This window comes from Sus scrofa, unplaced genomic scaffold (assembly GCF_000003025.6).
Source record: "Sus scrofa isolate TJ Tabasco breed Duroc unplaced genomic scaffold, Sscrofa11.1 Contig2717, whole genome shotgun sequence".
NCBI lineage: Eukaryota > Metazoa > Chordata > Mammalia > Artiodactyla > Suidae > Sus > Sus scrofa.
In genome coordinates, this window is record NW_018085157.1 from 743 (window position 1) to 55,865 (window position 55,123).

General features: G+C 45.1%; 1 protein-coding gene and 2 pseudogenes across 1 annotated transcript; all 3 read left to right on the forward strand.

Annotated features, from left to right (window-relative positions):
* Positions 1-1,360: 1,360 nt before the first annotated feature.
* LOC110258674 lies at positions 1,361-4,892 on the forward strand (annotated as a pseudogene).
* Positions 4,893-5,383: 491 nt separating this feature from the next.
* Positions 5,384-25,103, forward strand: LOC110258675 (nuclear envelope pore membrane protein POM 121C-like). Its single transcript, XM_021081954.1, is given in 8 exon segments — positions 5,384-5,390; positions 6,533-6,634; positions 21,402-21,532; positions 21,534-21,674; positions 21,677-21,713; positions 21,716-21,829; positions 21,832-23,351; positions 23,354-25,103. Coding segments are annotated over 8 exon segments (3,657 nt in total). The 3' UTR covers positions 24,959-25,103.
* A 730-nt stretch (positions 25,104-25,833) lies between these two features.
* Positions 25,834-45,372, forward strand: LOC110258676 (annotated as a pseudogene).
* The last annotated feature ends 9,751 nt before the right edge of the window (positions 45,373-55,123 follow it).

Consider the following 55,123-nt stretch of genomic DNA (forward strand, 5'->3'; position numbering starts at 1 on the left):
TGAGAAAGCTGTTTGTTGTTCTGTTGGCGGTAGAAATATCTATGTACGCCTGTTAGGACCATTTGTCTAATTTATAGTTACCATACTCTGCTTTGGCGCTCGAGCTTAATTTTTCCTACATAGGTGCACGTGTGTGTCCTTGGCCAACATATGTCTCATTCTCCCACCTCTCTGCCCCTGGTGAGCTCTGTTCTAGCTTTGCTTGTATGTATTCAACTTTTAGATCCTATAAATGGTGAGATCATTCTATCTATTGTGTTGGTTTATGTGATGTAGCAGGTCTCCAGGTTTCATCTGTTTTTTGCCGGAATCTCTTGGGCATTTAAGGCTGGATAACACACCACCACACCACACACAACACACACACACACACACCACACACACACACCACACCACACACACACACCACACACACACACACACACACACACACACACCACACGTTATCCATTCATTGTTGTTGGGCACTTACCTGGTTTTCTTATATTGGTTATGGTGAATGTTCCTGCAGTGAACATGGAGTGCAGATATCATTTTGAAGTACCGATTTCATGTCCTTCAGTTTGAAATTGCTGTATCCTATGGTATTTTTTTTTTCCTTTAACTTTTGAGGAATCTCCTACTGTTCCCACCATGCTTGTACTAATTTACATTCGAATGAGATGACCTCATTTGGTTTCTTTTTAACCATTCAGATGGAAATCATCTGAATGATTACAAGTCATATAGTCAAATGAGGAACAAGTAATCGTTCCTTTGGAAGTTTAAAACTGTGGGGCACCAAAGACTATTATTTTGGTCGGAATATATTAGACTATTTACCTGTCTATCTATGTAAAGAGAGTGTTTTTATTTGTGTTCTTTTCTGAATCCTCTAACATTTTAACATACCGATATGTAGTACATGTTTCTCCACTTTCTCATTATTTCAACCGTAGATAAAATACATAGACGATGAATCATTCATCATATGGAGATTATGTTTAACATTCTTAACGTTACTTAGGTCTTTTCAATTTGAAAGTGTTTTAAAATCAAGTACAGTACATCCCACTGAGTTCCCTTTTGTCTTCATGATAGCCTCATCCCTGCCTGTGTAGCATTATCCTAAAGTGACATTCTCCAAGCATTTTATTACAGGTATATGTGTCTGTATCTTACCTATTATTATTTTCACTCAAGTATTCTGCGCATGCACATTTGTTTGGGTTTTATTTTACTGTTTGTTATTATTTATTCTGGGGCTACCCTTGCTTGCTAGTCACGGTGTCTGCAGCAGCTGCGGTGACTGCAGGAGGCAACCTGTGGAGGGAGTGATAGCCAGTGTTAGGACCTTGGGTCTGTGGGCTGGTGCTGCCAGGGGCAGGGGCAGCGCTGCTGGGCCTGTGGCTGCTGGGCCTCGTGCTGTACTGGTGCCCGCGGGGTGGCGGTTACGCTGGCCTGGCTAGCTGTGGGGGCGGACCGCGGTCTGGTGGGGCCTGCGCCGCGAGCCCCGAGGTTCACGCGCCTTCCGAACCTCGCTGGTTCTGAAGGCGCGCTGCCCATGGAACACTGCTCACCTTGCCTCCGGCGTAGTCAGCAGTAAACGGAAGTCTCCTAGAGCCTCCGCGCCTCTTCCAAGGACTTGGACCCGCGCTCATCTGTTCCTCATGGGCAACTACCTAGCAAGCCCGCCCCCCCGCAGCCTGCCTCCACTCGGAGCCAGGACCTGCGGGAGAGCCTGGCCGCCGCCCGCCCACCCGCCCCACGCCCACCGCCGCCAGCTCCATCAGGCCATACCCCCGGGTTCATACTCACCCCTCCCTACCCACTCCTCTTCCCCGACCCTCTAGGAGACGGCCCTCCGGGGTTGTGGCCCTGTAGCACATCGGTTTGTAATAACACCTCGAAGGAGATACCCAATCCAGCAGGCCCACTATGCCTCGCTGGGGGTCCTTCCCACGGTGTGCTGGAATAGTGTCACAGGAAGACTGTGCTCTCTGCTCGCAATTCCAAAGTGGTGTGCAAGCCCAGTGAGAGTGAGGATTGCTCCTCCGGATAGCAAGCGGATTCGTCCCCCGCTATCAGAGCAGAGTAGCAGCTCAACCGTTCCTCCCCATCAGCTAGTGCCCCAGACCATGTGCAAAGGAGACTGTGCTGAGTGCCCTCAGAGCGAGGAAGAAAAGGACGGTGAAGGAGGAAGACCAAATACTGGCTGATGGCCAGAAGAAAAGAGAAGGCGCCAGGACAGCAGTGGACGTGGACATTCAGCATTTGAGCCGCTGGCGGCCAGTGGAATCCCTGCCTCTTTTGTGCCTAAGCCTGGTCTCTGAAGAGAGGTCTCAGTCCCCAGAGCTCAGATGCCCACTTAAATAAGAGGTCACGCACCTCTTCTCTGAGCTCCTGACCAGCACGTACTCAGGCGGCGTGCCCATCTCCAGGCGCAATGCCATCACCAGTTCTTACAGTTCTACTGGAGTCTCTCTCAGCTGCGGAAGAGGAGTGGTCCTAGGTCATCCCCCTTCTCCAGGCCAGCTTCGTCCTGCTCCCAGGCTCTAGCGAGGCCAGCAAAGGAAATAAGAGAAGAGGAACTTTCTCATCATTCGGCTTCTCAACTGCATTCACAACAGACAAGGAGTCCCGGGAGCAGAAGTTGCCGATACCACACAAGGGAGAAAGAGAACTCGTGGAGTTCTCCACCAACACCTGGCAGCTCAGGGCAGCGTAAAGCGGAAGGTGCAGCTGCTGCGGTCCTGGCGAGGGGAGCAGCTGACCTTGCCTCACCTCCCCAGCTTGGGTATTCAGTCACTGCGGAAGACTTAGACTTGGAAAAGAAAGCTTTTGTCACAATGTTCAGCAAGATCTTGAGGATAAGACTGATACTGCCTTGAGCGCTGTCCCTGAAACCCACCTACCAGTCAGCCTCCGGTCTCCTTCAGCCTGCCTACTGCTGGGACTCCTGCCACCAAAACCTCCCTCCCACCCAAGCCCTAGCCACTGTTGAAGAGCTTGAAGAAGCAGCAGGATCCCCAGGCCTACCATCGCCCCCCAAGTCTGCTGGCATGGCAAGCCCTGTGGCCCATTCGCCCCGAAGACACCCGGCCCTCTGGCCCCTCTTGCTCTTCACAGTCAGGCCTCTTGCGGGCACCTCCTCGGACTGCAAACCTACAGCTGTTTTCTGTGCGGCACCCTTACCCCGCTCTTCCACAGGACCAGTCACTGACACCAAGTCACCTCCAGCCCCTCAGGCTGAGACATCTGCCACCCAGCCTTGTCGCCCCCCCTCCCCCCCGCAAGCAGAACATTCCTTGTGGAATGCTGGGCACCTCACCTGCTAAGCCTCCTGCCTCTGCAGCTCCTGCTGTGTCTTCACCATCTCCCGTGCTCGATCCCATTTTTTGGCCCCCTCCTAAAAGCAAGAACGAGGGCCCCTTGCCCTCTAGCCCTTCCAAGGTCCCAGCCACCACATCTTCCAGCTCAGCCCTCCCCGCAAGTACCCGCAGCCCGTCCCGCACTTTTAAACCTGCTTTCACACCAGGGAGGCCCCTGCATCCGTGCCCATAGTAAACTCCCTTCTTCAAGCAGGCAGCTCCTCCAGCCAGTGCTATGAGCGCTCCTCTCTTCCCTGGCCAGACCCGTGCCACCTCTGCAGTGGCTGCTGCGACCACAGCTGGCACCTCCGTAGACTCTGCTCTGAAGCCCGTGTTCAGCTCCGTGTGAGCAGCATGACCAGCACCCTGAGCAGCGTGACTAGCACCACCGCTCCACCTCCCAGCCCGTCCTCTTTGGGACTCCCTCTGCCTCTGGTGGCAGCTTCACAAACCAGCTGTGGGTTCCAGCTCCATAGTCCAGCTTGGTAAGCCTCCCACCATGCCTCCTTCAAGAGCAGTCACCAGCTTTGGCCAGTCCCTTCCCGGTGCCCCTCAGGCAGTGGCCAGCAGCAGCAGCAGCAGCAGCAGCAGCAGCAGCAGCACAGCGCTAGCACTGCTGGCTTTAGTGATTTGAGCAGCAGCCTCCAGCCTCTGCCCCAGCCACCACCAGCCAGGCACGCTGACATTCAGTAGCACCCCCCGCCCAGCCATCAGCGTTCCCTTTGGCTCAAGTGCCACCCCTCTGTCATCGTATCCAGGATCCAACGCCCAGCCCAGTTTGGGCCACTGAGGCAGCAGCAGTGGGCTGCCAAGCCATCCCTTGTCCCCAGCTTGTGTAGCTCCTTCACGTTGGAAACTCTGCAGCCCCCGCCCCGACTGCCACTCCAGCCGCAGCCCAGCCAGCCTTTGGCAGCACCACACAGTCCACTCTTGGTGGCCTGAAGCCACAGCCTCTGCTCGGGCACCTTGCGCCCCCAGCCAGCCTTTGCAGCACCACAGCCGTTTTCTCCTTTGGTGCAGCCACCACCTCTGGCTTTGGAGCTACAGCCCAGACCACGGCAGTGGGGCCAGTCGCTCCAGTAGCACGACACCATCCCCTTCACATTTGGGGGATGGGCAGCCCCACCTCTGGCAGCAGAGGCTTTGGGCTCAGTGTGGCTTCGCCAGGCACCAGCTCTGCCTCAGGAGCCTTTGGCTCCGGAGCAGGACAGAGTGGGACCGCTGGCAGCACGACTCCTTTTGTGGGAGGCTTGAGTCAGAAGAGCCTGGGTGCACCCAGCCAGAACACATCCTTTGGCCTCAATGTGGCCTGCACTGCAGAGAGCCAACCTGTGTTTGGAGGCGCCTCCACGCCCACCTTTGGTCAGAGCACCCCTGGCCCTGGGGTGGGCACATCAGGCAGCAGCCTCTCCTTTGGGGCGTCCTCAACACCCATCCAGGCTTTGTTAGAAAAGGACCTTCCTTTTCCATTGGTGCGGGACCCAAGCCCCCAGGGCTTGGCAACAGCTACAGGCCCGGAGGCAGCACACTAGCAAGAAGTAGCCCCTGGCCCTAACCCCCCCCCCCCTTACCCCTCCTGCCAACAACTGGACCTTGGCACCTGCCAGAAAGAGCCTCTCACCTTCTAGTTCCATGAAGCTGAGATCTCTGAACCAGTCTGCTTCAGCCATGGGGGCGGGAGGAGGAGTGGCAGGTGCAGAGGCTGTTCCTGTCTTGCAGGAAGCAGAAGGCCCAGGCCTTGGGGGATGGGAAGGCAGGAAGGGTGGCCGGGCCGAAGCCTGTGACCTTACTTGAACAGTTGCACTGGTGAGGCTGGCGAGAACTGAAGAAACGGCTGAACATATCGCCGCTTCCTTCCCTGAGGCTCGCGTGGTATATACGCTTAGTGAGGCAGCTCCCTTGCCAGCGTTTCCCTGAGAGCCAGCTCTGCTGGAGAGTGGCAGGTAGAGACCTCACCCCTTGCATCTCTGATATGCATTTGATGGGCTTGGGGAAGCGCTTATCCCTATAGCTTTACCTTGCTTGGCTTGGCTATGCAAGGTGCGTCTCCCCATCTTGTCCCATTAGAGGACTCAGGGTCTCCATTCCTGCTGCTTTATCCGTCACCGACTGCTTGCAGGATCAATTCCTTTTGAAATGATCCTGAGTCTAGCTTTGCTTGGATACCCCAGTGGGTGCTGCTCCTCAAGTCGGAGCCTCTGTTTCATCGCCAACCCTCTCTGCCAGTTTGGCCCCCACGAGCTTGGTGGCTCAGGACTGTTAGCCTGGCAGATGGAGGGGTGACCTGTCACTCTGGGAGAGGGAAGCTCTTGGAACAGGCAGGATGCCCACCACTGCTTTCAGCTGCCTCCTTGTCCACCTTCCCTGTTGGCCTCACTGGACTTATCTACCTCCCGGGATCACATGTTTAAGCCTTATTCTGTATTACTTTATCGGATGCTCATGTCCATTGCTCTTGAGTCGAGATTGATGGAATAATTGATTGTTGAGTGGCGGCACGTTGGTAATGCTGGACGGAACTGTTTAAGTTTTGGGGCCTCGCTATTTGAATGTGGAAAGTAGCACCACTTGATGGCTCCAAGTGCTGAGTCTTGACTTTTCAGTTGGTGTTTTGATCTTCAGGGCTGGCGGCCTAGGTGGATGGGGCCACTTTTTTCTTTGCCCATCTACCTAACCTCACGGCAGGCTAGATCACCCATCGTATAAGTTAGAAAGCGTTTAAGTAATAAGCACATTTTAAAACCGTATCTTACTCCCCCCGCCCCTTCCTTTCTTCTCCTTTTTTCCAAAACCACGTACCCCAGGCCCAAGAGCCTGGCTGCCACGCCATCCTCTTTGGGAGAAGCATGAGTGGTCGTGTGTCGAAGTGAAAAGAAAAACATCCTTAAACATTTCCAACCAGATAAAATAGTTATTTTTGTGTTTAAGCTAAATTGCCTTTTAAATTCCTTCAAGCTTGGTTCATTGAGGTGGTTAAAGACTATAGACTATAGACTAGAAATTAGCTGTATAGTTCAGTAATGCCTGTGTGAAGAAGAGGCTCAAATGCTGTCCCAGGCAGCCTTTCCGAGGGCCTGGAGCTTCTGCTGGAAGCACAAAATGTCATTCTTATTTTATAAATGTGACGGAGGTGTAAGGAGTCCCCCTGCCCATTTTGACTGAGGGTGACTGTCTGCTGGCAGGGGACTGTGCCCCCCACCCCCCTGGAGAGCTCGACTCCTGGCTGTTGTGTGTGGAGCTGAGGAGGGACCTGAACCTGGAACATCTGCCAGGACGAGAGGGGGGTGGGGCACAGGCCTAGAAATCAGGCTTCTGCCTACACCTTACATAAGGCAGACCCTCTCAGGTTAGTCCTCTGAGCTAGCTTGCCTCAGTTCCCCAGCAGGACCCTTGGTCCAGGAACCCCCAGGAGACCAAAATATTATTCTGCTCTTCTGAGGATTGCAAGGAAATATGGGAAAAAAGGTTTCTCCTCAAAATGTAAACCAGTCTGATTTCAGCTACAGTGTGAGCCTCATTTTCAAATGTATACAGTGCTTCCAGTTCTTGAATACTTCTGCGTTACAGAGCATGTCCATTTGACTACCTGTTGGCACTGTCCCCCCTACTAGGCATTTTCAGAATTGCTACATGATTACATTTTTCTTTTAGTATACTTTTGATTGCAAAATTGACTGTCATTGTTACCCTTTTATCCATTACTTTGTTCTTAGGAATCATTCCCTTTTAATGTTTCCTTTAAGTTTTTGGGTAATTTTGTGAGACAGCAGCAGTAAATGTATGTATTCAACCTGCCGTTTTCGTTTGAAGACTGCTACTTAAAAATGTAACAAACATATCTAGTTAATATTTTATACCGCTTAAATGTCTCAGTCCTTTTAGAAATAAAATAAATAAAATGGTTTAATTCTGGTATGAATGTTTCCTTTTAATTTATTTCAGTATTCCATTTTACACTTTGTAACACAAACATAGTTATGGTTTTTTTAACTTTATGTTTCATTATGGATTCATTTAATCACTCTGTTTATTAGTTTCTTTCCTTGCCGTTATTTCTGACCTCCCTCTGAATTTACTCTTCTTCCTCATTCTTTATTAATTTTTTAAATGAAGAAATCTGAGGGGTGACCTCTCATTATTTTACCTCTGAAATGTGTATTTATTCATTTCTGGAGATAGAATTCTCGAAAGAAGCTGTACCTTTTGGGATCTTGTGCTGTCTTGTCATCTTACCTTTCTGGAATGCCTCGCCAGCTCAGATTTCTATTTAGCCTTTGTTGAAGTTAGTGACCAGTATCCTAATTAGTACAAGGCACATGATAGGCCCTACATTCAATATGTGCTATGCGATTTCATAGAATCCCATGTGGCAAAGAGATTGCTGGCTATGGGATGGCTGGAACCCATGACTTAATTCACACTTTGTCATTTGTTTTCTCATGTGTTCATGGTTAATCACTAGCTTATATTCATGTAATGAGAGGACCATGTCACTTCTGTGCCTCTTTGTTTTGTGGTGCTGCAATCAGATACAATGGGGTGACCCATACTCAACAGTATGGAAGAAAATGATTTGTGCATGAAATTTCAAAAGTGTCAGTGGTAACAATTTTGCAAGGCTATTGCAATCGAGGCTCAATCTCAAGTACTGTATCGTTGCCTGAACCACTATACAGACTTTAAGGTCTTCCTCCAATAACTTCTTCTAACCTTCTTTTCTCCCCGATGAAGTTCTTTAAAATTTGGGAACCCGTATTAAACTGTGAACTTTGAACTCAGACACTGGAATATGAATTGATAGTACATGTTTTAGGTCTGAAATTCTCTGGGGCTGTCCTGACCATGGCTGGGCGATTTTAGATTTAATCCAAACACAAATTGAAAAGAAATACATGTCCTTCAAAATGTACACCTATGTTACCAAATTAGTAATTTTCTAGTAACATAAAAGCTGCCATTTATACGAATGACAGGTCCTGTCTGGTCTTACAAAGATGAAGTAACAGTGAAGTCAGGAACAATTATAGATTGTTCACTGCTTTTCACTACAATGATAGAGATTTCATAGTTCTTGACTAACAGAAGTTGTTCATGTCTATTCATTCTACTTGTTCATAAAACTTAAGTTACACAGAGTGGTTGTCAAATGAGCCTGTGCCATAGCTGTTGATGTTTCATGCCAAGGTAGGCAATTCATCTGGCATAAATGGCACAAAGGGTCTAACCAGGGAGTTCCCCTTGTGGCTCAGCAGTAATGAACCCGACCGGTACCCAAGAGGACGTGGCTTTGATCCCTGGCCTCGCTGGGTGGGCTGAGGATCTCGCATTGCCGCAAGCTGTGGTGTAGGCTGCAGACATGGCTCAGATCCTACACTGCTGTGGCTGTGGTGTGGACCAGCAAGTACTGTGGTGTAGGCCGGAAGCTGCCATGGTAGGGGCCAGCAGCTGTAGCTGGGTAGTTCCTGGGCAAGACCCCTGGCCTGGGAACTTCCGTAAGCAGCAGGTGCAGCCCTAAAACCAAACCAAACCAACCAAACAGACAAACAAAAAAGGTTCTCCCCAGACATTATATTTTAACAAAGTCTTCAGTTAAGTGTACTCTCTAATCACTTGGCCTCTGTCACTGCATTTGTAACGTGGCTTGTTGAGAAAATCATGAACATTTTCTGTGGCTTTCACGTACTTTGACAGAAATTTGAAAATTGAGAGAACTCTGTAGGACGTAGATATAGTGAAATTCTATGTGCAAAAGCACATGTCTTTGAAACTGGCTGTGTGTTATTTCACATTGAATATTATGTTTTCTGGTAAGTTCCTCAAGAACAATGGAACTGACATATCATTTTCTTGTGTTCTAAAACAGAGTCCTTTTTCAGCATCTTATCCACATTCTGTTGGCATTTTCCAGCTTCACTGATGAGTAATAGCAATAATGGAGTTACTTAAGTCTATATTCAGTAGATGTTAAGCATAAAGAGAAATACTCTAGGTAGTTATTTAAGTAACACACAGCCACCAATTTTAGAGGAAAAGGAGGCTTGTCTGGCCGTCATCATGGTCTGTTAGTGCAGCTTCACGGCGTAGCTTCTTATAGACTGAAGGTCCTGTGCCTTCAGCATTAATTGAAAGCATGTTTTTATTGGTCAGTTTGCTTTAGGGTTAAGGCATGCTTCAACCTCAGCAACATGATCTAGTGAGCAATGAAGAGGATGGTACTGAGTATAATTGGATGGGCTAAGTTGTTAGTTTCTCAGGCCCTGGAAGAATTCAGCCACTCAATGATTCTAGAAGGTGTATCTATTCAAATCATGACAAAGACAGTTTATTTGGAAAAATGCAGAAAAATACTGTTTCCTGGAGACAGAATTTAGCTTAGGTGTTTATGTGTTAACTTTCTTCCAGGGTTCTGAAGATCAGACAGGCCTCTCCACCTAGCAGAAAACTAATTTTTACATGGAAAAGCAGCAGAAGCTTAGCTGTCTGGTTTGAGACAATAATTATGAGGAATAGGATCAGGGTAATGCTGGGCACCATGGGGATACATAGGGCTCTAAACACATAGTCCCTCTTCTAAATACGAATTAAAAATATGATAGATAGGCTAAGAATTCTTAAACAGTTCATCCCTTGACCAGCATTTGCTCTAGAATCTACAGGGCCGAGCATTTGCATGAAAACCTTCAGTTTTGTGCTAAAAATTATATAACATGCCAGTCTGTCAGAAGTAGTCACTGAAACATTTTACGGTCTTGGAATGCAAATATGAATTAAGAAATAGAAATACACAATCTATACACAAGGGGGAAACTGTAGAATTTTTGTTTTAGGAGCAGGTTAATGTTTGTCTCTGGATTTCATTTGGAAGTTTTACTTGATGACAACTAAATGTAACCATAGGTAACCAAATGTAGCAATGGTTTAAATTTGTATTACCAGATACTATATCTAGCAGCCTAGACACTGAGAAGTTTCAAATGGAAAAATATTGTATTTGCTTTATATTCTCTTTTTTCATGCTTAATGTGAATAAGGTTGCCCTTTGCTGTCTGACTTCATATTCACATGAGAGCATTGCATGGAATCAGCCAAAGCACCACTGTAAAGTCAAGACAGTCTGTATTTTCAGATTGTTGGTTCTATTATCTGGACATTACTTTTTACATTCATTTGCTTTTTACTGAAACTGATAATGCTGACATTAACAGGTATTAAGATTCCTGTTCAGTTTTTTTTTTTTTTCTCTTGTATTCTTCATATCTTATGTGCATTGGGGTTCAGGGTTCTTTATCTATCTATCTATCTATCCATCTCTGTTGATTCATTCATCCATCCATTCTTGGAATTAGTTCCTGTGATTTTGGGGCAAGTAAGTTCAAAATTGGCAGGATAGACATGCAGGCTAAAACTCGGGGTTTGAAATAAAGACACGATTTGAGTTTGCAGTCTTAAGGCCGAATCTTTTCTTTGGGAAACTTGAGTTTTTGTTCTGAAGACCTTTCACTTGATTTTATGAGGCCTACCTACTTTTGCAAGAGTGGCCTGTTTAAGACCAATTGATTGTAGATGTTAAGCACAGCTACAAAATTTGTTGACACCAACCCCGAGATTAAGCCTGATTAAACAGCTGGATACTAACCGTATTGTTAGGCTGAATAACCTAACCCTGTTGACCCATAAAACTAACAGTCACACGTTGCCAACTCCGTTCTTCTTTTCATGAAAGCTGTGGTGTGGGAACAGTTTAGGATTTAAAGAGAGTGACATCCATAATTTCAGAATGTATTCACTCACCATTGGACTCGGAGTACTGTAATTCCTTTGTAACACATTCTTCAAACACAGTGAAGGAATACAGGATTTCCAACCAACCTCCTTAGGAATACCGAAATTATCTCCCTTCCAGAGCCCAATCTAGCAGATGAAAGAAAATTATACGAAAAGGTTATACATGTCTAGCTTTGGTTCTCTCTAAGAAATAATACAGTTTTAAAGCGGAGAGTATTAAGGATCACATACAAACATTAAGGTCACGTCATAAGTGCCAAATGTCTCCTAGGGTATTCAAATAAGAGTAAAAATTTAGATAAAGACAAGCTCGGTCTGTCATAGTTAAATGTCCGATAATTACAGTCAGATATGCTTATTCAATTATGAGGATATTAGTAAAACGTGTGTAACTTAGTCTGGGGCTTCATTGAAAGCTGCCGGTGGGAAATGAGTCTGGAAGGGTGTTTTCTCAGGTTAGTGCTGTCAACACAGACCATCAGTGACCAGTCAGTGATAGGAATAGACGAGAGCTTTATCTGATGTACACTGAAGACTGTAGCCTAGGAGAGAGAGCCTCAATAAGCATTGGAATTGCGTTTCCACTGAACTACAGAATGTGGGAGGCCTATGCAGGCAAAGATGGCAAAGGTACATAAGCTGTCTGTCAAGCATTAGGATTGGAACAGGCAAGAAGTAAGGGCCCTTTTTAAGTGCGGATTGGTTGGGGTCCGAAATGTTTGAATAGTTACACTGATAGGCTTTAGAGAGAGAGCATAAAGTTGCAGCTGGCAGGTGGTAGAAGAGAGTGTTTTGCAAATGGCTGGTGATACTCTTGAGTTTGAGGTAGTTCAGAAAAGTAAAGCTCTCCTTGATGCAGGAACAAGACTGAAACAACATCCACAATGGCTACCTGTTTCCACTTTGAATGTCTGAATCAGTTGCTCCATCTCGCAATTCTATTTTTTTTTTTTTTTTTGGTCTTTGTCTTTTGTCTTTTTAGGGCCACACCCACTGCATATGGAGGTTCCCAGGCTAGGGGTCCAATTGGAGCTACAGCTGCCAGCCTACACCACAGCCCCAGCAACACCAGATCCAAGCCGTGTCTGTGACCTACACCACAGCTCACAGCACCACCAGATCCTGAAGCCACTGAGCGAGGCCAGGGAGTGAAGCCACAACCTCACGGGGCCTAGTTGGATTTGTTTCCGCTGTGCCACTCCAGGAACTCCCCATCTTGATGTTCTTAGTGCATTTTTTAGTGGTTAAAGCAGGTGTACAAAGGAGGTTTGACAGGCCATGGGAAAGAGTGTTCTAGTTAGTGTAAAGTTCAGGCCAAATCAGGTGAAATCCAGGATGACTTCCTCGTATCTCAACATGAAAACATTTCTTCAGTCAGCAGCATGTATACGGATGATCGCATTCAGATTACAGAAAAGTACTTAAGGATAATTTTTACATAGGAGAAAACACAGAAAACTGGCAGGAATTCATGCAGGTTAATAAAATTGGTGGAATCAGTGATGCTCTCCACAGTGGTGAGTGGTTAGTCACCCGAGGTTAATAGGGGAACAGCTGTCCAAATATTAGCATGTTATATTTAAGAAGTTGCTGTTGAACAAAGTGACCCAGTTGTGTATATGTGTGTGTGAGTGTGTGAATATATATATATATATATTCCTTCTTTTTTCATATTATGTTCCATCATGTTCTAACACAAGAGACAGGACATAGTTCCCTGTGCTGTACAGTCGGACCCCAGTACTTATCCACTCCAAACTTCATAGTTTGTATACTCCAACCCCACACTCCCCATCCATCCACTCCCTCCTCTGTCCCCAGCAGCATCCACAAGTCTGTTCTCCACGTGCCCGATCTGTTTCTGTTTTGTAGATGGGATCATTTTTGCCCTATTTGCGGCTGGAGCGTCGCCGGTAGAGCCCTCACCACTTGCATCTCTGATGTGCAGCAGAGTGCAAGATGAAGTTCCTATCCAACTGTTTTGGGTTTACAGAAGAGTGATCCTAGGAATTTTTACAGCCTTTCAAACTAAGCAATGGAGAGTCCCTGTGGTGGTGCAGTGGGTCAGTGATCCAGCTTGTGTCTGTGCCATGGCCAGTTCAGTTCCTGGTCCAGTGCAGGGGTTTAAGGATCCAGCATTGCTATAGCTGTGGTGTAGGTTGCTGATAGGGATTGGATTCAGTCCCTGGCCTGGGAACTGCCATATGGTGCGGGGGCAGCCAGAAACAGACCAAGAAAAAAAAAAATTAACAGTAAAAAACAGAGTAAGAAACTATAGTTGTGTTGCATGTCCCTTCTTGCAAAAGGAAGTTTAGAATGAACATTTTTGAAAGATTTTCTTCTTTTTTTATTTTTTTCCTGCAGTACAGCATGGGGATCAAGTTATTCTTACATGTGTATGTTTTTTCCCACCCTATGTTCTGTTGAAATATGAGTATCTAGACATAGTTCTTAATGCTGCTCAGCAGGGTCTCCTTGTAACTCTATTCTCAGTTGTGTCTGATAATCCCAAGCTCCCGATGCCTCCCACTCCCTCCCTCACCCTTCGGGCAGCCACATGTCTATTCTCCAAGTCCATGATTTTCTTTTCGGTGGAGATGTTCATTTGTGGTGGATATTAGATTCCAGTTATGAGTGATATCATATGGTATTTGTCTTTGTCTTTCTGGCTCATTTCACTCAGTATGAGAGTCTCTAGTTCCATCCATGTTGCTGCAAATGGCATTATGTCATTCTTTTTTTTTTTGGCGGAGTAGTATTCCATTGTGCATATATACCACATCTTCCGAGTCCATTCATCTGTTGATGGAAATTTGGGTTGTTTCCATGTCCTGGCTATTGTGAATAGTGTTGCAATGAACATGCGGGTGCATGTGTCTCTCCTGAGAAGAGTTTTGTCCAGATATATGCCCAAGAGTGGGATTGGGGGTCGTATGGAAGTTCTGTGTATAGATTTCCAAGGTATCTCCAAACTGTTCTCCATAGTGGCTGTACCAGTTCACATTCCCACCAACAGTGCAGGCGGGTTCCCTTTTGTCCACACCCCCTCCAGCACTTGTTATTTGTGGGCTTATGAATGAGGGCCATTGTGACTGGTGTGAGGTGGTATCTCATGGTAGTTTTGATTTGCATTTCTCTTATAATCAGCGATGTGGAGCATTTTTTCATGTGTTTGCTGGCCATCTGTATATCTTCCTTGGAGAAATGTCTATTCAGGTCTTTTGCCCATTTTTCCATTGATTGATTGGCTTTTTTGCTGTTGAGGTGTATAAGCTGCTTATATATTCTAGAGATTAAGCCCTTGTCGGATGCATCATTTGAAACTGTTTTCTCCCATTCTTTAAGTTGTCTTTTTGTTTTCTTTTGGGTTTCCTTTGCTGTGCAAAAGCTTTTCAGTTTGATGAGGTCCCATGGGTTTACTTTTGCTCTTATTTCTATTGCTTTGGGAGACTGACCTGAGAAAATATTCAGGATGTTGATGACAGAGAGTGTTTTGCCTGTGTTCTCTTCTAGGAGTTTGATGGTGTTCCGGCTTATATTTAAGTCTTTCAGCCATTTGGGGTTTATTTTTGTGCATGGTGTGAGGGTGTGTTCTAGTTTGATTGCTTTGCATGCAGGTGTCCAGGTTTCCCAGCCATGCCTTCTGAATAGACTTTCTTTTTCCCATTTTATGTTCTTGCCTCCCTTGCCAAAGCTTAATTGACCATAGGTGTCAGGGTTTATTTCCGGGTTCTCTATTCTGTTCCCTTGGTCTGTCTGTCTGTTTTGACACCAGTACCACACTGTTTTGCTGACTGTGGCTTTGTAATATTTCTTGAAGTCTGGGAATGGTATGCCTCCTGCTTGGTTTTTGATTCTCAGGATTGCTTTGGCGATTCTGGGTCTTTTGTGGTTCCATCTAGATGTATGGATTGTTTGTTGTAGTTCTGTGAAAAACGTCATGGGTAATTTGATAGGGATAGCATTGAATCTGTAGATTGCTTTGGGTAACATGGCCATTTTTACAATATTGATTTTTCCAGTCCATGAACATGGAATATCTTTCCATTTCTTTACATCTTGTTTGATTTCTTTGATTGAAGTTTTATAGGTCTTGGCATATAGGTCCTTTACCTCTTTAGTCAGGTGTATTCCGAGGTATTTGATTTTGGGAGGTGCAATCTTATAAGGTATTGTATTTTTGTATTCCTGTATTCCTTTTCTAATATTTCATTGCTGGTATACGGAAAGGTGGCTGATTTCTGAAGGTTAATCTTATATCCTGCCACTTTGCTGAATTTATTAATCAGTGCAAGTAGTTTCTGGGTTGAGTCCTTAGGGTTTTCTATGCATAGTAGCATGTCATCTGCATCCAGTGACAGTTTGATCTCTTCTCTTCCTATATGGATGCCTTTTATTTCTTTTGTTTGTCTAATTGCTGTGGCTAGGACTTCCAAAACTGTGTTGAGTCGCAGTGGTGAGAGTGGGCATCCGTGTCTTGTTGCAGATTTGAGTGAGAAGGCTTTCGGCTTTTCCCCATTGAGTATTATATTTGTGTGGGGTTGTCATAAATGGGTTTGATTATGTTCAGGAATATTCCCTCTACACCCACTTTGGCGAGGGTCTTGATGATGAATGGATGTTGGACTTTGTCAAATGCTTTTTCTGCATCTATTGAGATGATCGTATGATTTTTGACATCTTTTGTTAATGTGGTGTATGACGTTGATTGATTTGCGTATGTTGAACCATCCTTGTGAACCTGGGATGAACCCTACCTGGTCATGGTGTATACATTTTTGAATGTGTTGTTGGATTTGGTTGGCTAAGATTTTGTTGAGAATTTTTGAATCTATGTCCATCAAAGATACTGGCCGATAGTTTTCTTTTCGGTGTTATCTTTGTCTGGTTTTGGAAATGAAAGTTTTTCTAAATGGCTAAAGCGCTTTTTTTTTTTTTTTTTTTCTTCCTCTGCTCAACCCTACTTTCCAGTATAATTTAACTGATTCTAAATCCTTTCCAAAGATTTCAACTGCATAAAGTAGTTATTATATAGATAATTTGGGCCTTTTCTTTTTGTTTATGGCGACAATTCTGTGTGTTTTGTTTATAACGTACTTTTTCCAGCTTTGCTCCTCTAGGATCGAATTTGTCATCACAAGAATTTTTGCTACTTTCACCATTTTCCCTATCCTAGCTATAGAAGCTAAGCTTTACACAGATTACCTCATTGATTTACGCATCATGCCACATTTTAAAACATGTATTTTACCAGTAGAAACTAAGCCCTAAATCGTTAGGGGTTAAATGACTAGCCCAGTAAATACACAGCCAAAAAATTAAAGACCTGAATGAATTCCAATGCTTATTAGTACCATTTATAGAATCAAATCTGCAAAAATTTTACGAACACCTCCACACCTCCATCTCGTTAATGCTGTTACCTTTAGTGGTATCATTATGGATTTGTCTTACTGTGGTTATTTCGAGTGACTGTTACACTTTTCAGTATTTTATAAAGTTCCTAAATTGAGTGTATATTCCTCTATAATATATATGTTAGATTAAGGCATACTGAGGTAGTAAAAGGATATTTTTGCTCTGTCAACATTAAAATCCATGCTCTTTATATATCATTTCTACATAATTATTCCACTTACATTTAATATCTTTGTGATTTATAAGAACCGATTGGTTACTTATCTTTAGATCCGTGCTTCATTGCTTCTATGATATATACAGAGACATGTACTAGATTGCCATAAGTAGTCCAAGGTCACCCACATTTTCCTTGCTTTCTTCCTTTATTCCAACACTCTCACAGTGAGCAAAAGGGAGAGAAGAATGATCGTAGATAGGTAAATTAGCTGATCGATAACTTTGTATTTGAAGAATATATATGTATGTATTAAACTACTTTGGCAAAAGCACTTGACATTTGACTCTGAAGAAGCAAGCATTCAGTGAATTGTTAGGGTGGTACCGTATATTAGAAATTATAAGCCCTGATTTGTTAGCTAGAGTGAGGCAGCATAAGTCTATGTTCTGCGTCCCTAATTGAACCCTGGTGGTCAGTTCACTGTGGTATTACAGCAAGTGATCAATGTAGAGCCCTTGTGATCTTGCTCTATAGAGAACACTGAGTTGAACAGTTAATCCACCTGAAACCTGGTCTCTAATGCCCCTGCAGTTCAACTTAATGAAGACATCTATTTTCCTGATGAGTCATGAGATACAAACTCTGTAGAGGTAAAGAGACCGTTTTTCAGAAAATGTTGTGAAATATGAATGTGGGAAAGAGTAAGATTAATTCTGACCAGAGGCCTAGAAAGACGCAACGGAGAAGTCAACTTTTGGGTCGTTCTTGAAAATAACGAAAATGTCTATGTGTATTTTATTCTTGAAGATCAGAATAGTGATAAAGTCTTTCCCCAAGAGAACTGCTAACTCTGTTTTAGATAAAGCAAGTACAGTAGCCAAAAAGGTTGCTATCAGATGATATACAGAAGAATGAAGGGGTGGAAGCGGTGGCTTATGGAAGTAAAACCCAGGGCTAATTCACATCAACCATGACGCACAAATCTTCCAAGTTCAGCAAGGCCGTAGTGGTCCATTCATTAAACGGTTTTGATGGCTTTTGGAGACTCATGAAATATATAAATTTGAATTTCATTGAGAAACTCCTAAATGCCATCATGCAGATTTATTACAGCTGGGCATATTATTAAGACTAGCCCAGATGAGTGGTCTGTGTAGAACTTTAAGCTACTGACATGTACATCTTGTAGGCTGCTGTACACGCAAGAGTTGACTACTTTAGTGAACCCCCCAAAATGAGTAGTTCCCTTTATTGCTACCTTAAAAGTTTCTCTTTTAAACATCCTCTAGGTCTGAATCAATGGTCTGTATAGTTTGCTCTTAAGCTCAGGTGTTCTTTCCTTTAGGAAATGTTTTATGATCAGAAGCCCTGCCCCAACCATTATGGAATAGATTAGAATGGGTTAAATAGCTCTCCTTCGTGTTCTTCTATAAAGTCATACAATCTGGGGATAAAGGCAGATTTTATTCTTTCCTAGTTAATGTTCCATTTATTAATTTTCCCCTTAACATGTTGCCCTGCGAGATGCTCCAGTACAATGCTGAGTGGAAGTGGTAAGAGTGGTAAGGTCTTTTTCCTGTTCTTAAGGATAAGCTATTTGGCCTCTCATCATTAAATATGATTTTAACTCTAGTTTTCCCATATTCCGTAGCATATATTTTCATGTCTCCAGTCTTAGGTTGTGGAGAATTTTCATCATAAATCAGTGTTCGATTTTGTCAAATGTTTTATTTTCAACTCAGTTCTTTGTTATTTTTTTTTAACAGCATTCATGGACATTGATTTTTCCATGGTCACTTCCAAATAGTATCAACGCCTTAGGCAGGACCATGGAGCTGGTTTGGAATGGGTTAAGGTGGGAGGTGTGTCTAACAAAAGTGGTAGCAACACTTTTCACAAGGATCGGGAAGATTTTCTCTAAAGACTACTTCTAAATGTCTTTTTTGCCTTTAGTGCACTATGTCTGTAGCATATGTTTTTCTCTAGTGTCTCCTCTTTCATTTCTAACTTTTTTGAATTTTCTCTTTTTTCTTAGCCTAAAGTTTTTTTAAAACCATAGTTGATTTATAATGTTGTGTCAGTTTCTTCTATACAGTATAGTAACCCAGATATGTGTGTGTGTGTTTGTGTATATATATATATATATATATATATATATATGTGTGTGTGTGTGTGTATATATATATATATATATATATATGTATATATATATGTACAGAAACACACACACATACACATATATCTATATATGCATTCTTTTTTGCATACTCTCTTCCATCATGTTCTATCCCAAGAGACTGGATATAATTCCCTGTGCTATCCATAGGACCTCATTGCTTATCCATTCTAAATGTAGTAGTTTGCATTTCCCAACCCCAAACTCCCCAAGTATTCCACTCCCTCCCCACAATCCCCTTGGCAACCACAAGTCTGTTCCATGTGTCTTTGAGAGTGTTTCTCTTTAATATATAGGTTCATTCATGCCATATTTGAGATCAATTTTTGTCATTATATTTATGTTTCCAAACATTTTTTTTATTGCTTTTGTTGTTGTTGTTGTTGTTGTTGTTTGACTGGTTGGTTGGTTATGGCCGTCTCGTTCGATTTCATTTTTTCCCATGTTGATCTTTTATATTTCCTTCCTTCCTTTCTAACCTTGGGCTTAGCTTGTTCCTGTTTCTGATTCCTTAAAAGCAACTTCAAAGAATTGAAATGTTCAGGTATTTAATGGAGATCTTTCTTTCTTTCTTCTTTCTTTTTCTTAAAAAAAAACCTTTTTAGGGCCACCCCCTCAGCATATGGAGTCTCCCAGGCTAGGGGTCTAGTCGGAGCTATAGCTGCCAGCCTACACCACAGCCAAAGCAATGCCAGATCCGAGTCGTGTCTGTGACCTATGCCATGGCTCAGAGCACCATGGGATGCTTAACCCACTGAGTGAGGCCAGGGATCGAACCTGCAACCTCATGGTTCCTAGTCGGATTGGTATCCACTGTTCCATGACGGGAACCCCAAGATGTTTTCTTCTTAACATTTGCTCGTATCAATATAAAATTCCTTGTAGGAACTGCTTTTGTAGCATCCTCTATGTTTTGGTATATTGCGTTTCTGTTTTCATTTGTTTGGAGGTTATTTTGTTGTAAATCTTTGGATTTCTTATTTGACCCATTGGTAGTTCCGAGTTGTGTTGTTTAGTTTCTGTATGTTTGTAAACTTTCCAGCATTCCTCTTGTTGTTTTTTAGTGTCTTATCCATCATGGGTGAACAAGTTGCTATAGTTTTAAATCTTTTAAAATTTGTGAAAGTTTAACATGATGTGGCTCATGATATGATCTATCCTAAAGAATGTGCTCTGTGCACTTGAGAAGAGTGTTTGTTGTTCTGTTGCGTAGAAATAGCTATGTACGCCTGTTAGGACCATTTGGTCTAATTTATAGTTACCATACTCTGCTTTGGCGCTCGAGCTTAATTTTTCCTACATAGGTGCAGTGTGTGTCCTTTGGCCAACATATGCTCATTTCTCCCACCTCTCTGCCCCTGGTGAGCTCTGTTCTAGTCTTTGCTTCTATGTATTCAACTTTTGGATCCTATAAATGAGTGAGATCATTCTATCTTTTTGTGTTTGGTTTATGTGATTTAGCAGGTCTTCCAGGTTCATCTGTTTTGCTGCAAGTGGCCGGATCTCTTGGGCATTTAAGGCTGGATAATACACACACACACACACACACACACATTTGTTATCCATTCATCTGTTGTTGGGCACTTACCTGGTTTTCTTATATTGGTTACGGTGAATGTTCCTGCAGTGAACATGGGAGTGCAGATATCATTTTGAAGTACTGATTTCATTTCCTTCAGTTTGAAATTGCTGTATCCTATGGTATTTTTTTTTTTCTTTAACTTTTTGAGGAATCTCCATGCTGGTTTCCACCATGGCTGTACTAATTTACATTCGAATGAGATGACCTCATTTGGTTTCTTTTTAACCATTCAGATGGAATCATCTGAATGATTACAAGTCATGTAGTCAAATGAGGGAACAAGTAATCGGTCCTTTGGAAGTTTTAAAACTGTGGGGCACCAAAGACTATTATTTTGGTCGAATATATTAGACTATTTACCTATCTATCTATGTAAAGATAGTGTTTTATTTGTGTTCTTTTCTGAATCCTCTAAACATTTTAACATACAGACATGTAGTACATGTTTCTCCACTTTCTCATTATTTCAACCGTAGATAAAAATACAAAGATGATGAATCATTCATCATATGGAGATTATGTTTAACATGTCTTAACATGTTACTTAGGTCTATTTCAGATTTGGAAAGTGTTGTAAAATCAAGTACAGTACATCCCACTGAGGTTCCCCTTTTGTCTTCATTGATAGCCTCATCCCCTGCCTGTGTAGCATTATCCTAAAGTTGACATTCTCCAAGCATTTTTATGATATAGGTATATGTGTCTGTATCTTACCTATGTGATTATTTTCACTCAAGTATATCTGGCGCATGCACATTTGTTTTGGGGGTTTTATTTATGACTGTTTGTTATTATTATTTATTCTGGGGCTACCCTTGCTTGCGGAGTCGCGGTGTCTGCAGCAGCTGCGGTGACTGCAGGAGGCAACCTGTGGAGCGGAGGTTGATAGCCAGTGTTAGGGACCTTGGGTCTGTGGGCTGGTGCTTCCAGGGGCAGGGGCAGCGCTGCTGGGCCTGTGGCTGCAGGGCCTTGTGCTGTACTTGGTGCCCGCGGGGGTGGCGGTTACGCTGGCCTGGCTAGCTGTGGGGGCGACCGCGGTCTGGTGGGGCCTGCGCCGCGAGCCCCCGAGGTTCACGCGCCTTCCGAACCTCGCTGGTTCGGAAGGCGCGCTGCCATGGAACACTGCTCACCTTGCCTCCGGCGTAGTCAGCAGTAAACGGAAGTCTCCTAGAGCCTCCGCGCCTCTTCCAAGGACTTGGACCCGCGCTCATCTGTTCCTCATGGGCAACTACCTAGGCAAGCCCGCCCCCCGCAGCCTGCCTCCACCTCGGAGGCCAGGGACCTGCGGGAGAGGCCTGGCCGCCGCCCGCCCACTCGCCCCACGCCACCAGCTCCATCAGGCCATACCCCCGGGGTTCATACTCACCCTCCCTACCCACTCCTCTTCCCCGACCCTCTAGGAGGACGGCCCTCCGGGGTTGTGGCCCTGTAGCACATCGGTTTGTAATAACACCTCGAAGGAGATACCCAATCCAGCAGGCCCACTATGCCTCGCTGGGGGTCCTTCCCACAGTGTGCTGGAATAGTTGTCACAGGAAGACTGTGCTCTCTGCTCGCAATTCCAAAGTGGTGTGCAGCCCAGTGAGAGTGAGGATTGCTCCTCCGGATAGCAAGTGGATTCGTCCCCCGCTATCAGAGCAGAGTAGCAGCTCAACCGTGTCCTCCCCATCAGCTAGTGCCCCAGACCCATGTGCAAAGGAGACTGTGCTGAGTGCCCTCAGAGCGAGGAAGAAAAGGACGGTGAAGGAGGAAGACCAAATACTGGCTGATGGCCCCGAAGAAAAGAGAAGGCGCCAGGACAGCAGTGGACGTGGACATTCAGCATTTGAGCCGCTGGCGGCCAGTGGAATCCCTGCCTCTTTTGTGCCTAAGCCTGGGTCTCTGAAGAGAGGTCTCAGTCCCCAGAGCTCAGATGCCCACTTAAATAAGAGGTCACGCACCTCTTCTCTGAGCTCCTTGACCAGCACGTACTCAGGCGGCGTGCCCATCTCCAGGCGCAATGCCATCACCAGTTCTTACAGTTCTACTGGAGGTCTCTCTCAGCTGCGGAAGAGGAGTGGTCCTAGGTCATCCCCCTTCTCCAGGCCAGCTTCGTCCTGCTCTCAGGCTCTAGCGAGGCCAGCAAAGGAAATAAGAGAAGAGGAACTTTCTCATCATTCGGCTTCTTCAACTGCATTCACAACAGACAAGGAGTCCCAGGGAGCAGAAGTTGCCGATACACCCACAAGGGAGAAACAGGACTCGTGGAGTTCTCCACCAACACCTGGCAGCTCAGGGCCGCGTAAGCGGAAGGTACAGCTGCTGCGGTCCTGGCGAGGGGAGCAGCTGACCTTGCCTCCACCTCCCCAGCTTGGGTATTCAGTCACTGCGGAAGACTTAGACTTGGAAAAGAAAGCTTTGTCACAATGGTTCAGCGAGATCTTGGAGGATAAGACTGATACTGCCTTGAGCGCTGTCCCTGAGAACCCACCTACCAGTCAGCCTCCGGTCTCTCTCAGCCTGCCTACTGCTGGGACTCCTGCCACCGAAACCTCCCTCCCAGCCCCAAGCCCTAGCCCACTGTTGAAGAGCTTGAAGAAGCAGCAGGATTCCCCAGGCCTACCATCGCCCCCCAAGTCTGCTGGCATGGCAAGCCCTGTGGCCCATTCGCCTCCGAAGACACCCAGCCCTCTGGCCCCTCTTGGCTCTTCACAGTCAGGGCCTCTTGCGGGCACCTCCTCGGACTGCAAACCTACAGCCGTTTTCTGTGGCGGCACCCTTACCCCCGCTTCTTCCACAGGACCAGTCACTGACACCAAGTCACCTCCAGCCCCTGAGGCTGAGACGTCTGCCAACTCCCAAGCCTTGTCGGCCCCCCTCCCCCTCCCAAGCAGAACATTCCTTGTGGAATGCTGGGCACCTCACCTGCTAAGCCTCCTGCCTCTGCAGCTCCTGCTGTGTCTTCACCATCTCCCGTGCTCGATCCCATTTTTTGGCCCCCTCCTAAAAGCAAGAACGAGGGCCCCTTGCCCTCTAGCCCTTCCAAGGTCCCAGCCACCACATCTTCCAGCTCAGCCCTCCCCGCAAGTACCCGCAGCCCGTCCCGCACTTTTAAACCTGGCTTTCACACCAGGGAGGCCCCTGCATCCGTGCCCATAGTAACTCCCTTCTTCAAGCAGGCAGCTCCTCCAGCCGGTGCTATGAGCGCCCCTCTCTTCCCTGGCCAGACCCGTGCCACCTCTGCAGTGGCTGCTGCGACCACAGCTGGCACCTCCGTAGACTCTGCTCTGAAGCCCGTGTTCAGCTTCCGTGTGAGCAGCATGACCAGCACCCTGAGCAGCGTGACTAGCACCACCGCTTCCACCTCCCAGCCCGTCCTCTTTGGGACTCCCTCTGCCTCTGGTGGCAGCTTCACAAACCCAGCTGTGGGTTCCAGCTCCATAGTCCAGCTTGGTAAGCCTCCCACCATGCCTCCTTCAAGAGCAGTCACCAGCTTTGGCCAGTCCCTTCCTGGTGCCCCTCAGGCAGTGGCCAGCAGCAGCAGCAGCAGCGCTAGCACTGCTGGCTTTAGTGATTTGGGCAGCAGCCTTCCAGCCTCTGCCCCAGCCACCACCAGCCAGGCCACGCTGACATTCAGTAGCACCCCCCGCCCAGCCATCAGCGTTCCCTTTGGCTCAAGTGCCAAGCCCTCTCTGTCATCGTATCCAGGATCCAACGCCCAGCCCAGGTTTGGGGCCACTGATGGGCAGCAGCAGTGGGCTGCCAAGCCATCCCTTGTCCCCAGCTTGTGCAGCTCCTTCACGTTGGGAAACTCTGCAGCCCCCGCCCCGACTGCCACTCCAGCCACAGCCCAGCCAGCCTTTGGCAGCACCACACAGTCCACTCTTGGTGGCCTGAAAGCCACAGCCTCTGCCTCGGGCACCCTTGCCGGCCCCCAGCCAGCCTTTGGCAGCACCACAGCCGTTTTCTCCTTTGGTGCAGCCACCACCTCTGGCTTTGGAGCTACAGCCCAGACCACCGGCAGTGGGGCCAGTCGCTCCAGTAGCACGACACCATCTCCCTTCACATTTGGGGGATGGGCAGCCCCACCCTCTGGCAGCAGAGGCTTTGGGCTCAGTGTGGCTTCGCCAGGCACCAGCTCTGCCTCAGGAGCCTTTGGCTCCGGAGCAGGACAGAGTGGGACCGCTGGCAGCACGACTCCTTTTGTGGGAGGCTTGAGTCAGAAGAGCCTGGGTGCACCCAGCCAGAACACATCCTTTGGCCTCAATGTGGCCTGCACTGCAGAGAGCCAACCTGTGTTTGGAGGCGCCTCCACGCCCACCTTTGGTCAGAGCACCCCTGGCCCTGGGGTGGGCACATCAGGCAGCAGCCTCTCCTTTGGGGCGTCCTCAACACCCATCCAGGGCTTTGTTAGAAAAGGACCTTCCTTTTCCATTGGTGCGGGACCCAAGCCCCCAGGGGCTTGGCAACAGCTACAGGCCCGGAGGCAGCACACTAGCAAGAAGTAGCCCCTGGCCCTTACCCCCCCTCCCACTCCCCTTTACCCGTCCTGCCAACAACTGGACCTTGGCACCTGCCAGAAAGTGCCTCTCACCTTCTAGTTCCATGAAGCTGAGATCTCTGAACCAGTCCTGCTTCAGCCATGGGGCGGGGAGGAGGAGTGGCAGGTGCAGAGGCTGCTCCCTGTCTTGCAGGAAGCCGAAGGCCCAGGCCTTGGGGGGATGGGAAGGCAGGAAGGGTGGCCGGGCCGAAGCCTGTGACCTTACTTGAACAGTTGCACTGGTGAGGCTGGCGAGAACTGAAGAAACGGCTGAACATATCGCCTGCTTCCTTCCCTGAGGCTCGCGTGGTATATACGCTTAGTGAGGCAGCTCCCTTGCCAGCGTTTCCCTGAGAGCCAGCTCTGCTGGAGAGTGGCAGGTAGAGACCTCACCCCTTGCATCTCTGATATGCATTTGATGGGCTTGGGGGAAGCGCTTATCCCTATAGCTTTACCTTGCTTGGCTTGGCTATGCAAGGTGCGTCTCCCCATCTTGTCCCATTAGAGGACTCAGGGTCTCCATTCCTGCTGCTTTGTCTGTCACCGACTGCTTGCAGGATCAATTCCTTTTGAAATGATCCTGAGTCTAGCTTTGCCTTGGATACCCCAGTGGGTGCTGCTCCTCAAGTCGGAGCCTCTGTTTCATCGCCAACCCTCTCTGCCAGTTTGGCCCCCACGAGCTTGGTGGCTCAGGACTGTTAGCCTGGCAGATGGAGGGGTGACCTGTCACTCTGGGAGAGGGAAGCTCTTGGAACAGGCAGGATGCCCACCACTGCTTTCAGCTGCCTCCTTGTCCACCTTCCCTGTTGGCCTCACTGGACTTATCTACCTCCCCGGGATCACATGTTTAAGCCTTATTCTGTATTACTTTATCGGATGCTCATGTCCATTGCTCTTAGAGTCGAGATTGATGGAATAATTGAATTGTATGAGTGGCGGCACGTTGGTAATGCTGGACGGAACTGTTTAAGTTTCTGGGGCCTCGCTATTTGAATGTGGAAAGTAGCACCACTTGATGGCTCCAAGTGCTGAGTCTTGACTTTTCAGTTGGTGTTTTGACCTTCAGGGCTGGCGGCCTAGGTGGATGGGGCCACTTTTTTTCTTTGCCCATCTACCTAACCTCACGGCAGGCTAGATCACCCATCGTATAAGTTAGAAAGCGTTTAAGTAATAAGCAACATTTTAAAACCGTATCTTACTCCCCCCGCCCCTTCCTTTCTTCTTCCTTTTTTCCAAAACCACGTACCCCAGGCCCAAGAGCCTGGCTGCCACGCCTATCCTCTTTGGGAGAAGCATGAGTGCGTGTGTCGAAGTGAAAAGAAAAACATCCTTAAACATTTCCAACCAGATAAAATAGTTATTTTTGTGTTTAAGCTAAATTGCCTTTTAAATTCCTTCAAGCTTGGTTCACTGAGGTGGTTAGGTATAAATGCTATAGACTAGAAATTAGCTGTATAGTTCAGTAATGCCTGTGTGAAGAAGAGGCTCAAATGCTGTCCCAGGCAGCCTTTCCGAGGGCCTGGAGCTTCTGCTGGAAGCACAAAATGTAACTCTTATTTTATAAATGTGACGGAGGTGTAAGGAGTCCCCCTGCCCTTTTTGACTGAGGGTGACTGTCTGCTGGCAGGGGACTGTGCCCCCCACCCCCCTGGAGAGCTCGACTCCTGGCTGTTGTGTGTGGAGCTGAGGAGGGACCTGAACCTGGAACATCTGCCAGGACGAGAGGGGGGTGGGGCACAGGCCTAGAAATCAGGCTTCTGCCTATACCTTACATAAGGCAGACCCTCTCAGGTTAGTCCTCTGAGCTAGCTTGCCTCAGTTCCCCAGGCAGGACCCTTGGTCCAGGAACCCCCAGGAGACCAAAATATTATTCTGCTCTTCTGAGGATTGCAAGGAAATACGGGAAAAAAGGTTTCTCCTCAAAAGGTACAACCAGTCTGACTTTCAGCTACAGTGTGAGCCTCATTTTCAAATGTATACAGTGCTTCCAGTTCTTGAATACTTCTGCGTTACAAGAGCATGCGGCTTTGGACTACCTGTTGGCACTGTCCCCCCTACTAGACATTTTCAGAATTGGTACATGAGTTTACAATTTTTCCTTTTAGTATACTTTTGATTGCAAAATATGACTGTCATTGTTACCCTTTTATCCATTATCTTTGTCCTTATGGAATCATTCCTTTTTAATGTTTCCTTTAAGATTTTTGGTAATTTTGTGAGACAGCAGCAGTAAATGTATGTATGGAACCTGCCGTTTTTCGTTTGAAGACTGCTATTTAAAAATGTAACAAACGTATCTAGTTAATATTTTATACCGCTTAAATGTCTCAGTCCTTTTAGAAATAATATAAATAAAATGGTTTAATGTTGATATGAATGTTTCGTATTTATTTATTTTAGGATTCCATTTTACTCTTTTTTTTTTTTTTTTTTTTTTCTTTTTGCTGCTTCCAGATCTCCTCCTGTGGCATATGGTGTTCCCAGTCTAGGGGGCTTGTTGGACCTGTAGCCGCCATCCTCTGCCAGAGCCACAGGAACTGCCAGCTCCAAGCCGAGTCTGTGACCTACACCACAGCTCACAGCAATGCTGGATCCTTAACTCACTGAGCAAGGCCAGAGATCACACCCGCAACCTCATGCTTCCTTGTCGGATTCCTTAACCACTGAGCCACGATGGGAAATCCTCCATATCACTATCTTCAACGCAAACATCAGTGATGGTTTATTAACTTTATATTTCATTATGGATTCATTTAATCACTCTGTTTATTAGTTTCTTTCCTTGCCGTTATTTCTGACCTCCCTCTGAATTTACTCTTCTTTCTTATTCTGTATTAATTTTTTAAATGAAGAGAACTGAGGGGTGACCTCTCCATAATGTTACTTCTGAAATGTGCATTTGTTCATTTTTGGAGATAGAATTCTCAAAAGAAGCTGTGCCTTTTGGGATCTTGTCATCTTACCGTTTTGGAATGCCTCGCCAGCTCAGATTTCTGTTGAGCCTCTGTTGAAGTTAGTGACCAGTATCCTAAATAGTACAAGGCACATGAGTAGGCCCTTACATTCAATATGTGCTATGCGATTTCATAGAATCCCATGTGGCAAAGAGATTGCTGGCTATGGGATGGCTGGAACCCATGACTTAATTCATACTTTGTCATTTGTTTGCTCCTGTGTTCATGGTATCAATCACTAGCTTATATTCAGTGTAATGAGAGGACCATGTCACTTCTGTGCCTCTTTGTTTTTTGTGGTGCTGCAATGCAGATACAATGGGGCTGAACCACTATACAGACTTTTAGGTCTTCCTCCAATAACTTCTTCTAACCTTCTTTTCTCCCCGATGAAGTTCTTTAAAATTTGGGAACCCGTATTAAACTGTGAACTTTGAACTCAGACACTGGAATATGAGTTGATAGTACATGTTTTAGGTCTGAACTTCTCTGGGGCTGTCCTGAACCATGGCTGGGCGATTTTAGATTTAAGCCAAACACAAATTGAAAAGAAATACATGTCCTTCAAAATGTACACCTATGTTACCAAATTAGTAATTTTCTAGTAACATAAAAGCTGCCCTTTATACGAATGACAGGTCCTGTCTGGTCTTACAAAGATGAAGTAACAGTGAAGTCAGGAACAATTATAGATTGTTCGCTGCTTTTCACTACAATGATAGAGATTTCATAGTTCTTGACTAACAGAAGTTGTTCATGTCTATTCATTGTACATGTTCATAAAACATAAGTTACACAGAGTGGTTGTCAAATGAGCCTGTGGCCATAGCTGTTGATGTTTCATGCCAAGGTAGGCAATTCATCTGGCATAAATGGCACAAAGGGTCTAACCAGGGAGTTCCCCTTGTGGCTCAGCAGTAATGAACCCGACCGGTACCCAAGAGGATGTGGGTTTGATCCCTGGCCTCGCTGGGTGGGCTGAGGATCAGGCATTGCCGCAAGCTATGGTGTAGGCTGCAGACATGGCTCAGATCCTACACTGCTGTGGCTGTGGTGTGGACCAGCAAGTGCTGTGGTGTAGGCCGGAAGCCGCTGTGGTAGGGGCCGGCAGCTGTAGCTGGGACGTTCCCGGGCAAGACCCCTGGCCCGGGAACTTCCGTAAGCAGCAGGTGCAGCCCTAAAACCAAACCAAACCAAACAGACAAACAAAAAAGGTTCTCCCCAGACATTATATTTTAACAAAGTCTTCAGTTAAGTGCAATCTCTAATCACTTGGCCTCTGTCACTGCATTTGTAACGTGGCTTGTTGAGAAAATCATGAACATTTTCTGTGGCTTTCACGTACTTTGACAGAAATTTGAAAATTGAGAGAACTCTGTAGGACGTAGATATAGTGAAATTCTATGTGCAAAAGCACATGTCTTTGAAACTGGCTGTGTGTTATTTCACATTGAATATTATGTTTTCTGGTAAGTTCCTCAAGAACAATGGAACCGACATATCATTTCCTTGTGTTTTAAAACAGAGTCCTTTTTTCAGCATCTTATCCACATTCTGTTGGCATTTTCCAGCTTCACTGATGAGAAATAGCAATAATGGAGTTACTTAAGTCTATATTCAGTAGATGTTAAGCATAAAGAGAAATACTCTAGGTAGTTATTTAACTAACACACAGCCACCAATTTTAGAGGAAACGGAGGCTTGTCTGGCCGTCATCATGGTCTGTTAGTGCAGCTTCACGGCGTAGCTTCTTATAGACTAAAGGTCCTGTGCCTTCAGCATTAATTGAAAGCATGTTTTTATTGGTCAGTTTGCTTTAGGGTTAAGGCATGCTTCAACCTCAGCAACATGATCTAGTGAGCAATGAAGAGGATGGTACTGAATATAATTGGATGGGCTAAGTTGTTAGTTTCTCAGGCCCTGGAAGAATTCAGCCACTCAGTGATTCTAGAAGGTGTATCTATTCAAATCATGACAAAGACAGTTTATTTGGAAAAATGCAGAAAAATACGGTTTCCTGGAGACAGAATTTAGCTTAGGTGTTTATGTGTTAACTTTCTTCCAGGGTTCTGAAGATCAGACAGGCCTCTCCACCTAGCAGAAAACTAATTTTTACATGGAAAAGCAGCAGAAGCTTAGCTGTCTGGTTTGAGATAATAATTATGAGGAATAGGATCAGAGTAATACTGGGCACCATGGGGATACATAGGGCTCTAAACACGTAGTCCCTCTTCTAAATACGAATTAAAAATATCATAGATAGGCTAAGAATTCTTGAACAGTTCATCCCTTGACCGGCATTTGCTCTAGAATCTACAGGGCCGAGCATTTGCATGAAAACCTTCAGTTTTGTGCTAAAAATTATATAACATGCCAGTCTGTCAGAAGTAGTCACTGAAACATCTTACGGTCTTGGAATGCAAATATGGATTAAGAAATAGTAATACACAATCTATACACAAGGGGGAAACTGTAGAATTTTTGTTTTAGGAGCAGGTTAATGTTTGTCTCTGGATTTCATTTGGAAGTTTTACTTGATGACAACTAAATGTAACCATAGGTAACCAAATGTAGCAATGGTTTAAATTTGTATTACCAGATACTATATCTAGCAGCCTAGACACTGAGAAGTTTCAAATGGAAAAATATTGTATTTGCTTTATATTCTCTTTTTTCATGCTTAATGTGAATAAGGTTGCCCTTTGCTGTCTGACTTCATATTCACATGAGAGCATTGCATGGAATCAGCCAAAGCACCACTGTAAAGTCAAGACAGTCTGTATTTTCAGATTGTTGGTTCTATTATCTGGACATTACTTTTTACATTCATTTGCTTTTTACTGAAACTGATAATGCTGACATTAACAGGTATTAGGTTTCCTGTTCAGTTTTTTTTTTTTTCTCTTGTATTCTTCATATCTTATGTGCATTGGGGTTCAGGGTTCTTTATCTATCTATCTATCTATCCATCTCTGTTGATTCATTCATCCATCCATTCTTGGAATTAGTTCCTGTGATTTTGGGGGCAAGTAAGTTCAAAATTGGCAGGATAGACATGCAGGCTAAAACTCGGGGTTTGAAATAAAGACACGATTTGAGTTTGCAGTCTTAAGGCCGAATCTTTTCTTTGGGAAACTTGAGTTTTTGTTCTGAAGACCTTTCACTTGATTTTATGAGGCCTACCTACTTTTGCAAGAGTGGCCTGTTTAAGACCAATTGATTGTAGATGTTAAGCACAGCTACAAAATTTGTTGACACCAACCCCGAGATTAAGCCTGATTAAACAGCTGGATACTAACCGTATTGTTAGGCTGAATAACCTAACCCTGTTGACCCATAAAACTAACAGTCACACGTTGCCAACTCCGTTCTTCTTTTCATGAAAGCTGTGGTGTGGGAACAGTTTAGGATTTAAAGAGAGTGACATCCATAATTTCAGAATGTATTCACTCACCATTGGACTCGGAGTACTGTAATTCCTTTGTAACATATTCTTCAAACACAGTGAAGGAATACAGGATTTCCAACCAACCTCCTTAGGAATACCTAAATTATCTCCCTTCCAGAGCCCAATCTAGCAGATGAAAGAAAATTATACGAAAAGGTTATATATGTCTAGCTTTGGTTCTCTCTAAGAAATAATACAGTTTTAAAGCGGAGAGTATTAAGGATCACATACAAACATTAAGGTCACGTCATAAGTGCCAAATGTCTCCTAGGGTATTCAAATAAGAGTAAAAATTTAGATAAAGACAAGCTCGGTCTGTCATAGTTGAATGTCCGATAATTACAGTCAGATATGCTTATTCAATTATGAGGATATTAGTAAAACGTGTGTAACTTAGTCTGGGGCTTCATTGAAAGCTGCCGGTGGGAAATGAGTCTGGAAGGGTGTTTTCTCAGGTTAGTGCTGTCAACACAGACCATCAGTGACCAGTCAGTGATAGGAAGAGACGAGAGCTTTATCTGATGTACACTGAAGACTGTAGCCTAGGAGAGAGAGCCTCAATAAGCATTGGAATTGCGTTTCCACTGAACTACAGAATGTGGGAGGCCTATGCAGGCAAAGATGGCAAAGGTACATAAGCTGTCTGTCAAGCATTAGGATTGGAACAGGCAAGAAGTAAGGGCCCTTTTTAAGTGCGGATTGGTTGGGGTCCGAAATGTTTGAATAGTTACACTGATAGGCTTTAGAGAGAGAGCATAAAGTTGCAGCTGGCAGGTGGTAGAAGAGAGTGTTTTGCAAATGGCTGGTGATACTCTTGAGTTTGAGGTAGTTCAGAAAAGTAAAGCTCTCCTTGATGCAGGAACAAGACTGAAACAACCTCCACAATGGCTACCTGTTTCCACTTTGAATGCCTGAATCAGTTGCTCCATCTCGCAATTCTTTTTTTTTTTTTTTTGTCTTTGTCTTCTGTCTTTTTAGGGCCACACCCACTGCATATGGAGGTTCCCAGGCTAGGGGTCCAATTGGAGCTACAGCTGCCAGCCTACACCACAGCCCCAGCAACACCAGATCCAAGCCGTGTCTGTGACCTACACCACAGCTCACAGCACCACCAGATCCTGAAGCCACTGAGCGAGGCCAGGGAGTGAAGCCACAACCTCATGGTGCCAGTTGGATTTGTTTCCGCTGTGCCACACCAGGAACTCCCCATCTTGATGTTCTTAGTGCATTATTTCCTTTAGTGGTTAAAGCAGGTGTACAAAGGATGTTTGGCAGGCCATGGGAAAGAGTGTTCTAGTTAGTGTAAAGTTCAGGCCAAATCAGGTGAAATCCAGGATGACTTCCTCGTATCTCAACATGAAAACATTTCTTCAGTCAGCAGCATGTATACGGATGATCGCATTCAGATTACAGAAAAGTACTTAAGGATAATTTTTACATAGGAGAAAACACAGAAAACTGGCAGGAATTCAAGCAGGTTAATAAAATTGGTAGCATCAGTGATGCTCTCCACAGTGGTGAGTGGTTAGTCACCTGAGGTTAATAGGGGAACAGCTGTCCAAATACTTAGCATGTTATATTTAAGAAGTTGCTGTTGAACAAAGTGACCCAGTTGTGTATATGTGTGTGTGAGTGTGTGAATATATATATATATATATTCCTTCTTTTTTCATATTATGTTCCATCATGTTCTAACGCAAGAGACAGGACAGAGTTCCCTGTGCTGTACAGTCGGACCCCAGTACTTATCCACTCCAAACTTCATAGTTTGTATACTCCAACCCCACACTCCCCATCCAGCCACTCCCTCCTCTGTCCCCAGCAGCATCCACGAGTCTGTTCTCCACGTGCCCGATCTGTTTCTGTTTTGTAGATGGGGTCATTTTTGCCTATTTGCGGCTGGAGCGTCGCCGGTAGAGCCCTCACCACTTGCATCTCTGATGTGCAGCAGAGTGCAAGATGAAGTTCCTATCCAACTGTTTTGGGTTTACAGAAGAGTGATCCTAGGAATTTTTACAGCCTTTCAAACTAAGCAATGGAGAGTCCCTGTGGTGGCGCAGTGGGTCAGTGATCCAGCTTGTGTCTGTGCCATGGCCAGTTCAATTCCTGGTGCAGTGCAGGGGGTTAAGGATCCAGCATTGCTATAGCTGTGGTGTAGGTTGCTGATAGGGATTGGATTCAGTCCCTGGCCTGGGAACTTCCATGTGGTGTGGGGGCAGCCAGAGACAGACAAAGAAAAAAAAATTAACAGTAAAAAACAGAGTAAGAAACTATAGTTGTGTTGCATCTCCCTTCTTGCAAAAGGAAGTTTAGAATGAACATTTTTGAAAGATTTTCTTCTTTTTTTATTTTTTTCCTGCAGTACAGCATGGGGATCAAGTTATTCTTACATGTGTATGTTTTTTCCCACCCTATGTTCTGTTGAAATATGAGTATCTAGACATAGTTCTCAATGCTGCTCAGCAGGGTCTCCTTGTAACTCTGTTCTAAGTAGTGTCTGATACTCCCAAGCTCCCGATGCCTCCCACTCCCTCCCTCTCCCTTCGGGCAGCCACATATCTATTCTCCAAGTCCATGATTTTCTTTTCGGTGGAGATGTTCATTTGTGGTGGATATTAGATTCCAGTTATGAGTGCTATCATATGGTATTTGTCTTTGTCTTTCTGGCTCATTTCACTCAGTATGAGAGTCTCTAGTTCCATCCATGTTGCTGCAAATGGCATTATGTCATTCTTTTTTTTTTTTTTTTGGCGGAGTAGTATTCCATTGTGCATATATACCACATCTTCCGAATCCATTCATCTGTTGATGGACATTTGGGTTGTTTCCATGTCCTGGCTATTGTGAATAGTGTTGCAATGAACATGCGGGTGCATGTGTCTCTCTTAAGAGGAGTTTTGTCTGGATATATGCCCAAGAGTGGGAATGCGGGGTCGTATGCAAGTGCTGTGTATAGATTTCCAAGGTATCTCCAAACTGTTCTCCATAGTGGCTGTACCAGTTCACATTCCCACCAACAGTGCAGGCGGGTTCCCTTTTGTCCACACCCCCTCCAGCACTTGTTATTTGTGGGCTTATGAGTGATGGCCATTGTGACTGGTGTGAGGTGGTATCTCCTGGTAGTTTTGATTTGCATTTCTCTTACAATCAGCGATGTGGAGCATTTTTTCATGTGTTTGCTGGCCATCTGTATATCTTCCTTGGAGAAATGTCTATTCAGGTCTTTTGCCCATTTTTCCATTGATTGATTGGCTTTTTTGCTGTTGAGTTGTATAAGCTGCTTATATATTCTAGAGATTAAGCCCTTGTCGGATGCATCATTTGAAAGTATTTTCTCCCATTCTGTAAGTTGTCTTTTTGTTTTCTTTTGGGTTTCCTTTGATGTGCAAAAGCTTGTCAGTTTGATGAGGTCTCATGTGTTTACTTTTGCTCTTATTTTGATTGCTTTGGGAGACTGACCTGAGAAAACATTCATGGTGCTGATGTCAGAGAGTGTTTTGCCTGTGTTCTCTTCTAGGAGCTTGATGGTGTCCTGTCTTATATTTAAGTCTTTCAGCCATTTGGGGTTTATTTTTGTGCATGGTGTGAGGGTGTGTTCCAGTTTCACTGCTTTGCATGCAGGTGTCCAGGTTTCCCAGCCATGCTTGCTGAATAGACTTTCTTTTTCCCATTTTATGTTCTTGCCTCCCCTGCCAAAGCTTAATTGACCATAGGTGTCAGGGTTTATTTCCGGGTTCTCTATTCTGTTCCCTTGGTCTGTCTGTCTGTTTTGACACCAGTACCACACTGTTTTGCTGACTGTGGCTTTGTAGTATTTCTTGAAGTCTGGGAATGGTATGCCTCCTGCTTGGTTTTTGTTTCTCAGGATTGCTTTGGCGATTCTGGGTCTTTTGTGGTTCCATCTAAATGTTTGGATTGTTTGTTGTAGTTCTGTGAAAAATGTCATAGGTAATTTGATAGGGATAGCATTGAATCTGTAGATTGCTTTGGGTAACATGGCCATTTTTACAATATTGATTTTTCCAGTCCATGAACATGGACTATCTTTCCATTTCTTTACATCTTGTTTGATTTCTTTGATTGAAGTTTTATAGGTCTTGGCATATAGGTCCTTTACCTCTTTAGTCAGATGTATTCTGAGGTATTTGATTTTGGGAGGTGCAATCTTAAAAGGTATTGTATTTTTGTATTCCTGTATTCCTTTTCTAATATTTCATTGCTGGTATACGGAAAGGTGGCTGATTTCTGAAGGTTAATCTTATATCCTGCCACTTTGCTGAATTTATTAATCAGTGCAAGTAGTTTCTGGGTTGAGTCCTTAGGGTTTTCTATGTATAGTATCATGTCGTCTGCATCCAGTGACAGTTTGATCTCTTCTCTTCCTATATGGATGCCTTTTATTTCTTTTGTTTGTCTAATTGCTGTGGCTAGGACTTCCAAAACTGTGTTGAGTCGCAGTGGTGAGAGTGGGCATCCGTGTCTTGTTCCAGATTTGAGTGAGAAGGCTTTCGGCTTTTCCCATTGAGTATTATATTTGTGTGGGGTTGTCATAAATGGGTTTGATTATGTTCAGGAATGTTCCCTCTACACCCACTTTGGCGAGGGTCTTGATCATGAATGGATGTTGGACTTTGTCAAATGCTTTTTCTGCATCTATTGAGATGATCGTATGATTTTTGACATCTTTTGTTAATGTGGTGTATGACGTTGATTGATTTGCGTATGTTGAACCATCCTTGTGAACCTGGGATGAACCCTACCTGGTCATGGTGTATACATTTTTGGATGTGTTGTTGGATTTGGTTGGCTAAGATTTTGTCGAGAATTTTTGCATCTATGTCCATCAAAGATATTGGCCGATAGTTTTCTTTTTTGGTGTTATCTTTGTCTGGTTATGGAATAGAAGGATTTTCTAAATGGCTAAAGCATTTTTTTTTCCTTCTCAACCTTACTTTCCAGTATAATTTAACTGATTCTAAATCCTTTCCAAAGATTTCAACTGCATAAAGTAGTTATTATATAGATAATTTGTGCCTTTGCTTTGTGCTTAGGGCCACAATTCTGTGTGTTTTGTTTATAACATACTTTTTCCAGCTTTGCTCCTCTAGGATCGAATTTGTCATCACAAGAATTTTTGCTACTTTCACCATTTTCCCTATCCTAGCTATAGAAGCTAAGCTTTACACAGATTACCTCATTGATTTACGCATCATGCCACATTTTAAAACATGTATTTTACCAGTAGAAACTAAGCCCTGAATCGTTAGGGGTTAAATGACTAGCCCAGTAAATACACAGCCAAAAAATAAAAGACCTGAATGAATTCCAGTGCTTAGTACCATTTATAGAATCAAATCTGCAAAAATTTTACGAACACCTCCACACCTCCATCTCATTAATGCTGTTACCTTTAGTGGTATCATTATGGATTTGTCTTACTGTGGTTATTTCGAGTGACTGTTACACTTTTCAGTATTTTATAAAGTTCCTAAATTGAGTGTATATTCCTCTATAATATATATGTTAGATTAAGGCATACTGAGGTAGTAAAAGGATATTTTTGCTCTGTCAACATTAAAATCCATGCTCTTTATATATCATATCTACATAATTATTCCACTTACATTTAATATCTTTGTGATTTATAAGAACCGATTGGTTACTTATCTTTAGATCCGTGCTTCATTGCTTCTATGATACATACAGAGACATGTACTAGATTGCCATAAGTAGCCAAAAGTCACCCACATTTTCCTTGCTTTCTTCCTTTATTCCAACACTCTCACAGTGGGAAGACATGAGCAAAAGGGAGAGAAGAATGATCGTAGATAGGTAAATTAGCTGATCGATAACTTTGTATTTGAAGATTATATATGTATATATTAAACTAGTTTGGCAAAAACACTTGACATTTGACTCTGAAGAAGCAAGCATTCAGTGAATTGTTAGGGTGGTGCTGTATATTAGAAATTATAAGCCCTGATTTGTTAGGTAGAGTGAGGCAGTCCCTAATTGAACCCTGGTGGTCAGTTCACTGTGGTATTACAGCAAGTGATCAATGTAGAGCCCTTGTGATCTTGCTCTATAGAGAACACTGAGTTGAACAGTTAATCCACCTGAAACCTGGTCTCTAATGCCCCTGCAGTTCAACTTAATGAAGACATCTATTTTCCTGATGAGTCATGAGATACAAACTCTGTAGAGGTAAAGAGACCGTTTTTCAGAAAATGTTGTGAAATATGAATGTGGGAAAGAGTAAGATTAATTCTGACCAGAGGCCTAGAAAGACGCAACGGAGAAGTCAACTTTTGGGTCGTCCTTGAAAATAACGAAAATGTCTATGTGTATTTTATTCTTGAAGATCAGAATAGTGATAAAGTCTTTCCCCAAGAGAACTGCTAACTCTGTTTTAGATAAAGCAAGTACAGTAGCCAAAAAGGTTGCTATCAGATGATATACAGAAGAATGAAGGGGTGGAAGCGGTGGCTTATGGAAGTAAAACCCACGGCTAATTCACATCAACCATGACGCACAAATCTTCCAAGTTCAACAAGGCTGTAGTGGTCCATTCATTAAACGGTTTTGATGGCTTTTGGAGACTCATGAAATATATAAATTTGAATTTCATTGAGAAACTCCTAAATGCCGTCATGCAGATTTATTACAGCTGGGCATATTATTAAGACTAGCCCAGATGAGTGGTCTGTGTAGAACTTCAAGCTACTGACATGTACATCTTGTAGGCTGCTGTACACGCAAGAGTTGACTACTTTAGTGAACCCCCCAAAATGAGTAGTTCCCTTTATTGCTACCTTAAAAGTTTCTCTTTTAAACATCCTCTAGGTCTGAATCAATGGTCTGTATAGTTTGCTCTTAAGCTCAGGTGTTCTTTCCTTTAGAAAATGGTTTATGATCAGGAGTTCCCGTCGTGGCGCAGTGGTTAACCAATCTGACTAGGAACCATGAGGTTGCGGGTTCAGTCCCTGCCCTTGCTCAGTGGGTTAACGATCCCACGTTGCCGTGAGCCTTGGTGTAGGTTGCAGATGTGACTCGGATCCCACGTTGCTATGGCTCTGGCATAGGCCGGAGGCTACAGGTCCAATTTGACCCCTAGCCTGGGAACCTCCATATGCCGCGGGAGTGGCCCAGGAAACAGCAAAAAGACACACACACACACACACACACACACAAAATGTTTTATGATCAGAAGCCCTGCCCCAACCATTATGGAATAGATTAGAATGGGTTAAATAGCTCTCCTCTTCTTTAAAGTCCTACAATCTGGGGATAAAGGCAGATTTTATTCTTTCCTAGTTAATGTTCCATTTATTAATTTTCCCCTTAACATGTTGCACTGTGAGATGCTCCAGTACAATGCTGAGTGGAAGTGGTAAGAGTGGTAAGGTCTTTTTCCTGATCTTAAGGATAAAGTTATTTGGCCTCGCATCATTAAATATGATTTTAACTCTAGCTTTCCCATATTCTGTTCCACATATTTTCATATCTCTAGGTTTAGTTTATGCAGGATTTTCATCATAAATCAGTGCTCGATTTTGTCAAATGTTTTATTTTCAACTCAGTTCTTTGTTATTTTTTTTTTAACAGCATTCATGGACATTGATTTTTCCATGGTCACTTCCAAATAGTATCAACGCCTTAGGCAGGACCATGGAGCTGGTTTGGAGTAGGTTAAGGTGGGAGGTGTGTCTAACAAAAGTGGTAGCAACACTTTTCACAAGGATCGGGAAGATTTTCTCTAAAGACTACTTCTAAATGTCTTTTTTGCCTATAGTGCACTATGTCTTTAGCATATGTTTTTCTCTAGCGTCTCCTCTTTCATTTCTAATTTTTTTGAATTTTCTCTCTTTTTCTTAGTCTAAAGTTTTTTTAAAATCATAGTTGATTTATAACATTGTGTCAGTTTTTTCTATACAGCATAGTGTATACACACACACACCCATACACATATATACACATATGCATTCTTTTTCTCATACTCTCTTCCATCATGTTCTATCCCAAGAGACTGGATATAATTCCCTGTGCTATCCATAGGACCTCATTGCTTATCCATCCTAAATGTAGTAGTTTGCATTTCCCAACCCCAAACTCCCCAAGTATTCCACTCCCTCCCCACAACCCCCTTGGCAACCACAAGTCTGTTCCAAGTGTCTGTGAGAGTGTTTCTCCTTAATATATCGGTTCATTCATGCCATATTTGAGAGATGAGTAGTCATTATATTTATCTTTCCAAACAGTTCTTTTATTGCTTTTGTTGTTGTTGTTGTTGTTGTTTGACTGGTTGGTTGGTTATGGCTGTCTCGTTCTATTTCATTTTTTCCCATGTTGATCTTTTATATTTCCTTCCTTCCTTTCTAAGCTTGGGCTTAGCTTGTTCCTGTTTCTGATTCCTTGAAAGCAACTTCAAAGAATTGAAATGTTCAGGTATTTAATGGAGATTTTTTTCTTTCTTTCTTCTTTCTTACATAAAAAAACAAAGCAAAACAAAACAAAACTTTTTAGGGCCACCCCCTCAGCATATGGAGTCTCCCAGGCTAGGGGTCCAGTCGGAGCTATAGCTGCCAGCCTACACCACAGCCAAAGCAATGCCAGATCCGAGCCATATCTGTGACCTATGCCATGGCTCAGGGCACCATGGGATCCTTAACCCACTGAGTGAGGCCTGGGATCGAACGTGCAAACTCATGGTTCCTAGTCGGATTTGTATCCACTGTTCCATGACGGGAACCCCAAGATGTTTTCTTCTTAACATTTGCTTGTATCAATATAAAATTCCTTGTAGGAACTGCTTTTGTAGCATCCTCTATGTTTTGGTATATTGCGTTTCTGTTTTCATTTGTTTGGAGGTTATTTTGTTGTAAATCTTTGGATTTCTTATTTGACCCATTGGTAGTTCCGAGTTGTGTTGTTTAGTTTCTGTATGTTTGTAAACTTTCCAGCATTCCTCTTGTTGTTTTTTAGTGTCTTATCCATCATGGGTGAACAAGTTGCTATAGTTTTAAATCTTTTAAAATTTGTGAAAGTTTAACATGATGTGGCTCATGATATGATCTATCCTAAAGAATGTGCTCTGTGCACTTGAGAAGAGTGTTTGTTGTTCTGTTGCGTAGAAATAGCTATGTACGCCTGTTAGGACCATTTGGTCTAATTTATAGTTACCATACTCTGCTTTGGCGCTCGAGCTTAATTTTTCCTACATAGGTGCAGTGTGTGTCCTTTGGCCAACATATGCTCATTTCTCCCACCTCTCTGCCCCTGGTGAGCTCTGTTCTAGTCTTTGCTTCTATGTATTCAACTTTTGGATCCTATAAATGAGTGAGATCATTCTATCTTTTTGTGTTTGGTTTATGTGATTTAGCAGGTCTTCCAGGTTCATCTGTTTTGCTGCAAGTGGCCGGATCTCTTGGGCATTTAAGGCTGGATAATACACACACACACACACACACACATTTGTTATCCATTCATCTGTTGTTGGGCACTTACCTGGTTTTCTTATATTGGTTACGGTGAATGTTCCTGCAGTGAACATGGGAGTGCAGATATCATTTTGAAGTACTGATTTCATTTCCTTCAGTTTGAAATTGCTGTATCCTATGGTATTTTTTTTTTTTCTTTAACTTTTTGAGGAATCTCCATGCTGGTTTCCACCATGGCTGTACTAATTTACATTCGAATGAGATGACCTCATTTGGTTTCTTTTTAACCATTCAGATGGAATCATCTGAATGATTACAAGTCATGTAGTCAAATGAGGGAACAAGTAATCGGTCCTTTGGAAGTTTTAAAACTGTGGGGCACCAAAGACTATTATTTTGGTCGAATATATTAGACTATTTACCTATCTATCTATGTAAAGATAGTGTTTTATTTGTGTTCTTTTCTGAATCCTCTAAACATTTTAACATACAGACATGTAGTACATGTTTCTCCACTTTCTCATTATTTCAACCGTAGATAAAAATACAAAGATGATGAATCATTCATCATATGGAGATTATGTTTAACATGTCTTAACATGTTACTTAGGTCTATTTCAGATTTGGAAAGTGTTGTAAAATCAAGTACAGTACATCCCACTGAGGTTCCCCTTTTGTCTTCATTGATAGCCTCATCCCCTGCCTGTGTAGCATTATCCTAAAGTTGACATTCTCCAAGCATTTTTATGATATAGGTATATGTGTCTGTATCTTACCTATGTGATTATTTTCACTCAAGTATATCTGGCGCATGCACATTTGTTTTGGGGGTTTTATTTATGACTGTTTGTTATTATTATTTATTCTGGGGCTACCCTTGCTTGCGGAGTCGCGGTGTCTGCAGCAGCTGCGGTGACTGCAGGAGGCAACCTGTGGAGCGGAGGTTGATAGCCAGTGTTAGGGACCTTGGGTCTGTGGGCTGGTGCTTCCAGGGGCAGGGGCAGCGCTGCTGGGCCTGTGGCTGCAGGGCCTTGTGCTGTACTTGGTGCCCGCGGGGGTGGCGGTTACGCTGGCCTGGCTAGCTGTGGGGGCGACCGCGGTCTGGTGGGGCCTGCGCCGCGAGCCCCCGAGGTTCACGCGCCTTCCGAACCTCGCTGGTTCGGAAGGCGCGCTGCCATGGAACACTGCTCACCTTGCCTCCGGCGTAGTCAGCAGTAAACGGAAGTCTCCTAGAGCCTCCGCGCCTCTTCCAAGGACTTGGACCCGCGCTCATCTGTTCCTCATGGGCAACTACCTAGGCAAGCCCGCCCCCCCGCAGCCTGCCTCCACCTCGGAGGCCAGGGACCTGCGGGAGAGGCCTGGCCGCCGCCCGCCCACCGCCCCACGCCACCAGCTCCATCAGGCCATACCCCCGGGGTTCATACTCACCCCTCCCTACCCACTCCTCTTCCCCGACCCTCTAGGAGGACGGCCCTCCGGGGTTGTGGCCCTGTAGCACATCGGTTTGTAATAACACCTCGAAGGAGATACCCAATCCAGCAGGCCCACTATGCCTCGCTGGGGGTCCTTCCCACGGTGTGCTGGAATAGTTGTCACAGGAAGACTGTGCTCTCTGCTCGCAATTCCAAAGTGGTGTGCAGCCCAGTGAGAGTGAGGATTGCTCCTCCGGATAGCAAGTGGATTCGTCCCCCGCTATCAGAGCAGAGTAGCAGCTCAACCGTGTCCTCCCCATCAGCTAGTGCCCCAGACCCATGTGCAAAGGAGACTGTGCTGAGTGCCCTCAGAGCGAGGAAGAAAAGGACGGTGAAGGAGGAAGACCAAATACTGGCTGATGGCCCGAAGAAAAGAGAAGGCGCCAGGACAGCAGTGGACGTGGACATTCAGCATTTGAGCCGCTGGCGGCCAGTGGAATCCCTGCCTCTTTTGTGCCTAAGCCTGGGTCTCTGAAGAGAGGTCTCAGTCCCCAGAGCTCAGATGCCCACTTAAATAAGAGGTCACGCACCTCTTCTCTGAGCTCCTTGACCAGCACGTACTCAGGCGGCGTGCCCATCTCCAGGCGCAATGCCATCACCAGTTCTTACAGTTCTACTGGAGGTCTCTCTCAGCTGCGGAAGAGGAGTGGTCCTAGGTCATCCCCCTTCTCCAGGCCAGCTTCGTCCTGCTCCAGGCTCTAGCGAGGCCAGCAAAGGAAATAAGAGAAGAGGAACTTTCTCATCATTCGGCTTCTTCAACTGCATTCACAACAGACAAGGAGTCCCGGGAGCAGAAGTTGCCGATACCACCACAAGGGAGAAACAGGACTCGTGGAGTTCTCCACCAACACCTGGCAGCTCAGGGCAGCGTAAGCGGAAGGTCAGCTGCTGCGGTCCTGGCGAGGGGAGCAGCTGACCTTGCCTCCACCTCCCCAGCTTGGGTATTCAGTCACTGCGGAAGACTTAGACTTGGAAAAGAAAGCTTTGTCACAATGGTTCAGCGAGATCTTGGAGGATAAGACTGATACTGCCTTGAGCGCTGTCCCTGAGAACCCACCTACCAGTCAGCCTCCGGTCTCTTTCAGCCTGCCTACTGCTGGGACTCCTGCCACCGAAACCTCCCTCCCAGCCCCAAGCCCTAGCCCACTGTTGAAGAGCTTGAAGAAGCAGCAGGATTCCCCAGGCCTACCATCGCCCCCCAAGTCTGCTGGCATGGCAAGCCCTGTGGCCCATTCGCCTCCGAAGACACCCGCCCTCTGGCCCCTCTTGGCTCTTCACAGTCAGGGCCTCTTGCGGGCACCTCCTCGGACTGCAAACCTACAGCCGTTTTCTGTGGCGGCACCCTTACCCCCGCTTCTTCCACAGGACCAGTCACTGACACCAAGTCACCTCCAGCCCCTGAGGCTGAGACGTCTGCCAACTCCCAAGCCTTGTCGGCCCCCCCTCCCCCTCCCAAGCAGAACATTCCTTGTGGAATGCTGGGCACCTCACCTGCTAAGCCTCCTGCCTCTGCAGCTCCTGCTGTGTCTTCACCATCTCCCGTGCTCGATCCCATTTTTTGGCCCCCTCCTAAAAGCAAGAACGAGGGCCCTTGCCCTCTAGCCCTTCCAAGGTCCCAGCCACCACATCTTCCAGCTCAGCCCTCCCCGCAAGTACCCGCAGCCCGTCCCGCACTTTTAAACCTGGCTTTCACACCAGGGAGGCCCCTGCATCCGTGCCCATAGTAACTCCCTTCTTCAAGCAGGCAGCTCCTCCAGCCGGTGCTATGAGCGCCCCTCTCTTCCCTGGCCAGACCCGTGCCACCTCTGCAGTGGCTGCTGCGACCACAGCTGGCACCTCCGTAGACTCTGCTCTGAAGCCCGTGTTCAGCTTCCGTGTGAGCAGCATGACCAGCACCCTGAGCAGCGTGACTAGCACCACCGCTTCCACCTCCCAGCCCGTCCTCTTTGGGACTCCCTCTGCCTCTGGTGGCAGCTTCACAAACCCAGCTGTGGGTTCCAGCTCCATAGTCCAGCTTGGTAAGCCTCCCACCATGCCTCCTTCAAGAGCAGTCACCAGCTTTGGCCAGTCCCTTCCCGGTGCCCCTCAGGCAGTGGCCAGCAGCAGCAGCAGCAGCAGCAGCAGCAGCGCTAGCACTGCTGGCTTTAGTGATTTGGGCAGCAGCCTTCCAGCCTCTGCCCCAGCCACCACCAGCCAGGCCACGCTGACATTCAGTAGCACCCCCCGCCCAGCCATCAGCGTTCCCTTTGGCTCAAGTGCCAAGCCAGGATCCAACGCCCAGCCCAGGTTTGGGGCCACTGATGGGCAGCAGCAGTGGGCTGCCAAGCCATCCCTTGTCCCCAGCTTGTGCAGCTCCTTCACGTTGGGAAACTCTGCAGCCCCCGCCCCGACTGCCACTCCAGCCACAGCCCAGCCAGCCTTTGGCAGCACCACACAGTCCACTCTTGGTGGCCTGAAAGCCACAGCCTCTGCCTCGGGCACCCTTGCCGGCCCCCAGCCAGCCTTTGGCAGCACCACAGCCGTTTTCTCCTTTGGTGCAGCCACCACCTCTGGCTTTGGAGCTACAGCCCAGACCACCGGCAGTGGGGCCAGTCGCTCCAGTAGCACGACACCATCTCCCTTCACATTTGGGGGATGGGCAGCCCCACCGTCTGGCAGCAGAGGCTTTGGGCTCAGTGTGGCTTCGCCAGGCACCAGCTCTGCCTCAGGAGCCTTTGGCTCCGGAGCAGGACAGAGTGGGACCGCTGGCAGCACGACTCCTTTTGTGGGAGGCTTGAGTCAGAAGAGCCTGGGTGCACCCAGCCAGAACACATCCTTTGGCCTCAATGTGGCCTGCACTGCAGAGAGCCAACCTGTGTTTGGAGGCGCCTCCACGCCCACCTTTGGTCAGAGCACCCCTGGCCCTGGGGTGGGCACATCAGGCAGCAGCCTCTCCTTTGGGGCGTCCTCAACACCCATCCAGGGCTTTGTTAGAAAAGGACCTTCCTTTTCCATTGGTGCGGGACCCAAGCCCCCAGGGGCTTGGCAACAGCTACAGGCCCGGAGGCAGCACACTAGCAAGAAGTAGCCCCTGGCCCTTACCCCCCCCCCCACTCCCCTTACCCCTCCTGCCAACAACTGGACCTTGGCACCTGCCAGAAAGAGCCTCTCACCTTCTAGTTCCATGAAGCTGAGATCTCTGAACCAGTCTGGCTTCAGCCATGGGCGGGGGAGGGGAGTGGCAGGTGCAGAGGCTGCTCCCTGTCTTGCAGGAAGCAGAAGGCCCAGGCCTTGGGGGGATGGGAAGGCAGGAAGGGTGGCCGGGCCGAAGCCTGTGACCTTACTTGAACAGTTGCACTGGTGAGGCTGGCGAGAACTGAAGAAACAGCTGAACATATCGCCTGCTTCCTTCCCTGAGGCTCGCGTGGTATATACGCTTAGTGAGGCAGCTCCCTTGCCAGCGTTTCCCTGAGAGCCAGCTCTGCTGGAGAGTGGAGGTAGAGACCTCACCCCTTGCATCTCTGATATGCATTTGATGGGCTTGGGGGAAGCGCTTATCCCTATAGCTTTACCTTGCTTGGCTTGGCTATGCAAGGTGCGTCTCCCCATCTTGTCCCATTAGAGGACTCAGGGTCTCCATTCCTGCTGCTTTATCCGTCACCGACTGCTTGCAGGATCAATTCCTTTTGAAATGATCCTGAGTCTAGCTTTGCCTTGGATACCCCAGTGGGTGCTGCTCCTCAAGTCGGAGCCTCTGTTTCATCGCCAACCCTCTCTGCCAGTTTGGCCCCCACGAGCTTGGTGGCTCAGGACTGTTAGCCTGGCAGATGGAGGGGTGACCTGTCACTCTGGGAGAGGGAAGCTCTTGGAACAGGCAGGATGCCCACCACTGCTTTCAGCTGCCTCCTTGTCCACCTTCCCTGTTGGCCTCACTGGACTTATCTACCTCCCCGGGATCACATGTTTAAGCCTTATTCTGTATTACTTTATCGGATGCTCATGTCCATTGCTCTTAGAGTCGAGATTGATGGAATAATTGAATTGTATGAGTGGCGGCACGTTGGTAATGCTGGACGGAACTGTTTAAGTTTCTGGGGCCTCGCTATTTGAATGTGGAAAGTAGCACCACTTGATGGCTCCAAGTGCTGAGTCTTGACTTTTCAGTTGGTGTTTTGATCTTCAGGGCTGGCGGCCTAGGTGGATGGGGCCACTTTTTTTCTTTGCCCATCTACCTAACCTCACGGCAGGCTAGATCACCCATCGTATAAGTTAGAAAGCGTTTAAGTAATAAGCAACATTTTAAAACCGTATCTTACTCCCCCCGCCCCTTCCTTTCTTCTTCCTTTTTTCCAAACCACGTACCCCAGGCCCAAGAGCCTGGCTGCCACGCCTATCCTCTTTGGGAGAAGCATGAGTGCGTGTGTCGAAGTGAAAAGAAAAACATCCTTAAACATTTCCAACCAGATAAAATAGTTATTTTTGTGTTTAAGCTAAATTGCCTTTTAAATTCCTTCAAGCTTGGTTCACTGAGGTGGTTAGGTATAAATGCTATAGACTAGAAATTAGCTGTATAGTTCAGTAATGCCTGTGTGAAGAAGAGGCTCAAATGCTGTCCCAGGCAGCCTTTCCGAGGGCCTGGAGCTTCTGCTGGAAGCACAAAATGTCATTCTTATTTTATAAATGTGACGGAGGTGTAAGGAGTCCCCCTGCCCATTTTGACTGAGGGTGACTGTCTGCTGGCAGGGGACTGTGCCCCCCACCCCCCTGGAGAGCTCGACTCCTGGCTGTTGTGTGTGGAGCTGAGGAGGGACCTGAACCTGGAACATCTGCCAGGACGAGAGGGGGGTGGGGCACAGGCCTAGAAATCAGGCTTCTGCCTATACCTTACATAAGGCAGACCCTCTCAGGTTAGTCCTCTGAGCTAGCTTGCCTCAGTTCCCCAGGCAGGACCCTTGGTCCAGGAACCCCCAGGAGACCAAAATATTATTCTGCTCTTCTGAGGATTGCAAGGAAATACGGGAAAAAAGGTTTCTCCTCAAAAGGTACAACCAGTCTGACTTTCAGCTACAGTGTGAGCCTCATTTTCAAATGTATACAGTGCTTCCAGTTCTTGAATACTTCTGCGTTACAAGAGCATGCGGCTTTGGACTGCCTGTTGGCACTGTCCCCCCTACTAGACATTTTCAGAATTGGTACATGAGTTTACAGTTTTTCCTTTTAGTATACTTTTGATTGCAAAATATGACTGTCATTGTTACCCTTTTATCCATTATCTTTGTCCTTATGGAATCATTCCTTTTTAATGTTTCCTTTAAGATTTTTGGTAATTTTGTGAGACAGCAGCAGTAAATGTATGTATGGAACCTGCCGTTTTTCGTTTGAAGACTGCTATTTAAAAATGTAACAAACGTATCTAGTTAATATTTTATACCGCTTAAATGTCTCTGTCCTTTTAGAAATAATATAAATAAAATGGTTTAATGTTGATATGAATGTTTCGTATTTATTTATTTTAGGATTCCATTTTACTCTTTTTTTTTTTTTTTTTTTTTTTCTTTTTGCTGCTTCCAGATCTCCTCCTGTGGCATATGGTGCTCCCAGTCTAGGGGGCTTGTTGGACCTGTAGCCGCCATCCTCTGCCAGAGCCACAGGAACTGCCAGCTCCAAGCCGAGTCTGCGGCCTACACCACAGCTCACAGCAATGCTGGATCCTTAACTCACTGAGCAAGGCCAGAGATCACACCCGCAACCTCATGCTTCCTTGTCGGATTCCTTAACCACTGAGCCACGATGGGAAATCCTCCATATCACAATCTTCAACGCAAACATCAGTGATGGTTTATTAACTTTATATTTCATTATGGATTCATTTAATCACTCTATTTATTAGTTTCTTTCCTTGCCGTTATTTCTGACCTCCCTCTGAATTTACTCTTCTTTCTTATTCTGTATTAATTTTTTAAATGAAGAGAACTGAGGGGTGACCTCTCCATAATGTTACTTCTGAAATGTGCATTTGTTCATTTTTGGAGATAGAATTCTCAAAAGAAGCTGTGCCTTTTGGGATCTTGTCATCTTACCTTTCTGGAATGCCTCGCCAGCTCAGATTTCTATTGAGCCTCTGTTGAAGTTAGTGACCAGTATCCTAATTAGTACAAGGCACATGAGTAGGCCCTTACATTCAATATGTGCTATGCGATTTTATAGGATCCCATGTGGCAAAGAGATTGCTGGCTATGGGATGGCTGGAACCCATGACTTAATTCATACTTTGTCATTTGTTTGCTCCTGTGTTCATGGTATCAATCACTAGCTTATATTCAGTGTAATGAGAGGACCATGTCACTTCTGTGCCTCTTTGTTTTTTGTGGTGCTGCAATGCAGATACAATGGGGCTGAACCACTATACAGACTTTTAGGTCTTCCTCCAATAACTTCTTCTAACCTTCTTTTCTCCCCGATGAAGTTCTTTAAAATTTGGGAACCCGTATTAAACTGTGAACTTTGAACTCAGACACTGGAATATGAGTTGATAGTACATGTTTTAGGTCTGAACTTCTCTGGGGCTGTCCTGAACCATGGCTGGGCGATTTTAGATTTAAGCCAAACACAAATTGAAAAGAAATACATGTCCTTCAAAATGTACACCTATGTTACCAAATTAGTAATTTTCTAGTAACATAAAAGCTGCCCTTTATACGAATGACAGGTCCTGTCTGGTCTTACAAAGATGAAGTAACAGTGAAGTCAGGAACAATTATAGATTGTTCGCTGCTTTTCACTACAATGATAGAGATTTCATAGTTCTTGACTAACAGAAGTTGTTCATGTCTATTCATTCTACTTGTTCATAAAACTTAAGTTACACAGAGTGGTTGTCAAATGAGCCTGTGGCCATAGCTGTTGATGTTTCATGCCAAGGTAGGCAATTCATCTGGCATAAATGGCACAAAGGGTCTAACCAGGGAGTTCCCCTTGTGGCTCAGCAGTAATGAACCCGACCGGTACCCAAGAGGACATTGATCCCTGGCCTCGCTGGGTGGGCTGAGGATCTGGCGTTGCCGCAAGCTGTGGTGTAGGCTGCAGACATGGCTCAGATCCTACACTGCTGTGGCTGTGGTGTGGACCAGCAAGTGCTGTGGTGTAGGCCGGAAGCCACTGTGGTAGGGGCCGGCAGCTGTAGCTGGGAAGTTCGTGGCCTGGGAACTTCCGTAAGCAGCAGGTGCAGCCCTAAAACCAAACCAACCAAACAGACAAACAAAAAAGGTTCTCCCCAGACATTATATTTTAACAAAGTCTTCAGTTAAGTGTAATCTCTAATCACTTGGCCTCTGTCACTGCATTTGTAATGTGGCTTGTTGAGAAAATCATGAACATTTTCTTTGGCGTTCACGTACTTTGACAGAAATTTGAAAATTGAGAGAACTCTGTAGGACGTAGATATAGTGAAATTCTATGTGCAAAAGCACATGTCTTTGAAACTGGCTGTGTGTTACTTCACATTGAATATTATGTTTTCTGGTAAGTTCCTCAAGAACAATGGAACTGACATATCATTTTCTTGTGTTTTAAAACAGAGTCCTTTTTTCAGCATCTTATCCACATTCTGTTGGCATTTTCCAGCTTCACTGATGAGTAATAGCAATAATGGAGTTACTTAAGTCTATATTCAGTAGATGTTAAGCATAAAGAGAAATACTCTAGGTAGTTATTTAACTAACACACAGCCACCAATTTAAGAGGAAAAGGAGGCTTGTCTGGCCGTTAGCATGGTCTGTTAGTGCAGCTTCACGGCGTAGCTTCTTATAGACTGAAGGTCCTGTGCCTTCAGCATTAATTGAAAGCATGTTTTTATTGGTCAGTTTGCTTTAGGGTTAAGGCATGCTTCAACCTCAGCAACATGATCTAGTGAGCAATGAAGAGGATGGTACTGAATATAATTGGATGGGCTAAGTTGTTAGTTTCTCAGGCCCTGGAAGAGTACTGCAATTCCTTTGTAATACCTTCTTCAAAGTGAAGGAATACAGGATTTCCAACCAACCTCCTTAGGAATACCTAAATTATCTCCCTTCCAGAGCCCAATCTAGCAGATGAAAGAAAATTATACGAAAAGGTTGTATATGTCTAGCCTTGGTTCTCTCTAAGAAATAATACAGTTTTAAAGAGGAGAGTATTAAGGATCACATACAAACATTAAGGTCACGTCATAAGTGCCAAATGTCTCCTAGGGTATTCAAATAAGAGTAAAAATTTAGATAAAGACAAGCTTGGTCTGTCATAGTTGAATGTCCGATAATTACAGTCAGATATGCATATTCAATTATGAGGATATTAGTAAAACGTGTGTAACTTAGTCTGGGGCTTCATCGAAAGCTTCCAGTGGGAAATGAGTCTGGAAGGGTGTTTTCTCAGGTTAGTGCCGTCAACACAGACCATCAGTGTCCAGTCAGTGATAGGAAGAGACGAGAGCTTTATCTGAAGTACACTGAAGACTGTAGCCTAGGAGAGATAGCTTCAATAAGCATTGGAATTGTGTTTCCACTGAACTACAGAATGTGGGAGGCCTATGCAGGCAAAGATGGCAAAGGTACATAAGCTGTCTGTCAAGCGTTAGGATTGGAACAGGCAAGAAGTAAGGGCCCTTTTTAAGTGAGGATTGGTTGGGGTCCGAAATGTTTGAATAGTTACACTGATAGGCATTAGAGAGAGAGCATAAAGTTGCAGCTGGCAGGTGGTAGAAGAGAGTGTTTTGCAAATGGCTGGTGATATTCTTGAGTTTGAGGTAGTTCAGAAAAGTAAAGTTCTCCTTGATGCAGGAACAAGACTGAAACAACCTCCACAATGGCTACCTGTTTCCACTTTGAATGCCTGAATCAGTTGCTCCATCTCGCAATTCTATTTTTTTTTTTTTGTCTTTGTCTTCTGTCTTTTTAGGGCCACACCCACTGCATATGGAGGTTCCCAGGCTAGGGGTCCAATTGGAGCTACAGCTGCCAGCCTACACCACAGCCCCAGCAACGCCAGATCCAAGCCGTGTCTGTGACCTACACCACAGCTCACAGCACCACCAGATCCTGAAGCCACTGAGCGAGGCCAGGGAGTGAAGCCACAACCTCACGGGGCCTAGTTGGATTGGTTTCCGCTGTGCCACTCCAGGAACTCCCCATCTTGATGTTCTTAGTGCATTATTTCCTTTAGTGGTTAAAGCAGGTGTACTAAGGATGTTTGGCAGGTCATGGGAAAGAGTGTTCTAGTTAGTGTAAAGTTCAGGCCAAATCAGGTGAAATCCAGGATGACTTCCTCGTATCTCGATATGAAAACATTTCTTCAGTCAGCAGCATGTATATGGATGATCGCATTCAGATTACAGAAAAGTACTTAAGGATAATTTTTACATAGGAGAAAACACAGAAAACTGGCAGGAATTCAAGCAGGGTAATAAAATTGGTAGCATCAGTGATGCTCTCCACAGTGGTGAGTGGTTAGTCACCTGAGGTTAATAGGGGAACAGCTGTCCAAATACTTAGTATGTTATATTTAAGAAGTTGCTGTTGAACAAAGTGACCCAGTTGTGTATATGTGTGTGTGTGTGAATATATATATATATTATATATATATATATATATATATATTCCTTCTATTTTCATGTTATATTCCATAATGTTGTAACGCAAGAGACAGGACAGAGTTCCCTCTGCTGTACAGTCGGACGCCAGTACTTATCCATTCCAAACTTAATAGTTTGTATACTCCAACCCCACACTCCCCATCCAGCCACTCCCTCCTCTGTCCCCAGCAGCATCCACAAGTCTGTTCTCCACGTGCCCGATCTGTTTCTGTTTTGTAGATGGGGTCATTTTTGCCTATTTGCGGCTGGAGGTCCGCCGGTAGAGCCCTCACCACTTGCATCTCTGATGTGCAGCAGAGTGCAAGATGAAGTTCCTATCCAACTGTTTTGGGTTTACAGAAGAGTGATCCTAGGAATTTTTACAGCCTTTCAAACTAAGCAATGGAGAGTCCCTGTGGTGGCGCAGTGGGTCAGTGATCCAGCTTGTGTCTGTGCCATGGCCAGTTCAATTCCTGGTGCAGTGCAGGGGTTTAAGGATCCAACATTGCTATAGCTGTGGTGTAGGTTGCTGATAGGGATTGGATTCAGTCCCTGGCCTGGGAACTGCCATATGGTGCGGGGGCAGCCAGAAACAGACCAAGAAAAAAAAAAAATTAACAGTAAAAAACAGAGTAAGAAACTATAGTTGTGTTGCATGTCCCTTCTTGCAAAAGGAAGTTTAGAATGAACATTTTTGAAAGATTTTCTTCTTTTTTTATTTTTTTCCTGCAGTACAGCATGGGGATCAAGTTATTCTTACATGTGTACGTTTTTTCCCACCCTATGTTCTGTTGCAATATGAGTATCTAGACATAGTTCTCAATGCTGCTCAGCAGGGTCTCCTTGTAACTCTATTCTAAGTAGTGTCTGATAATCCCAAGCTCCCGATCCCTCCCACTCCCTCCCTCTCCCTTCAGGCAGCCACATGTCTATTCTCCAAGTCCATGATTTTCTTTTCGGTGGAGATGTTCATTTGTGGTGGATATTAGATTCCAGTTATGAGTGCTATCATATGGTATTTGTCTTTGTCTTTCTGGCTCATTTCACTCAGTATGAGAGTCTTTAGTTCCATCCATGTTGCTGCAAATGGCATTATGTCATTCTTTTTTTTTTTGGCGGAGTAGTGTTCCATTGTGCATATATACCACATCTTCCGAGTCCATTCATCTGTTGATGGACATTTGGGTTGTTTCCATGTCCCGGCTATTGTGAATAGTGCTGCAATGAACATGCGGGTGCATGTGTCTCTCTTAAGAAGAGTTTTGTCCAGATATATGCCCAAGAGTGGGATTGGGGGTCGTATGGAAGTTCTGTGTATAGATTTCCAAGGTATCTCCAAACTGTTCTCCATAGTGGCTGTACCAGTTCACATTCCCACCAACAGTGCAGGCGGGTTCCCTTTTGTCCACACCCCCTCCAGCACTTGTTATTTGTGGGCTTATGAATGAGGGCCATTGTGACTGGTGTGAGGTGGTATCTCATGGTAGTTTTGATTTGCATTTCTCTTACAATCAGCGATGTGGAGCATTTTTTCATGTGTTTGCTGGCCATCTGTATATCTTCCTTGGAGAAATGTCTATTCAGGTCTTTTGCCCATTTTTCCATTGATTGATTGGCTTTTTTGCTGTTGAGTTGTATAAGCTGCTTATATATTCCAGAGATTAAGCCCTTGTCGGATGCATCATTTGAAAGTATTTTCTCCCATTCTGTAAGTTGTCTTTTTGTTTTCTTTTGGGTTTCCTTTGCTGTGCAAAAGCTTTTCAGTTTGAAGAGGTCCCATGGGTTTACCTTTGCTTTTATTTCTATTGCTTTGGGAGATTGACCTGAGAAAATATTCATGATGTTGATGACAGAGAGTGTTTTGCCTGTGTTCTCTTCTAGGAGTTTGATGGTGTCCTGTCTTATATTTAAGTCTTTCAGCCATTTGGGGTTTATTTTTGTGCAGGGTGTGTTCTAGTTTGATTGCTTTGCATGCAGCTGTCCAGGTTTCCCAGCCATGCTTGCTGAATAGACTTTCTTTTTCCCATTTTATGTTCTTGCCTCCCTTGCCAAAGCTTAATTGACCATAGGTGTCAGGGTTTATTTCCGGGTTCTCTATTCTGTCCCCTTGGTCTGTCTGTCTGTTTTGACACCAGTACCACACTGTTTTGCTGACTGTGGCTTTGTAATATTTCTTGAAGTCTGGGAATGGTATGCCTCCCGCTTGGTTTTTGTTTCTCAGGATTGCTTTGGCGATTCTGGGTCTTTTGTGGTTCCATCTAGATGTTTGGATTGTTTGTTGTAGTTCTGTGAAAAATGTCATGGGTAATTTGATAGGGATAGCATTGAATCTGTAGATTGCTTTGGGTAGCATGGCCATTTTTACAATATTGATTTTTCCAGTCCATGAACATGGAACATCTTTCCATTTCTTTACATCTTGTTTGATTTCTTTGATTGAAGTTTTATAGGTCTTGGCATATAGGTCCTTTACCTCTTTAGTCAGGTGTATTCCGAGGTATTTGATTTTGTGAGGTGCAATTTTAAAAGGTATTGTATTTTTGTATTCCTGTATTCCTTTTCTAATATTTCATTGCTGGTATACGGAAAGGTGGCTGATTTCTGAAGGTTAATCTTATATCCTGCCACTTTGCTGAATTTCTTTATCAGTGCAAGTAGTTTCTGGGTTGAGTCCTTAGGGTTTTCTATGTATAGTATCATGTCGTCTGCATCCAGTGACAGTTTGATCTCTTCTCTTCCTATATGGATGCCTTTTATTTCTTTTGTTTGTCTAATTGCTGTGGCTAGGACTTCCAAAACTGTGTTGAGTCGCAGTGGTGAGAGTGGGCATCCGTGTCTTGTTGCAGATTTGAGTGAGAAGGCTTTCGGCTTTTCCCCCTTGAGTATTATATTTGCTGTGGGGTTGTCATAAATGGGTTTGATTATGTTCAGGAATATTCCCTCTATACCCACTTTGGTGAGGGTCTTGATGATGAATGGATGTTGGACTTTGTCAAATGCTTTTTCTGCATCTATTGAGATGATTTTTGACATCGTTTGTTAATGTGGTGTATGACGTTGATTGATTTGCGTATGTTGAACCATCCTTGTGAACCTGGGATGTACCCTGCTGGTCATGGTGCATACTTTTTTGGATGTGTTGTTGGATTTGGTTGGCTAAGATTTTGCTGAGAATTTTTGCATCTATGTCCATCAAAGATATTGGCCGATAATTATCTTTTTTGGTGTTATCTTTG